This window comes from Bubalus kerabau, chromosome 4 (assembly GCF_029407905.1).
Source record: "Bubalus kerabau isolate K-KA32 ecotype Philippines breed swamp buffalo chromosome 4, PCC_UOA_SB_1v2, whole genome shotgun sequence".
NCBI lineage: Eukaryota > Metazoa > Chordata > Mammalia > Artiodactyla > Bovidae > Bubalus > Bubalus kerabau.
Window position 1 is genome coordinate 9195707 of NC_073627.1, and position 60948 is coordinate 9256654.

The 60948-nt window shown below is 49.3% G+C and overlaps 2 protein-coding genes across 2 annotated transcripts in view; both read right to left on the reverse strand.

Moving 5' to 3' along the window:
* Positions 1 to 3049, reverse strand: part of ST6GALNAC1 (ST6 N-acetylgalactosaminide alpha-2,6-sialyltransferase 1) — an 18369-nt gene extending 15320 nt beyond the window's left edge. Inside the window, exon 1 of the mRNA XM_055579587.1 lies at positions 2490 to 3049. Coding sequence (XP_055435562.1) covers positions 2490 to 2620 — 131 coding nt within the window. The 5' untranslated portion in view covers positions 2621 to 3049. The remainder of the gene's footprint in view (positions 1 to 2489) is intronic.
* Positions 3050 to 28418: 25369 nt separating this feature from the next.
* MXRA7 (matrix remodeling associated 7) lies at positions 28419 to 60155 on the reverse strand. Its single transcript, XM_055575220.1, has 4 exons — positions 59819 to 60155; positions 43111 to 43174; positions 37816 to 37912; positions 28419 to 29801 (listed from the first exon to the last, which is right to left on the reverse strand). The coding sequence occupies exons 1-4, from the start codon at positions 60107 to 60109 to the stop codon at positions 29687 to 29689; spliced, it is 567 nt and encodes a 188-aa protein (XP_055431195.1). The 5' UTR covers positions 60110 to 60155; the 3' UTR covers positions 28419 to 29686.
* Between the last annotated feature and the right edge of the window lie 793 nt (positions 60156 to 60948).

Genomic DNA, 60948 nt, shown 5'->3' on the forward strand with positions numbered 1-60948 from the left:
CCCTCAGATGGCTCTCTAATTCGCCTGACAAGTTTACCCGGACACCTACAGCTATGCATACGATTGTTTACAGTCTCCCAGCCTCGAGAGGCACGGGAAGCTTAAGATATTCAAATAGCTTAGAGCCTCTCAGAGAATTAGAAATGGTCAGAATAAAACTGGTAAAAGATTTCATTGATGAGCCAATGTTTGTTGCCAAGTTTTCACATCCCCTGAATTGTATCCTTGAATGTGTATTAATTAATATAGTTGGTATGTAGAAAAAATAAGTAGTGGCCTTGGTGTTAGTAACTTTAGACCCTTAAGGTAATAAATTATTTCCTTTGTAAACCCATTACACATCCACCCTATAGGAACGTAATCTTATCTTCGGAAGATGGCGCCAAACCTTAAAATAATTACTCTTAGAGAAAATAAGTCTTTGTTGATAAGTGCTTGTCAAGAGTCATACAATGTTAATAGGCCTCTGGCCAGAAGATGATGTAAATCACCTAAACCATTTGTATACAATAAATTTGCAGGAAAGAAACCCTGGTTTTTGATAAGCATCAAAGACTGCTGACTTTGCATCCCCTATTATCCTCTATGTGTAACTTAGGGTATAAAAGCCCCTGTTGAAAATAAAGCTATGGGCCTTGCTCACCAACGCTTGGTCTCCCCAAGTCATTCTTCCCTTTAACTTCCAGCTGAATGTCCATCTGGAGCGCGGATATCCTCTGCGACCATTTATTTGCCTGGGCTTCTAAGACCCACTCCAGAAGGTGTCTAAGGTGGGGCACCTTCCGCTATTCGAGAGGGCGCCTGTGGCCTCCGTGGTCAGAGCTAACCTGGTGTCACGGGTTATATTGATTTTCCGCGTAAACCAAGCCACTCAGCTTCTTTTCTCCACTGAATTTTCCTACTGAGCTATCCTCATTCTATTACTCTTTATTATCTCTAATTAACATCTGAATAGGTCGCCTAGCCGTCTCTCCTTCGAATACCCTGGATCAGCCGGGGCTGGACCCCGGCATTCTCTAGGGGATCTTCCTGACCCAGGAGTTGAACCCATGTCTCCTGCATTGGCAGGTGAATTCTTTACTGCTGAGTATCACCTACCTATCTACCAACTTATCCATCTGTTGTAAGGGTTTGTCTAACACAAGTTAAAAAGCACAGATTATGGAACCAAAATGTCTGGGTTTGATTACTGGCCCTGCAACTACCAGCAGAATGAACTTGGATCATTCATCTAAACTTTCTGTGTCTCAGAATACTCATATAAGCATTAGTAAGTTAATACACATAAAGCATTTAGAATAGTGCCTGGCATATACTGAGTACTATAGAAGTGTTAGCTACAATAACATAGTAATTGTTTCTACACCAAAGTGTTAAGGGTGGTTACCCATGGAGACTGGGTAGTGATGGGGTATCATAGGGAGACCTTTATTCTTGCTTTGCCTTGGTGTATTTTTTAAAACTTCATGAGGGTATGTTTTATTTTCAAATTCTAAGAGTAGTGAGACAAAATCATTCAAAATACACTGAACCTGGAAAGGTAGGGGTCTCTCCCTGAAGGAGATGTGTTTATCAGAAAAATGGCCTAGAGTGCCCTTTTGAAGGATTCACTTGGGACCCAGGATTTCAGCTGCCCCCCTAAGTGAGCAACGTCTCATTTTACTGACAAACATCTCAGAGACTGCATGATTTAGAAATTAATGGGAGACTTCCATGGTGGTCCAATGGCTAAAACTCCAAGTTCCCAATGTAGGGGGCCCAGGTTTGATCCCTGGTCAGGGAACAGTAAAGAATCTAACTGAAGTGCAGGAAACCCAGGTTTGATCCCTGGGTTGGGAAGATACGCTGCAGAAGGAAATCACAACCTACTCCATATGCTTGCCTGGAGAATTCCATGGACAGAGGAGCCAGGTGGGCTATAGTCCATGAGGTCACAAAGAGTTGGAGATGACTGAGCGACTAACACTTTAACTTTCAGGCAACTAGATGCCCCATGCCTCAACTAAATATCTCATGTGCTGCAACTAAGACTCAGTGCGGCCAAACAAATGAACATTTTATTTTTTTAAGAAAGAAATATATACATATAAAGAAATTAATGGAATTCATGGCATAAATCATTTGCTTTAGTATAGCGAGAATGGCGTGTAATGAACCCAAAGCTGAGGTTATTACTCACAGACCTAGAGGGGAAAATAGTATAGTTTTCCACCTATGCCTTCTGGAGACCAGACCAATATTTCTCCAACTCCTGCCTCTACCTCCTCTGTGTATAAGCCCCACGGCCCCCATTTTCCTGTTATACCACCTCCATGTCCCCCCAGGTCTCCCCTTCCGGCTTCATAGCCCATGATTCCTGACAACCTTTGTGATCCCTGACGCCGCCTGTCACCGCAGAGGTGTCTCAGATATTGCCCATCCTCCCCAGGTTATCATTTTCCAGTTTCTTCTAATAAGCCAGAGGGAACTTGGAAAGGGCAGATTCTTACCTGCTAGGCTTTGTGTTAGGTTCCTTAATAAAGGAGGGCAAGGTGAAGAGGAGGAAGATGAGCACAGCCAAAAGCAAAAGCCCCCGGACAGTTTGGTCCAGACGACAGAGTCTCCTTAGGCAAGGCCTCATGTTGGTGGGTCCGGCCTTGCAGGGAATTTCTGCATGTCCTGGGGCTCTGATGTAGACAGCAAATAGTTTAACTGCTCAGATCTCCTGGTCAGGGTGTGCACCCTTTTGTCTTAAAAATGAGCCACTCTGGTGAACACAGAGTCTTTCGGAGTGTGCCAGGGAAGGGAACTGCCTTCTCTGCCTTATGAAGGCTTAGAGGCTGGCGTGGCTTGAAGGAAGAGAAACTCCTTCTGTGCAAACAAGTTCACCTTCTTTTCCTGCTGTCTCTGAAGCCAATTTCTGAATGTGGAACTTTAATGAGAAACACACACACGTTACATGGAACCTCACTTTCATCAGGTCGCAAACCCTGGGGGACCCTGGACAAGTACCTGGGCTGGAAGGGCCTTGCACAGCTTCCGTCTTCAACGTGAGTTTTACAAGAAAAACACAGGGTACCCATTCAGGTTTGACACCCCCTAGCCATCTTCCTCTGAGAGACTGTGCAGCTCTCAGAACATCTTGTTTCCCGAGTTATTTTGAAGGGTGACTCTCAGTCTTGGGTGCCCATTAGAATCACCTGGGAAGCTTTAAAACATCCTGATACTCAGGCTGCACCTCGATGAGTCAAGCCTGAATCTCCGCAGAGAGCTAATTTCCACGCATGGTCATTCTTTACCCCAGGTGATTCCGGTGTGTGGCCACGTTGAGAACCACAGATGTGGCCACGTTGAGAACCACAGATGTGCAGCCATTCTGTTTGGTCTTCACTGCTTCTCATGCAACGTGGTGAGCTTTGCATGCACGAATGCAACCCTCGCAGCCACCCCAGGAGCGGAACACTGTATTATCCACCTCGTTTTACAGTGGAGGAAACTGCCTCTGTGCAGGGTCATCTTGCCCAAGATCACGGAGTGAGCCACTGGCTTGGGGGACTAGATCCAACTGTATCCAACATAGACTGTATACTTACTCACTGCACAGCAGCGTCTCTGAGCCTCAATACGAAAAGCACAAAAACACAGGACACTTGGGGAAAAGGTACAACTCAGAGGAATAATACCAAGATCAGGGGTAGAAAACAGAAAATTCAGATATGCCGCCCTTCCTAAAGTACTGTGGATTTTCCATTTTTAAAATGACTGCTGGCAGTAAGGTCGAACCATGCAGTCGAGTGGGAGAGGTGGAGCTTGGGACAACAGGGCTTTGAAGAACTTGGGACCTAGGCTCCCTGCTTAGTCATCACAGTGTGCACTCCCTGAATACACAGCGTCCAATTCTTCACCTAAAGTTCTTGGTTTTCACCCAGGTGATGTGCCAGTAGACGCTTGGATCGCCTTCCCCGGGGAGGATGAAGAGGTACAGACATGATACTGTAACTCGTACTATTCCAGCAGATGGACTGGAAGCAAGGAGAGCAAATTTGCTTAGTACTGATCCTGTCTCTTGTCTCTCTGTCTCTGCGCACCTAACCTGTAAGTGCTCAAACACCGACTCCATAATAAACATGTTCTTTATAGACCCATGTCCGCTCACAGCTCTTCGCCTTACCTGACACCTGGCCCTGGGTTCGCCTGTGTACTTGGCACACGCAGTCCCCCGACATCCTGGTGCCTGTTTGCGAGGCCAGGCAAATGCCCTGCACAGCAGAAAGGGGCTTTCTTACCCACCACGTGGATTTGCCTACATGCAGTGTCTCTTTCACCTCACCTCGTGTTTTGCAGAAGGCACTGGCTATCAGTATTCTTTCTGGCGTCCCCAGAGCGTGGAGATCTAGTTGAGTTCCTGGGCACCAGCTGAGCTACTGTATACAGCCTGTCCCTCTCACCACCTTAGGGGTGGGTTGAATCTAGAGTTCTCAAAGCCAGTTGGTAGGGGCGGGTTCATTCAGCGTTCTCACTTCCTGGTTCTCAGATTCCAGTCCAGTGTGCTTCTCTGTGTGTGCCTGGGCCCAATGGGAGATGCAGAGAAGTATGAATTTTCATGGAAACTGGCTTGCCAAAAGTTTTTCAAATATCATGATGTTTGTGCTCAGCAAAGTCTCCTTTTTCTCTCCTATTTAAGCAAAGGTTTTTGACATTAATCTTCTTTATACACCAGCCCATAGGATGTGTGGGACCTCACATGCAGATATGACTTGTTAAAAGATTATTTTCAGGGCTTCCCTGGTGGCTCAGTGGTAAAGAATCCACCTGCCAATGCAGGAGACATAGGTTTGATCCCTGATATTGGAAGAACCCCCATGCTGCAGAGCAGCTAAGGCCCTGTGCCACAACGATTAAGCCTGTGCTCTAGAGCCCAGGAACCACAACTACTGAGCCATGTGCCACAGCTGCTGAAGCCCAAGTGCCCTGAGCCCGTGCCCCGCAACAAGAGAAGCCACCACAGTGAGAAGCCTGCCCACTGCAACTAGACAGGAGCCCCTGCTCGCCACTGCTAGAGAAAAGCCCTCGCAGCAATGAAGACCCAGTACAGCCAAAAATAAATAAAAAATTTTTAAAGATTATTTTCAAAGCAGAAATAGACGCACAGACATAGAGAACAAACATATAGACACCACGAGGGGGAAGTGGGAGTGGGATAAATTGAGAGATTGGGATTGACATATCTATACTACTGTAAATAAAATGGATAATTAATTAGAGCCTGCGGGTACAGCACAGGGGGAAGAAAGAAGGTACGATCTGTTTGTAGGACATTATTAGCTTTGAAAATACATTCCAGTATACATTAGGTGCAGACAAATACTATTCGATTCCACTTACACGAGGGACTTGGAATAGTCAACTTCATGGTGCCAGAAGGGCCTCCCTGATGCACCAGAAGGTGGAGAATCTGCCTGCCGTGCTGGAGACCTGGGTTCGATCCCTGGTTCCGGAAGATGGCCTGGAAAAGAGAATGGCGACCCACTCCAGTATTCTGGCCTGGAGAATTTCATGGACAGAGTAACACTTTCACTTTAGTACCGGAAAGTACATTGGTAGATGTCAGGGCCAGGGGGTAGGGGGTAGGGAGAAGGGGAAGTGGGGAGTTATATTTAGTGGGGACAGAGTTTCCGTTTAGGAAGGTGAAAAATCTGGGAGATGGAAGATGGTAGGAGTTTTACAACAATGTGAATGTGTTTAGTGCCACTAAAGTGTACAGTTAAATATGCTGAAAATAGTATGCTTCATATTATGTGAAAGTGAAAGTCACTCAGTCATGTCCAGCTCTTTGTGACCCCATGGACTATACAGACTATACAATTCTCCAGGCCAGAATACTGGAGTGGGTAGCCCTTCCCTTCTCCAGCGGATCTTCCTGACCCAGAAATCGAACTGAGGTCTCCTGCATTGCAGGCGGATTCTTTACCGACTGAGCTATCAGGGAAGCCCATATTATGTGCCTTTTTCCATAATAAAAAGACATTTAAAAAGATTGTTTTCAGCAAAAGGCAAAATCATAACTCTCATATGGATACAAAACATGAGAATGTGTTACAGATCTTATTCCACTCAGAAGAAAACCAGGCAGATGTAATAACTAATTCAAAACAGAAGTGCAGAAGCATACACTCATACAGAGCAAGGACTGTGCAAATGAAATAAATGGCGCAAAACGGGTTTTTCTGTAGGCAGGAGGGAAGTCACAGCCAGGACATAATTTGCATGGTTATCAACAGCCCACAATTCACAGACTGTAAAGTTGCTCAGAGATGATGGAAAACTCAAGTCAGCTAACTTGGAGGGGTGTCCTCTAGAGAGCATATGTTTTTCCACGGAAGCACAACCGTTTTCAAGAGTGAGTGTGCATCTCAAAGCCAGTGCACTGGGACAACCCTGAGGGATGGGATGGCGAGGGAGGTAGGAGAGGGGTTCAGGAAAGGGGTTCAGAGGGGTTCAGGGGGACACATGTACACCCATGGCTGATTCATGTCAATGTATGGCAAAACCCACTACAATATTGTAAAGTAATTAGCCTCCAATTAAAATAAATAAATTAATTTTTTAAATACATAAAAATGAAGAACAAGGGGGGAAAAAAGAGTGAGTGTGCATGAGAACCACTCCAGGATTGGAATTCTTTAAAAAAAATTTGATATTTATTAATTTATTCATGGCTGCACTGGTCTCCGTTGCTGTGCAGGCTTTCTTTAGTTGCAGCGAGCAGGGGCTACTCTCTAGTCGAGGTGCTCAGGCTTCTCACTGGGGTGACTTCTCTTGTTGCAGAGCGAAGGCTCTAGGGCTCGCAGGCTTCAGTAGTTGTGGCCCACGGACTCGATAGTTGCGGCTCCTGGGCTCTAGAGTGCAGGCTCAGTGCGTGTGGTGCAGCTGCTTCGTTGCTCCGTGGCATGTGGAATCTTCCCGGATCAGGGATCGAATCTGTGTCTCCTGTCTTGGCAGGCAGATTCTCAACGACTAAACCACCAGGGGTGTCCTGGAATTCTTTTTTTCTTTTCTTCTTTTGGTCACACCGTGTGGCATGTGGGATCTTAGTTCCCCAACTAGGATTCGAACCCTGTAGTGGAAGCACAGTCTTAACCACTCAACCACCAGGGAAGTCCCAGGATTGGAATTCTTGAAAAATGTCAGTCATTGGATGCCCTCTGCTGCAAGATACACTTTATGATTTAGAGGAAGCTGGATTGAATGCAAAGAGGTTCAACTCTCTAGAAATCACCTTGTTGGAGATGGTGGAAAACTGCCTTCAGTGTTCCTGTTATATGTCCTGTCTTCTCTAATTCTGTTTTCTGTGCCAGGCCCATCTCTAACTTCTTTTTTTTTTAACAGCCTGAGCTATAACTTATATACTATATAGCTCACCCACTTAAGTGCACAATTCAATCGATTTTAGTATACAGTTGTGCAACCATACCATAATCTAATTTGGAAGCATTTTCATCATGCCCGCAAGAAACTTCATTCTCATCAATAGTGACCCCCTCCCCCAACTCTCTTCCTTCCCCTGCCAGCTGGAGGCAGCAACTAATCTGTGTTAAGTCTTTGCAGATTTGCCTATTCTGGACATTACATGTAAATGAGATCATATCATGTGCATGCGTGCTAAGTTGCTTCAGTCGTGTCCGACTCTTTGTGACCCTGTGGACTGTAGCCTGCCAGGTTCCTCTGTCCATGGGCTTCTCCAGGCAAGAACACTGGAGTAGGTTGCCATGCCCTCCTCCAGGGGATCTTCCCGACCCAGGGATCAAACCCACATCTTGCAGACAGATTCTTTACCACTGAGCCACCAGGAAAGCCTGAGATCATATCAGATCATATGGTCTCTTGTGGCTGTCTTCTATCACTTAGCATAATGTTTTCAAGGTTTTCCCACATGGTAGGAGTCAATGAGTCATTCCTTTTTTTTTTTTTTTTCGGTTTGACAATAAATTTTTTTTAATTTAATTTTATTTTTTAACTTTACAATATTGTATTGGTTTTGCCATATATTGAAATGAATCCGCCACAGGTATACATGTGTTCCCCATCCTTAACCCTCCTCCCTCCTCACTCCCCATACCATCCCTCTGAGTCGCCCCATTGCACCAGCCCCAAGCATCCAGTATCACGCATCAAACCTGGACTGGCGACTCGTTTCATATATGATATTATACATATTTCAATGCCATTCTCCCAAATCATCCCACCCTCTCCCTCTCCCACAGAGTCCAAAAGACTGTTCTATACATCAGTGTCTCTTTTGCTGTCTCGTATACAGGGTTATTGTTATCATCTTTCTAAATTCCATATATATGCGTTAGTATACTGTATTGGTGTTTTTGAGTCATTCCTTTTTATTCCTGAATAATAATACTCCATTGTATGGAGACACTGCATTTGGTTTTTGCATTCGTCAGTTCATGGACATTTGGGGTTTTTTTCCTCCCCACTTTTTGGCTATTGTGAATAATGCAGCTCTGAACATTCAACGTACAAGTTCTTGTGTGGTTATATGGTTTTGCTTCTCTTGGGTAGATACATTGGAGTATGTCAACTGAGTTGTATGTCAACTATGTATTTATTTTATTTTGCTTTATTTTTAATATTTATTTACTTATTTGGCTGTGCCGGGTCTTAGCTGCAGCACGTATGATCTTCAATTTTCATTGCGGCATGCGAGATCTAGTTCCTTGACTGTGAACCTTGCATTTGGGAGTGCAGAGTCTTAGCCACTGGACCACCAGAAAAGTCCCTATTTATTTAATTCTTAACTAATTCTGTTTCCTGATTTGTGTAGAGTGTGCATCTTCTGATGTCTCTGCTCAGATTCTTTTTTCCCTTAGATTTCTTTTGGGGGGATACACACTGCTTTATTTACTTATTTATTCTTGGCTGTGCTGGGTCGTCACTGCTAAAAAATTGTTTTTTCTTAAAACGTTAAAACAAAGTATTTTAACCTGACTTCCCATGTCCTGCTCAGGGAAGATCCACGTGCCGTGGGGCAACTGAGCCCTCAAGCCAGAGCTACTGGGTCCACATGACCTAGAGCCGTGCTCTGCTACAAGAGAAGCCGATGCCCTGCAACTAGAGAGTAGCCCCTGCTCATTGCAACTAAAGAAAGACTGTGTGTAGTGACCAAGACCCAGCACAGTGAAATAAAAACACAAAAGTGTATGTTGATGGTAATGGGTCGTGCTATGGCAGCTTTGAGCACCAGACAAGTGGCCCAAGTGCTCGCTGCTCTTCAAGTCTGTATGTGCATGTTTGTGAGGTGAGGCCTTCTACCATGTGGGGTCCAGGGAAGAGGCCCTTCTTGGCCATGTCTGAAGGTGAGACCATTCTATACTCCCCTTTGGCCAAACTTTCCTTTTTTTTCTAGCTAGAATGCTTCTGGTTCCCAAAACCACAGTATTTTTCTTAGTAATGGGTATATCCATTTCTTAGAGTTTTCTCATAGGAAGACCAAGGCAAAAATAATGTGATTTGGTGCAAATGGGAAAAAAAAAAATGGAACTTTCATTCATGAATCTTTGCTGTTTAATGAAGGCATAGATGATTAAGGGTGCCCCAGGCAAGGATTCAATATTAAGTTGGCTTCCAGCCTTCCTTCCATACAGAATGTTCTACCTCCTGGATGGTCACACTCAGCAAGTGTGCTTCTCTTGGACACTGAACTGGATCAAATGGCCTGTTGTGAGCCCTCTGAGCTGCTGGAAAGGCCAGGCAGACACTAATAGACTTATGCGATGATGGGTCTTCAGTCTCTGGACACAACTATGGTAGGCTCCAATATCAACAATAGAACTCGCGTTCATTTTCTAAGATCACATTCCCCAGGGCTTTAGAGGTCATCTACCATCCCATTGCTTCTCCTTTTGGAGGAATAACTGTCTGATAGACACTTGGGCCCAGTGTCATCGGGTATCTAAGAGCTACATGACATGGGGACTTCCCTGGTAGTCCAGTGGCTGAGACTCCAAGCTCCCAGTGCATGGGGCCCAGGTTCAATCCCCTGGGCAGGGGACTAGATCACACACACTGCAACTAAAGACCCCATATGCCAAAAATAAAAGACCCCGCAGACATGCTGCAATGAAGATCCTGCGCTGCAACTAACACCCGGCACAGCCAAGTAAATACATTTATTATTTTAATTCTTAAAAACAACATGACTCGAAATCAGAGTTTTTGCTGGTGAACTCATTTAACTTGCATTTGTTGAGTGATCACTAAACACTGGACTGCTAAGGAACTGTAAGCTGGCATGTGACCGTGTGGCAGAAGACACGTGGGTCCACTGGAGCCACAGAGGAGGAGGCCTAACAGCACACATACAGCAAGATTCCCCAGGCCTTGTTCCCATCATGGCCAGTGAGACCCGCAGAATGACATGGGACACAGACTCTCAAAAGGCAGCACCAGGAAGGCTGAGAATAAGACTCTAGCAGGAAAATTTTACCCTAGCCACATCTAGCCCATATTTCCACCAGGACCTAGAGAAGAAGGGTTGAGAATTAATGGCCAAATTGCACACAGGCCACCTGCAATGTTAATAATTGTGTGGAAAGTGCCTTTGTGAAGAGGTTTTCAGGATGGTGGCTCAGATGGTGAAGAATCTGCCTGCAATACGGGAGACCCGGCTTCGATCCCTGAGTCAGGAAGATCCCCTGGAGAAGGGAGTGGCAAACCACTCCAGTATTCTTGCCTGGAGAATCCCATGGACAGAGCAGCTTGGTGGGCTACAGTCCATGGGGTCGCAAAGAGTCAGACACGACTGAGTGGCTAACACTAACACTAACTTTTTCAGGATTGGCAGAAGCCTTTTTTTTTTTTTTTTTTTGGCCACATCTCAAGGCTTGTGGGATCTTATCTCCCTGAACAGGAATTGGACCTGGGCCCTTGGCAATGAAAGCACAGAGTCTTAACCACTTGATCACCAGGGAATTTGCAGGAGACTTATTTTTAATTATTACTTCCCCTTTCATCAGTGGAAGGACTGATGCTGAAGCTGAAGCTCTAATACTTTGGCCAACTGATGCCAAGAGCTGACTCATTGCAAAAGACCTTGAAGCAGGAAAAGACTGAAGGCAAGAGGAGAAGGGGGCGGCAGAGGATGAGATAGTTAGGTAGCATAATTGACTCAATGGACATGAATCTGAGCAAACTCCAGGAGATAGTGGAGGACAGAGGAGCCTGGTGTGCTGCAGACCATAGAGTCGCAAACAGTCAGACTCTACTTAGCTACCGAACAAAAATAAATGTCAAGCACCTTCAGTGTGGCAGGTACAGTCATGAGCAACACAGATCAAGTCCTGAGCTCACAGAGATTCACTTTCTACAGCAGAAATGAGTCAATGAACAGATAGTGCTCAGTGTTATCAGGAAAAATGATAGCACTGGGGAGTGCTCTCTGGGGAGTGACCAGGTTAAAGGAAGGAAGCCGAGTCACCAGAAATCTATGGGCAGAAACTGGGCTGAACCAATTGAGCTAGAAATGTAGGGCCCTGAGTCAGGAGCACGCTCAGCGCTTTGTAATATGCAAACAGAGGTCAGCCAGCATGGCCGTGGCAGGAGCTGAGTGGGAAGGGATGGAGGGGGAGGGGGAGCAAAAAGCAAAATCACCTCCTCCTGATCCAGAAAACCTCCCCACAAAGGCAGGCAAGAAAGAAAACAATTCTGTTGTTGACTAAGCATTAAACCAGAATGTGCTGTGTATCAGAGGCCATCCACTAAGAAGTGGCAGAGACAGGAAGACATCCCGCCCTTTCCTACAGGTAAGCAGATACATCTCATGGAAAACATGTTCTCATGATTAACAGTGACTGCTCCTCAATCAAGAGGCCTTGGCAGCACCGTTTGTCACAGCGCTCATCCTAACTGCCCTTGGTGGCTGTGCTCTGTCATTTTTTTGGCCACACCATGCAGCACGAGAAACTTCCCCACCGGGGACTGAACCTGTACCCTCCGCAGCGGGAGCATGGAGTTTTAACCCCTGGACCATCACTGTGTTCACTAATTGATTTTATCCAGAGAGAAATACACGCAGGCTTCTGAGCTCCCAGAGAAACTGGGAAATGGGTGGCTCTCACTCATCCTTGAGGGTGACATTTCCAAGAGACTTCCCTGGTGGCCTAGTGGTTATGAATCCACCCGCCAATGCAGGGGACACGGGTTCAATCCCTGACCTGGGGAGATCCCACATGCCACGGAGCACCAAAGCAGTGGGCCGCAGCTCCTGAGCTCACAGCCCTAGAGCCTGTGCTCCACAATAAGAAAAGCCACCTCAACGAGAAGCCTGCCCACCACAGCTAGAGAAAAGCCCTCACACAGCAACCAAGACCCAGTGCAGCCAAAAATAAAATGAATTAATTAATTAGTTTAAAAAAGGAGATTTCCCAGGTCTGGTGAGAAGATTATTTAGCTTTAAGAAGTCACATACATTTCAAAGAGACAAAGAATCTAAGTGTTTTCCAAAGCAAATGCTCTAAGAAAAGGGAGGAGGGACTTCCCTGGTGACCCAGGGTTAAGACTTCACTTTCTAACGCAGGCAGTAGAGGTTCGATCCCTTGTCAGGGAGCTCATATTTCACATGCCTCATGGCCAAAAAACCAGAACATAAACAACAGAAGCATCATTGTAACAAGTTCAGTGCCATGCTGTGCTTAGTCGCTCGGTCATGTCTGACTCTTGGCGACCCTATGGACTGTAACCTGCCAGGCTCTTCTGTCCATGGTGATTCTGCAGAAAAGAATACCGGAGTGAGTTGCCATGCCCTCCTCCAGGGGATCTTCCCAACCCAGGGATCGAACCCAGGTCTCTTGCATTGCAGGTGGGATTCTTTATCATCTGAACCACCAGGGAAGCCCAAGCACACTGGGGTGGGTAGTCTATCCCTTCTCCAAGGGATCTTCCTGACCCAGGAATTGAACCAGGGTCTCCTACATTGCACATGGGATTCTTTACCAGCTGAACCACCAGGAAAAGGCATTAAAAATGATCTACATCCAAAAAAAAAAAAATCTTAAAAAAATACAAAGAAAAGTCGGGAAGAAAGGGTATCTCTTCCGTTATTTTCTACAGGGGAATCAAGCCTCTTATTCTTTCCTTGTATTTGTCCTTATCCTAGAAAAGAAGAACATGCATTATTCTTCATGTTAAGAGAAGCCACGGGGGGTGTTGAGCTGGAGCGGGTTCTAAATGTGGGGTGGGGATGCTCGGCGGAGACTTGGCCCTCGGGTTTGGCCAGGAGGGGATGACGGGAGCTCCAGAAGGTTGTGGATGGTACTGACTTCCTTCATGGTTTGTGCCAGATAATCTGAAAGGTCTGCTAAACACAGCACTTGTGATAAACACGTGTGCTTCTGTTTCTTGTTTGGACTGCTGTATGATGAGTGTCATGTGGTCCTTAGAGAACACATCCATCTTTCTTCCACGTTTCTGGCATTGCTCCAGAACAACTCTCACACAACTCAAGCTTCTTGTAAAAGGTGGAAGTGAAGTAAAAAGCTTTGGGAAATAAATTCTGAGCAGTTAATTAAAAAAAAAAATTCTCTTATTTGGCTGTGCTGGGTCCTAGTTGGGGCGTGTGGGGTCTTTAGTTGCAGCAGGTGGGATCTAGTTCCCTGGCCAGGGATCAAACCCCAGCCTGCTGCATTGGGAGCGTGGAGTCTTAGACGCTGGCCCACCATGGATATCCCCTAAGGAGCTATATTTTTGATATTAAAAAAAGTCAAAAGTTCAAAGCATGCAGAACAAGAAAATGCTAATGGGAACCTTGGTGCAGCAAAGTCAAGCCAAGGCAGACAGTAACTCGTGTTGTCAGGACCACCAGGCAAGGTTTTGACTGTGCCCAGACCCTGAAAAAGCAGGTGAAGAGGGACAGTACCTAGATCAGAGGGATTTTATCCAGTTTCCCACCTGGGTCCTTTGTGCTGTGCCCTCATTTATGTAACCACTTGCTGGTAGAATACTCCGTTTAAACAGCTCTCTGAAAAGAAAAAACTAATTACATACAGTTTCTTTCATGCTTGCAGCCTCAACTCCACAACACAGAATTAAAATCAACAGCTCTGGCTTCCAGGCTAGGAGTTCTTTCTCACTGGTTGAGAACCACCTGGTCCCTGGAGTTCAGGCCCCGCTTGGGTGTGTCACGGTCTCTGGCTTGGTTTTGGCCATTTGGTGGGAGTGTTGGTGTTTATTTTAGAGTACTGACCCTTTCTCTGACCAGTAGGCTTTTCAGAAACAAGAAGTTCATGGAATCTTTTCTCTGCCTCTAAAGGAAGATTTACTGTGTTTTGGTGTTAAGCTTTAGCCTGGCCTTGACTCTCAGAAATGCACATTTGATTGCACATAGAACATGGGCTTATAGTGGCTTTGCAATGGAAACTTTTATCACCTAATTGCCACCAATAAAGGCAACTGCTGACCAAATCATATGATAAGAATGATTTACAACGGGACTTCCCTGGTGTTCCAGTGGTTAAGACTCCAGGTCGGAGTTCAATCCCTGGTTGGGGAACTGAGATCCCACAGGCTGCATGGCATGGCAAAAGCAACAAAAGCAGGGGCTTCCCTGGTGGCTCAGTGGTAAAGAATCCACCTGCCAATGCAGGAGACATAGGTTCGATCCCTGATCTGGAAAGATCCCACATGCCTTGGAGCTCTGCAACAAGAGAAGTCACTGCAATGAGAACCCTGAGCACCACACCTAGAGAGCAGCCCCTGCTCTCTGCAACTACAGAAAGCTCACTCGCAGCAACAAAGACCCAGCATGGCCAAAATAACTAAGCAAAATTATGAACAAACAAACAGAAAACAAGGCGGCAGCAGGCCTGCCTCCAGAAGGCTCACTGTCTGGGATATGGCATGTCCAGCCCTGGTTCTCAATCAGTGAGCCTCTGTGATTTGCATTGATAGTGATGCCCTCCTAAAGGGCAAATAGACTCTTCCCTTCAGTATCTCATTCTTTAGATTCTCATAAAGGGAACTTTGAGGTCTGTATGTTCACGGGGCCTATACTTTGCTTTCTCCGATTGCCTTTTGCTCCTTTGGACAATGTCAAATATTTTGTCTCCCCTTTCAGTTCTCCCCAGGATACCCTCTGCAGTTTTTGTATATTCTTCAGCCTTTTCTGTGACGGTCAGTCTCAGCTCTCTGTTCCCCTTCACTCTTGACGTTGGTGTGTTTCTTCCTTACTCAAGCCTGGTTGTCTGGGCCTCTCCACCGGTCCTTCCTGGCTTCCCACTGACTAATCTTAACACTCCTGTAAGTGTTGGGTCTGATAGTAAGTATATCAGTTAGCATTTCCAAGTAGCATTTCCTGGAGTTCTGTCATGAATTCAGATCCTCTTTCTAACAATACTTTCTTTCTCCCTGAATGCTGAATCTAGAAATATTACCCTTTAAAAAGACAACGGGGGACCTCCCTAGCAGTCTAGTGGTTAAGACTTCAACTTCCAATGCAGGGGTGTGTGTTTGATCCCTGGTTGGGGAGCTAAGACCCCACATGTCTCATGGCCAAATACTAAAACATAGGACAGAAACAATGTTGTTAACAAATTCAATAAAGACTGTAAAATTGGTACACACACACACACACACACATCTTAAAAAGAAAAAAAAAAAAACAGTTTCTTGAGAATTCCTGTTTTAAAGGTTGTACTAAAAGAGACTGATAGAGACTTTCCTGGTGGTCTGGTGGCTAAGACTCCATGCTGCCAATGCAGGGAGCCCAAGTTTGATTCCTGGTCAGGCAGCTAGATCCTGCATGCAACAACTAAGAACCAGTGCAGCTAAACAAATAAATTTTAAAAAGATAGAGACACTGATATGTGATTGCACAACTCAACAAATGATGTTTTTACTTTATTTTGAATTTTCACCATTACAAGTGTTGAATTCTGCAAGATCATAGCTAAAACTCTTTGGTTTGGGATATCAATTTTACCCATAAAGGCTAGATGAAAAAAATTCAAGTTTTGGCTCTGATAGCAAATTAAAATGCATATGAACACATGATGTTTGAAACTTAAAAACAGTTTAAGTGATAAAAGCTAGATAATTAAATGGGCTTCCCTGGTGGTTCAGTAGTAAAGAATCTGCCTGCAATTCAGGAGACCGGATTCAATCCCTGGTGCGCGAAGATCCCCTGGAGAAGGGCATGGCAACCCACTTCAGTACTCTTGCCCAGAGAATCCCACAAACAGAGGAGCCTGGCGGGCTGCAGTTCGTAGGGTCGCACAGAGTCAGACACTGTTGGGGCCAGTGTGAGGAAAGCAAGAGAGACTCCATCTTGAAGTCTATCATCCATCTTAAAGACAGGATGTGAATGGGGCCTGAACCCTGCCCAAGAGTGAGGAAACCATTGCTAGTGAAAACCAGGTCTCCTGGAGACTTCCCTCCCTACAGATGGCAAACAGAGATTGTAGATGAGGTCAGGCTGCCCCTGCTAGATTAACCTTGGAGACATCCCCCATTGATGCATAATCATTGTTTCCCCCCTCTAACCTTAATTGTTTGTTCTCCTAACACCCACTTGTTGTAAAACTCAGTCATATACAACAAAGAGGCTGCTAACATGTAACCAGTCATGTAGTGGGGGGTATAAAACTGGGCCTCTCAGAAACCTCAGGGTCCTTGTTGGGAACTGAGTCCCTTGGACCCGCTGGCACAATAAACTGTACTCCACCGTCTTGAGTGTCCTCCGAGGCGTGTTTTGCGACTCCGGATTCCACAGCAACATGACTGAAGGCAGTAAGCAGCAGCAGATGATTAAATCTGCACTAGTATAACTATATCCTTTACCAAAAATGAGACATAAGGAAGAATTCAACTATTTTCATGTTTGCAAGTCAGATGCTGTCAAGCAGACTGCCGTGTACGATCCGGAAGCCTTAAAAAAATTTTAACCTAAAGGCAAACAGAAACATTCGGTAAATTTTAATTTTCCAAAGGTTCTCAGAAGAAATTACCAGCAGCTCCCTCCAGTTTATAAGGCACAATGGGACAATCCATTTACCCCAAACTGCTGGGAGCCGGCGAGAGACATTCCACTCGTGACAAAGGTCATGAGGAAGGGGGCTCGGCATACGCAAAGGCGGGATCGAGCCTCGGGAGTGCCCCCGGATATTCTCGAGCATCTACCCCCAAAAAACCAGAGTCTGCCTACTTTATTGCTTTGTGCTCTCACCTCTGACTTTACTGGGGGCTGTCCCCCACCACCATCTCGCTCTCTCTGTCAAAGAGTTAACTTACAGCTCCAATTAATAAAGTTCCTGGGCAATTAGGAGTGTTTAAATCCAAATCCCTCAGATGGCTCTCTAACTCGCCTGACAAGTTTACCCGGACACCTACAGCTATGCATACGATTGTTTACAGTCTCCCAGCCTCGAGAGGCACGGGAAGCTTAAGATATTCAAATAGCTTAGAGCCTCTCAGAGAGTTAGAAACTGTCAGAATAAAACTGGTAAAAGATTTCATTGATGAGCCAATGTTTGTTGCCAAGTTCCCACATCCCCTGAATTGTATCCTTGAATGTGCATTAATTAATATAGTTGGTATGTAGAAAAAATAAGTAGTGGCCTTGGTGTTAGTAACTTTAGACCCTTAAGGTAATAAATTATTTCCTTTGTAAACCCATTACACATCCGCCCTATAGGAATGCAATTTTATCTTCGGAAGATGGTGCCAAACCTTAAAATAATTACTCTTAGAGAAAATAAGTCTTTGTTGATAAATGCTTGTCAAGAGTCATAAAATGTTAGTAGGCCTCTGGCCAGAAGATGATGTAAATCACCTAAACCATTTGCATACGATAAATTTGCAGGAAAGAAACCCTGGTTTTTGATAAGCATCAAAGACTGCTGACTTTGCATCCCCTATTATCCTCTATGTGTAACTTAGGGTATAAAAGCCCCTGTTGAAAATAAAGCTAGGGGCCTTGCTCACCAACGCTTGGTCTCCCCATGTCATTCTTCCCTTTAACTTCCAGCTGAGTGTCCATCTGGAGCGCGGATGTCCTCTGCGACCATTTATTTGCCTGGGCTTCTAAGACCCACTCGAGAAGGTGTCTAAGGTGGGGCACCTTCCGCTATTCGAGAGGGCGCCTGCGGCCTCTGTGGTCAGAGCTAACCTGGTGTCACGGGTTATATTGATTTTCCGCGTAAACCAAGCCACTCAGCTTCTTTTCTCCACTGAATTTTCCTACTGAGCTATCCTCATTCTATTACTCTTTATTATCTCTAATTAACATTTGAATAGGTCACCTAACCGTCTCTCCTTCGAATACCCTGGATCAGCCGGGGCTGGACCCCGGCACCAAACGAACTACCTGTGTTGCGAGGTAGTGATGTGAGACCGTGATCTCTGTGGTTGTACCCCCTCCATGCAGAAGCATCACTCTTCACGTGAAGAGTGCATAAAGAGGAGGAATAGACTCGCCTTTCATTATCGCGTCAGCTACCGGCTTTGTCATACATAGCATTTTAAATGCCTGATTACCATTGGGCAACAACAATGACCACACCAATATTTATTCCTAAAGATGATCATATGCTCCATGTTGCTGTTGTTTAGTCACTAAGCTGCGGCCGACTCCTTGAGACCCCATGGACTGTAGCCCACCAGCCTCCTCTGATCATGGAACTTTCCCAGGCAAGAATACTGGAGCGGGTTGCCATTTCCGTCTCCAGGGGATCTTCCCAATCCAGGGGTTGCACCCGCATCTCCTGCATTGGCAGGCAGATTCTTTACCACTGTGCCACCTGGTTCCCCCTTGATTCCCAACCCAGGGATTTCCATTTCGTGCTCTCCACACCACGGAAGCTAGGAAGTTAGGCCTTGAGAAGAGAGGGAATGAGAGGCGCCATACCACACCCACGCCCCGTCTCCCCTGTCCTCCCAGCTGCCAGGGTCAGTGCCCCCGCTTGTGCCAGGAGAGGAGCTGAGGAAGCTCTGCCTCAGATATGCAAGTGGAATTTGAAACAACTGGCTTGAGTTTCAACAGCCTAAGGTGACTGAACCTGCCCAAGACATTGCAAGGGACAGGAAGGGCAGCTGGCATAGAATGGTGGGGAAGCCGTGCTTAGAAAATAGAGAACTGAGCTGAGGCTCAGTGAAAAGGCTGCGCTTAGGTTCTTGTCTGGACCACAGTTCCCCTCCTCCCCAGTCTCCCTCCTCTCTGATACCTGCAGTTGTGTCCTGAGATGGCCCTGGAGCATTTTCTGCTCCACTTCCATTTGGAAACTTAGCAGTCAAATGTGCAGGCTCCTTAGCATCCCAAGGGAGGCAACCTCTTCTTGTTCTTTGACTTCAGACTTCCCGTTTTTCCCTGGGAGCTGTGGTCCTTAGGACAGGGGAATAGTAGAAACCCAGCACCCAGGACTGCACATCACTTAAGACGTCTGTTCTTTCAGATAATTCATGAGAGCAAGAGAGAGGATGGCTGATAGAATAGCCATTCCCCATTGAGGAGCCCTTCTAAGCCACAGCGGGAAGGACTCTAACCAAGAACAAGGGTCTCCAGAGTCGCACAAGCGGGCTGGCTGAACTGGGACAAAGCGACTCCTCTGAGGCGCTGGATGTGTTTATGGCTGGAGTTCTGTTTTGCTCAATTACCTGATGTTTGTACAGGTGTTCTGACCCTTCCTTGACAGACTTTGGATGCCCCAGGTCTGTTTTTGTACCTCCAGTTGACTACAATAAATTAACAGTGTTAGATAAGAAAAGACAAAGAAACCCTCCAGGCCATCAAACGAAAAATGAAAAATGAGTGTACTCAGGGTTTATACTGGCTGAACCATACCTTAAGCCACGCCAGTGGACAGCAGCCATATGTTCCTCCCTGATTTTCCTCAGAAAAACTGATCCACAAAGGCCAGTCTGAAACTGCTGTTCCCCCAGACAAGAGGGATGGGGCACGGTCGGTGGGCGGGGGGGAAAGCCCGGCCCCAGCGGGTGCTGCTCACCCTCCTGCTGCCCCCACTCACGTCTCATTCCCCATCAATAGCAGCATCATCAAAATTCATTTCCCATCTCAAAGCCCTGGTTCCTATGGAAAGAAACCAGGGATCTTCAGAGAAAAGGTCATTAGGATAAGGAATAGTTAAGGTACAGATGAACTTGGGACATCTTGTTTTGCCAGAAACCAAGGAAGCTATCAAAGACTAATTGTGTTAGCAGATCACAGAATCTACTAAATAATTGGCCTGAGCTCTTCAAAAATGTCAAGGTTGCGAAAGATCAAGAGACTTGGAAGCCATTCCAGATTACAGGAGACTAAAGAGACAGATAATTAAACGCAATGCTTAACCCTGAATTGGATCCTCAAGTACAATTTTTTTTTTTAAATAAAAGACTTGGGGTGACTGGCAAATCTTGAATAAGATCATAGACTGAAGAATAGCATTGTATCAATGTTAATTTTCTGGTATTGACCATTGTTCGTAGTTATTTCAGAGCATGTCCTTGTTCTTAGGAAATATACACTATCGTGTGCGGCTGCTCCGTCACTCCGTCTTGACTCTTTGTGACCCCCTGGACTGTGGCCCGCCAGTCTCCTCTGTTCATGGGATTTTCTGGGCAAGAATACTAGAGTGGGTTGCCAATTCCTCCTCCAGGGGATCATCCTGACCCAAGGATCGAACTCATGTCTCCTGCGTCTCCTGCATTGGGAGGCAGGTTCTTTACCAGCTGAGCCACCAGGCCCCCCATACACATCATGCATGCAGATGGGAGGGAGGTTCAAGATGGAGGGACATATGAATACCTGTGGCTGATTCATGTTGATGTATGGCAGAAACCAACACAATATCGTAAAGCAAATATCTTGCAATCAAGTTTTTTTTAAGTTGTATATATGAAAGAGAAAATGACTAAGCAAATTGGTGAAATGCAAACAATTGGGGAATCTACATGAAGGGTCTGTGGGAGTTCTTTGCCCTACTCTTGTAACTATTTCGTAAATCAAACATTATTTCAAAATTTAAAAAACTTACCAAAAGGGGAAAAAGGCTCACAGGAGCCGATGTAAAAAATTTTCTCTCCTGTTCAAACTGTATTTTAGTGAAAGGAAAGAACTGATAAAAGAAAGTTATTTATAGAATTTCAGTAATAAGTGCAGGAGGGATAACAGAATTAGAAAACCACCATCTTTAGCAACCCCTAAGGCAATAAGCATCAATGCTAAAGCCATGAGGTGGGATCCTGGAGGGATAAGACTGCCTCCACCCAAGTTCATTGGCCAGTCCTGGCACCGCTAAACATGGTACCACCTGTGAAGAGTCCTGGCCAAAACCAGTACACTTAAGTATGACAAGCCGCTGGGGGTGACCACCAGGTCACAGGAAACAGGGTGTAACGAACTAGGGAAACTATACCACAAGGTCCCCACCTGCCGAGTCCGGTGGAAGATTTTATAAGACGTATGAATGACCTGGTTTCTTTAGCAAATCAATGTGATTTTTTTTAAATGGAGGAAAGATTATTATGTAAATGATTAGAGGCACAATCATTAAATGTAATGGGTAGCCCTTGTTTGGATTCTGATCTGGAAAAAAAAAACAAAACAGCTAAGCAATCAGATTAGATGATACTGAGGAATTATTAATTTTATTAAGTGGAACAGTTGCACATGATTATGTTTTTTTTAAATACTCATTAAAAATGCATGTTGATGTATTTATGGGTAAAATGACATAATGTCTGGGTTTGGCTGAAAAAGAGTTGCCGGGGTGAGGGCAGGAAATGAAATAAGATTGGCAAAACATTGGTAATTGTTGAAGCTGAGTGATTAGTGCAAAGGGTTTTGTTTTTGTAATTTATTTTTTTTAATATAGTTGATTTACAATGTTGTGTTAGTTTCTGGTGTACAGAAAAGTGATTCAGTTATATATATATATATATCTTTTTTCATATTCTTTCCCATTATGGTTTATTACAAGATATTGAATATTCTATACAGTAGGACCTTTATAGTAATTTATATGGAGGGTTTTATGACATGGTTCCCTCTATATTTGCATAGGTTTGAAATTTTCCATATAAAATTTCTTAAAAAAAAAGAACTTTAGCCATCAGGGAAGCCCAGAAATCTATTACCAAATGCTATAACTTGTTCACATAAAATCATAAATAAAGTAAAGCTCCCTCCCTATGGTGAGCTGCCTCATTGGGGAGAACAAGCTTCTTCTCAGGGTAGCCAGCATCCTATGACTGATGGGCAAAGTGGTATTAAAAGCTGGTCCTCACACCCCATAGGCTCTGAAGGGCCATCTCATCTTGAAAACTCCCCACAGGGTCTGTTTTGGCCTCTACGGAGATTGTGTTGGACTTGAATTCTCCCTCAATCCAGTCCTGCCCCTTTCCCTTCTCACCACGGGTGTTGATTCCAGGAGGACTTCCTAATGAACTTCTTCTATGATAATCTCCACTTTAGAGTTGGTTTCCCAGGGGCCCAAGCTGCCACATACCACTTTTTCTGTAAGGACTGTATCACGTAGAACACCAAGTTCTCATCACAGCCAGGCACAAGCTCATAAGAAACCTTAGTTGTAAATTGTTACACACCCAAGGCATGTCTTTATTTCCCCCTCTGATGGTTATAGATTAAAAAAAAAACCCAAAAGATTAAAGAGCATCCACAATATGTGCTAATGTTGCCATTTGGGCTGGAATGCCACCAAACACAAACAAAAGCAAAAACTATATATATCAGATTCAAAAATATATATATTTCATATACCATGCCATTCATCTATTTAGTATATACACGGAGTTGTGTAAACATCATCACAATCGATTTTGAGTGCTTTCATCTCTTCCCCCAATACCGTCTTCTTCCTGAGCCAATTCTCAGCCGTAGGCAACCACTAATCTCCTTCCTGTGTCTATACATTTGTGTGTTGTTGTTTAGTCGCTAAGACATGTCTGACTCCTTTGCGACTCCATGGACTGTAGCCCACCAGTCCCCTCTGTCCCCTGGATTCTCCAGGCAAGAATACTGGAATGGGTTGCCATTTCCTTCTCCAGGGGATCCTCTCCACCCAGGGATCGAACTCGAGTCTTCTGCATTGCAGGCAGATTCAGATTCTTTACCTTTGAGTCAAAAAGAAAGCCCCATAAATTTACTTACTCGGGACATTTCATATAAACCGGATGATGCAATATGTGGGGTTTCTCTTTTTGCTGCACTGGATCTTTGTTTCGGGGCATGGGCTTTTTCTAGTTGTGGTGCATGGGGGCTTCTCTCTAGTTGTGGAGCTCAGGTTTAATTGCTCTGTGGCATGTGAGATTTTAGTTCCCCAATCAGGGATGGAACAGGCATCCCCTGCATGGGAAGACAGATTCTTAACCACTGGACTACAAGGCAAGTCCCAAAGTGGTTTTTTTTTTTTTTTTTTTGTATCTAACTTTTCTCATTTAGCTTAAAAGTTTCAGGGTTTATCCATGCTATAGCAAGTAACTACCTCATTCCTTTTTATCACTGAATAATATTCCATTCACTTCATGGGAAATAGATGGGGAAACAGTGGAAACAGTGTCAGACTTTATTCTTTGGGGCTCCAAAATCACTGCAGATTGTGATTGCAGCCATGAAATTAAAAGACGCTTACTCCTTGGAAGGAAAGTTATGACCAACCTAGATAGCATATTCAAAAGCAGAGACATTACTTTGCCAACAAAGGTCCGTCTAGTCAAGGCTATGGTTTTTCCAGTGGTCATGTATGGATGTGAGAGTTGGACTGTGAAGAAAGCTGAGTGCTGAAGAATTCATGCTTTAGAGGACTCTTGAGACTCCCTTGGACTGCAAGGAGATCCAACCAGTCCATCCTAAAGGAGATCAGTCCTGGATGTTCATTGGAAGGACTGATGCTGAAGCTGAAACTCCAATGCTTTGGCCACCTCATGCGAAGAGCTGTCTCATTGGAAAAGACTCTGATGCTGGGAGGGATTGGGGGCAGGAGGAGAAGGGGACGACAGAGGATGAGATGGCTGGATGGCATCACCGACTTGATGGACATGAGTTTGAGTGAACTCTGGGAGTTGGTGATAGACAGGGAGGCCTGGCGTGCTGTGATTCATGGGGTCACAAAGAGTTGGATGCAACTGAGTGACTGAACTGACCTGAATATTCCATTATTTTGATTTATCACATTTTGCTGTTGCTGCTAAGTCACTTCAGTCGTGTCCGACTCTGTGTGACCCCATAGACGGCAGCCCACCAGTCTCCCCCATCCCTGGGATTCTCTAGGCAAGAATACTGGGGTGGGTTGCCATTTCCTTCTCCACATTTTACTTGTCCATAAATCAGTTGATGAATGTTTGGGTTGTTTCCACCTTTTAGCTCTGACAAATAATGTTTCCATGAACATTCATTTATAAGTTTTTGTATGGACATATCTTTTGTTTTTCTCCAACTTTATTGAGACATGATTGACATATAAAAGTGTGTAAGTTTAGGGCGTATGATGGGTTGATTTAATATATGTATATATTGCAAAATTATTTGCATGACCTCCATCATGTCACATAATTTTCCACCTCATCACATCACATAATTGCTGTTTCTTTTTCTGTGGTGAGTGTAAGGGTATGTTTCCATTTCACTCAGGTATATACGTAGAATTGTGAAGTCACATGGCAATTCTTTGTTTAATACTTGGTGGAACTGCCACTGTTTTCCAAAGCAGCTGTATAATTTTACATTCCCATCAAGAGTGTGGGGCAGGGGACTTCCCTGGCAGACTCTGCACTTCCATTTCAAGGGATGTGGATTTAATCCCTGGTCAGGGAACTAAGACCCTACATGCCATGCAGTGAGGATAAAAAGTTTAAAAAGAAATAAAAATTAAAATTAAAGAAAGTGTGTGACAGTTCCAATCTTCCCACATCCTCACCAACACTTGTTATTGTCTTTTTAAATTAGGGTCATTCTAGTGGTCCTGAATTGATGTCTCCTCGTGGTTTTGATTTACATTTCATTTGCATGTTGAGCATCTTTTCATGTGCACATTGGCCATATTTTCTTTGCAGAAAAGTCTATTAAGATCCTTTGCTCATGTTTAAAAATTGGATCATCAATCTTTTTTGAATCCTGTTTTCTCCTGTAGGAGAATGTTATGTCCTTCACAGAGTTGTGAAGATTCATGAGAGAACACTGGCAAGGCACGCAGTTCTCGGCATTCAGCAGTGTTCTGAAAAGTTAGGGAACCTATGTCGCACCTTGCCTTTCAGCTAGGCATTTTGCATTACATCACCTAGCAAAGCGTTTGTGCTTCAAGCCAGACTCAATAAATGTCTGAGAGGGTAAATGTCCCAATTCACATCACTCAATATTCAGATCTGAATCCTGTGTGCTTTGACTCCCTTGCTCTCATTTCCTCCATTAAACCTTTTCTTCCTGGAACAATTTTCTTAATTTTATTCCCCTTGCCAGCTGCTAACTCTCCTAAAACTGAACTTGCTGCATCATTGACGCTAATTACAAGAGAACCAAAGACACCACCTCACACAGTTCTGAAGTAAGTGTGATCAACCTTTGAAGAAGCTAAATAACTGACAACCTGTCAGTTTAACCTGTCCCCTATTGGAGCGCTCACAAAAGGTAATTGAGGCACCAAAAGAGGTGAGGGGGGGGGGAAAAAAAGAAATGTATAAAGAAATCCTGATTGCAGACTGTGGATTACTTAACAGTTTAGTAACCTCTGATGACTCGGCATGTTCTGAGGTATGGGTCGCTTTTTCATTTTGTAGAGGACCCGGGCCGCCATCAGGCCCGAAGATTCAATGTCGGTGGAACCCCATCTAGGGCTGTGGAGCCTCCAGTGGGCCGGACTTGGGTGTCAGAATGGAAACAATTTGACCATTCATTCCAGGAGGCTGAGTCCAACTTGATCTCACACTTAGCGCATGCTTTCGTAAACCTCAGCTTAAGCGCCTCGGGAATAATGCGAAAGGGCGGGCACAGATGAAAGAAGGTGTGACTCATTTAACTTCACCCCTTCTTGAAGGTCAGCCTAATACCAGACACCTTGGTGAGAATATATGGGTGTGCAGAGTTGCCTGATCGGGGGATTTGTTAGATTTTGCTTAACCACCGAGGGAGGTCGAGGGTGTGTTGGATTCAGAGGCGGGACCGTGGCCTGGGAGTCCAGGGCGGGCTTGGAGAGTCACTGGGGTGCAGGGACCGGCTCGAATTCATCTTCGTATCATGGGTCTAACACGGTGGTCGGCTTGCTCACTTGCGGGAGCCTGGCCTCAGGAGGGAACTGGAAAGCGGCCGCAGGCGGGACATGTCGCCCTGTCGCACCGCTAAGCGTCAGGGATCTCGGTGAGGGGACGGATCTTCTGACTTGAGCCCAGTGGGCGTGGCCGCCGAGAGGCGCTGGACCTGGGGGCGCGCACTCTGCAGAGACCTGGTCCCTGAACCCGCTCAGGGCTGCTTCCGCCGCCGCCCAGGAGCATGGCAAGGCCTCGCGCGGGCCAGATGAGCCAGTCTGCGCTCCTTATTGGACAAGGGCTCTTGTCAATCACTGAGGAAACCCGACCGGACACTGAGGATGCGACCGGACTCACCGGACTTCCCGCCTCGGAGGGAGGCGGGGAGCGATGGGAGGGTGCGGTACCCAATGACAATCAAGGGCTCCGCCTTTCGCGATAGATTAGCAGATGCTTGAGCCACTGAGGCGCCGCAAGGGATATTGGCCCTGGAAAGTGATTGGTCCAATCTGCGGGTGTGTGGTTCCTCAGAATATATAATGTAGGCGATTAATGACCGGATGAAATTGTGCCGCAGAAACCCCTGAACATTTGAGTGGACATGCAAACTTTTTCATAAGAAAAAATGCAAATTAAAACTTTACTGAGCTAACATTCTGACCTATGAGATTGGCAAAAGTCCAAAATTCAACAAGATTGTCTGTTAAGGACAATGCAATGGCCCTGTTGGAATCTAATTTTCTTCCTCCAGACGCTTATGGTTGTTTCCTTTCGCTTTCAGCTTGCAGAGAAGGCTATGTGTTTGTTGCACTGACTCCCAGAAACTTCTAAGAACAAGTTCTGATTCTGCAAGTACATTTCCTGAAGGGGCTTCAATTTTCCTGATCTATAGCAATATTGATATCTGGTAGGACATATGGGTGTCAATTGAAAATGGGTTTAAGTGGACTCTTCCGGTCACTGGTGTCCCAGTGAAGCAGATGAGGTGACGGAAATCATATAAACAGAAGCCAGGGCTTATCTGGAAATGGCATCAAAGTCACCCAATGATGGTATCAAGCCAGCAGTGCTTCTGCAGAGCATCAGAGGCACAGAGCCTGGGCAACAGAACCACTACCCAGGAGTGTCACGTATGTTGGGCACTCAGAAACTAGCTTCCAAGTCACCATAAGGTGACAGAGTGATCCTGTCTATCTGTAGCCTACCCCTTTCTCACAGAGCCCCAGTGAGGTCCAGTGACCTGCTCCTCTGCATGACTATGTGCTTAGGGGATGCTGGTCCCAGCCCCAGACATCTCAGCCAACCGTGGTAGTCCCATCTCCTTGCTAGTGATTGGTGAAGGAATGGACACATGACATTCTGGCCAGTTGGTATACCTGATTCAGGGGCCCCTGAATCAGTTGCCTTACTCCTAGAGACACAAGCAAGAAATGTACCTTTTCCTGCTTCTGGATGTGACATCTGAACTCCTGCAGCCATCTTGCAACCATGAGGAGAGCTGGTTTGTGACAAAAGTCTGCAGTGCAAGGAAGTCCAAGCTAAGAGAATTATGGCTTGGGCCCTGACTCTTCTGGACCTGCAGCCATTCTGCTTTTGGACTCCTCTCATGCCCTGGTTCTCCTCTTGTTTAAGACAACTGAGTTGGACTTTTTAGTTCTTTGCAGTTGGAACATCTTAGCTGAACCAAGTGTAGAAAATTTCCTGCAATTTACTTTTTCTGCAGTCGTAAGAATTTTGACTCAAGTCCCCACAAGTCATTTGTTTGTTTGATAAAATGAGAGAAGGACTGGAAGAAGGAGGCAAGGAAAGAGACATGAAGTGGCTGCATGGCAGTGCAAGTTCTGCTGACATGCATTCAGGGCGGGCAGGAAGACAGAAAACCACCTGGTTGGGGGGGGGGGCTGTCCCTGGGACATGAGAAAGGAAACAAACAATACTTAAATCATAACATTTTAAAACAGCGGTGACAAAAAAGATAAAAATAATATTTAAAAAAGGAACAAAAGTACTGACATTTGGATATAACAACAAACACAGAGAGCAGACCCTCCTGTTGTGAACTGTCAGCAAAGAAGCTAAAGCAATTAGTGTGACAGATGGGGGAAGGGGCCTGGGAAAAATGCTAACAAGCAGGAGAGGAGCAAAGAAAGTTCACTGTGTTCCCCGTGGTCATTATTAAACTGAGGTTCGTAAAACGCCACTGCTGCTTTTACTTTCATGTGTTTAGTTTTATTTCAGCAAATAAAAAATATTTTCAAGAACTTTCTTAGGTTATCCCTTTAGCGTACCCTCCTTAACTCAGTTGGCTATAGATTTTTCTGCCAGGGGGGTGATTAGAAGCAGGATTTGGACAGCATGGAAGAACCGCTGTTCCTGTCATCATTGTGCATTCACTGACTCACAGAACTTTATTGACGTGCTAAGATGGCCCAGACACTCTTCATGAGGTCATTCTGGCGTTTTATTGCATGCTAACTGGTGAGGTTTTCTTTTCCTGCATGTGCACCTGGCTTCTCCAAAGGTCTTGATTTTTATTTGCTTGTTTATGGCTGTACCTTGCAGCTTGCAGGATCTTAGTTCCCTCACCAGGGATTAAACCCACATCCTCGGCAGTAAAAGCACCTGTTCTTAACCACTGGACCAGCAGGCAATTTTCCTCCACAGGACTTTAATTTCTCTAAAGGTAGGGACTGTGCTGCATATTTTATTTCTATTGACAGTGTCTAGCACGGGTCTAGGTGCGTGATGAGCACTCACAGAAATCTTAATTATATACAAAGTAAGTGTCATGGTGTCTAAGAGACACTCTTAGAGGGTCCTAACTCTGATACCGTTGCTTTGTTCCAGGAGGGAAGGTGAGTCTTTGAATCAGACTTTTTTGCTTTTTTAGTGATGCTCCCCTACGCCTTGCTTCCATATAGTGACAGAAGCTTCCAGAAATTCTTCCAAGGCAAAGGAAGGTGTAGTGTTAATAGGCTGGATACTCGGGCAGCGGGACCTGATACTCTTCCTCCTTACAGCGTCCCTGAACCTTCTCCACACCGTGTGCTGGGTTGGAGTGGGGGACGGGGTGGGGGGGAGCTGAGGCTTCGAGCCAGCCCTTCTGGGCCGCTGCTTGCCTAGGATCTAATTTGGACCAGATGACAGGCTCAGAGGGGAACCCATGTCACAGCTGGGGCCTCCCCAGCAAACAGAAGCCAAAGGACTCAGGGACTTTTTTTCTCCTTTGAGGACAACTGTCCTGACTCTGGTAACATGATATCTAAACTGTAAGATCTGAGAAACTCTGTATATGCTACATCTCTACATCTATGTATATAAGATAAAAGGAAGCCTACAAGAGTCTGAGGATAGCAAGGGCGTGGGTCCCAGGTCGGGACAGAGTCATGGCCCAGCTGTCGCGGCCCAGCTCTCGCAACCCAGCTGTCATGGCGTCCTGCCAGGCGGAGGCGGCCTACATGTCGTAGAGCCGGAGCTGCTCCTGCACGTCACCATCGGACATCTCGCCAAAGGTCTCCTTGTTGTCCTTCATGAGCTTGAAGATGGCAGCCAGCTGTTCCTTCTTAACTCTGTCAAGAAGAAAGGATAAAGAGGAAAAAGGTACCCCCAAGCCAGGGAGAGACAGAGGCTTGTGCATCCCGTAGAGTCAGAATAAGGAAATGAAACAAAGACAAAATCTGCTCTTAACACAGGAGCTCATTTGGTCTTAAAAAAAAAACCAAAACAAAACAACGAGACCTCTACTAACTGGGGTTCTAAGTCTTGGGGTCTATCCCGGAGACTTGGGGACCCCAGGTTATCACTCAGGTTCTCGTCACTGCACTTCCCCATAGGCCTCCCTTTAATGTTGACTACACATCTCCCCGGGGGGTGGGCCACAAGGAAGGAGACGTGTTCCACTAGGTGATGGAGAGCCTGTGAAGAGACATGTTAGAAACAGCCTTCGTTTAGCAGGGGTCCCAGCCTCCAGGATCTGATGATCTGAGGTGGGGCTGATGTGATAATAATAGAAGTCAAGGGCTCAATAAATGTGATGTGCTCGAATCGCCCCGAAACCACCTCCTCCCACCCCCGGTCCCGGTCCATGGGAAAGCTGTCTTCCATGAAACCAGTTCCTGGTGCCAAAAAGGTTGGGGACCGCTAGTCTAGACGGCTGAGCCAAAAGTGGAGGAAGATAAAACACAATTGGCTGGGAAACAGGGGCACGTACAGACGTGTGCGCAGGGTGCTTGGCCCGAGGGCAAGGGTGCATGTGGGGTCTCACTGCCCAGAGTAAGGGGTGCCTTTTTCCAGTTTGCAGAAGGACACCTTAGAGCCAGTGGGGGCTCTGCCCCTCCTACCAGGGAACAGCCCTGGCTAGAGATCAGTTTTATGTTCACTGCACCTGGGCTGGGGGTTTGGGGGCTGGGAGTGATGTTCTGTTGTCTCTGTGAAGCTGGGCCATGTCATCTGACCAGCACAGGACACCTCCCAGCAACGCAAACATGAAAGGGTGGGGAGATGCTCAGCTGCCGAGGGTTGCTTTCTTGTTGGCTCTGCTCTGCTGTGCTGTGCTGTCAGCCTGGCTGGGCCCTGCATGCTGGCACGGGCTCACCACGCCAGTTTCAGGCTTCTGTGATTCCTCCCTCCACCCTGTACCAGCGGATCGGCACGGGCCACCTTCAGAGGATGTCAAGCAAACGGCAAGTCTGCTCTGGTCCCTGCAGACCCACCAGGAGGCAGGGCCTCAGCACAGCCTCTGGGCACCCTGGCTTTGCAGGGCACAGCACTGCCCAGCTGGCACCTCCATCCTGCCTAGAGGGGCTCTCGATCCATGTCTGGTCTTACACTTGTCCTAACATATTCCTTCTCCAATAATCCTCTGTCTCCAAACAGCAGGCTGTTGGTTTTCTGACTAGAGCAGCAGCTAGAAGCTGAAATACTGAAGTCCCACATCCAAGCCTCTCTCAGTCACCCTGGAGAAGTTATTTCTAGAATCCGCTTTCCTATCCAGAGGAGAAGGAACCTGTGAGAAGTCCGCAGTATCCTACTGCCTGAAGAAAGGAATACTATGGGTAAAGAAGCTGTGAGTTGAACTCCTTGGATGGAATCCAGATGTACAAGTGTGCACCCCCCAAAGGAACACAAATCTTCCCATGTGTCTCTTAATGGCCATGGGCTTGCACGTCCTAGGACGTCGTACTTTGCTGGAGAGTAAAAGGCACCAATTGAGAGAGAGAGCGAGCTCGAATTTTAATGGGTTCAAAAAGATTATTTTTGAAAGATAAAGCAAAATGGAAATAATCACGCAGTAATCAAGACCATCTACTCAAAGTTTATTGGACCAAAGGCTGAATACAGAAATCCAAGCCATAAGGAGTACATGAGGTTTGGTGCCTGCAAGCCACATTCAGAAAGTGTCCAGACAAACTTCATAACCTGGAAAGAGTCACCTATTTTTTCAATCAGAGCCTGGCCTGGACAAGGACATCTCTTACTACCGCTGTGTGGGGCAGGGGCTACTCACAGGAGCACATCTGCTATTTGTTACGTGGTGCTGTGTGACTCTGCCTTTGTTCCCTGTTCTTTCCTAAACCCATGAACCTAAAGTACTAGACCTGGAAGAGAAGGTCCCTGGGAATGTAACCTGCCCTGGGAACTGGCATTGAACGTTTCCCAGCCTTGCATTAGATACAAAAAGAAACTTTCCTATAAACTTAGTGCTTTAAAAAATGTTTAACCAATAAATCTAAAAACTGCAGGTTAGTTTGGTATAGTATAAATATCGTCAAATATAAAATTCCAAGAGACGGATCTGGGACCCCACCTGATGATCTGGTGAAATTCTGACTCATCTATGAAACCGAGGAAAAGGCAGAATTGATACGTCCATTTTCAGCAAACACTATCATTATTGCTTCTGCTAAAGCGAAGGTGGAGATGCAGCTGAGCTGGTAAGAACATGGTGTAAAGGCCTTTTAGCAACAAGAGGGCTGGATCCGAGCCTGCTCTGAATGGAGGGTAAGGGCCGGAGGAAATCAACAGCTGGCTCTGGCACTTTGCTGCCCACGCATCAACCATTGTCTCCCTCACCCCCCAATCCAGCCAGCTAAAGACAGAGCGGAAGCGGGCCCTAAGGGCGAGGAGGGCAGTCGACCCCCCTGAGCACCCAGTGGGCCCAGGCAGCACCCCATCATGTGTCCATCACACCTCAATGTCTCTCTTGGTTTGGCTTCGGTGATGAAAAGCAGAAGGGCTGGGATGAAACTATACTGATTTTAAAATGATGGCATTGGTGACATTGGTGATATCTCAGGTGTAAAGGGTGTGTGGACGACAGGAACATTGAGTGACAAGGAAAATAAAAGTCCAGGAAAATCCTTCAGCTAAACAAAGCAATCCACACAGACAGGGAGGAACGCCTCTGCAAGGGATCACCCCAGGCATTGTGGACCCTCCCAGCCAAGGAAAGTCCTGGAGTGGGGGTCGACTCCTGGAAGATTTATGTAGAAAAATGCACCCCAGGAGCCCACTTGCTCCTCTCTGGGGCTTCCACTGTATCGCTCAAGTTTTAAGATGCCAAAAGGAAAAGCCTTTAGGAGGAGCCTAAGGATAACTTCATTATTCCTCGGTTCTGTAAAGAGAAATAAGGGGAAAAGATCATTGATTTCACTCATATCATCTTACTGCGGGAAAAGAAGAGGGGAAATAGGGTGAGGAAGGGAACGTTTGGAATTGCAGAAGCCAGCCCAGATGCTAGGATCCAGACCCCAGGGGAGTCACCTGCAGCGGAATGGCCCACTAACCAGAGCTAGCCTGAGATCCTCTGCCAGGCCTCCTGGGAAGTGGGTCAGGCCCCACATGTGGGTAGTTAGGCCAAAAGCTCCCACTTGTAGGTCAGTAGGCAGGTCAAGTCCTTCATGTATGTATTTAGTTCGGGTCCCACACATGGACAGTTAAACAGTCCCAAGGAGGGTCCCAAGTGTGGGGGACCGAGCAGGCTGGGGCCCCACACATGGGCAGTTAGGCAGGGAGGGCCCTCGGTTGGGCAGTAGGGCAGGTAGGGGCCCACGTATTGGCAGTTTTGCAGTAAGGTCCCACTTGTAGGCAGTCGGTCAGGGTGGACCTTCAGTTAGATAAGTGGGCAGGTCAGGGCCCACACATTGATAGTCGAGCAGGTCAAGGGCCCCATTGTAGGTAGTTGGCAGCCTGGGACCCACACGTGGTAATTAGGCAAGTTAGATCCCTCAGTTGGGTATCTGGGCAGGTCGGGTCCCCGTGTGGGTAGTTGATCAAGTAGGGGTCCACGTGTAGGTAGCTGGGCAGGTTGGGTGCTACCAGTGGGTAATTGAGCAGATAGGGGTCGCTCACATTGGTAGCTGAGCAGGTCAGGGCCCTCATTCAGATAACTGTGCAGGTTGGGTCCCACAGCTAGGAGCTGGGTGGGTCAAGTCGCACAAGTAGGCAGCCAGGCAGGGCAGGTCCCACTTGCAGAGTGTTGGCAGCGAGTGTCAGACTTTAGTTGGGCAGGTAGGGTCCCCCGCTTAGATATTTGAGGGGTTCAGGTGTCCATGTAGATAGCTGAGCAGGTTGAAGCCCAATTGTAGGTAGCTGACAGGGAGGGTCCTGCATTGGGTATTTGAGCAGTCTGGATCGCACATGTAGGGGGTTGAGCAGGTTGGGTCCTCAATTAGGTAGCTGGGCAGATTGGGGCTCACTTGTACCCAGTTTAACAGGGAGGGTCCCTCAGCAGATAGTTGGCGGGGAGGTTCCCCCAAGTGTCAGTGAGCAGGGCGGCCATAGGTGGGTGGGCTGAGGCCTCACCTATATTTAGTTAGGTAAGTGAGACTGCAAGGGTCAGATTCTTGGCTTTTTGGCCGTTCTAAGCTGGTCCTCTCACCAGAGATTATTTCCTGTCCTTGCTAGGTGGGTTTTGTCCCTTCTGGGGACAGTGGCTTCTAAGGACATGTGCTCCCCAGATGAGGCAAATGGCGTGTGTGCCTTTTCTAAGGGACAAGTTGAGCACTCTACCCAAGTGAGCGCTGAGGGAGCCCCGGGGGACCCAACTTTATCCCTCTGGCGCCCTCATGTGGACATAAGCCAGCACGTGTTTCTAGAAATTCACGCTGGTGGATGATTCACGGACATGTCAGGAGGCGGAAAACAGAATATCCATTCCCCTTGCCAGTTACGCATTTCAAAACATCATCTACTAGAGTGGTGTCCACTTCCAAAAGGGTTGGGCCAGTCCTGGGGACACTCAGAATGGAATGGGTACTTGGGTCCTGGGTCCTTATTATCAGAGCCAGCTGGTCTACCCCCTGGGTTCTACTTTTCCCTGGTCCGGAAGATGGGAAGAAGGGATGGTGTACAACGAAAGGAGTGCCCAATGGTCCCTTTTTTCTTTTGTTTGCTGCCAAGCTAGAAGCCAGCCGAGCTCTCCAGTTTCACTAGTCTTGGGTGTGAGCGGTGGTGTCTTGCTGCGGGGAGCAGTCACAACCTGCAAGTCCCCCATCCCAGCCACATTCTGAGGCTGCGTGTGGCACCTCCCAGAAGAGCTACGGGCGGAATCCATACTACTGTGTTGGCCGGCTTAGTGAATTTAAAGTCAAGAATTTGCAACATGGGCTTTTAATCTGCTTGCCACGTGATGGGGACCCTGAATGCCAGGAAAGGAATTAGAAACAAGCAGAGTTTAGTTGATTAGAATTTGATAGTCAGAGAAGAGCACACACTTTTCACTGGCCTCTGGTTCTAGTGGTTTGACGGTATTTTTCACCCTGACAATCCCAAGGCAGTTTTCTGAACCCAACCGGGACCAGAGCTGTCTCACACCTGTCGGCTCTCCTGGTCCCCAGGGGATCTATCTCGCTGTAGATGGAAAGACAAAGCCACACTTGCCAGCCTCTGCAACCCCAAGCATCACCATGCGAGGACCATGCAAGAAGAGTTGGGGTAATGGGGCCCCATGCAGTGCTGAGTGGGCTGACCACGTGCAGGGACCACGTGCAGCTGACCACGTGCAGGGAGAGAGCAAGCAGACCCCACAGGCAGACGTGTGGGGCAGCCCCAGGAGCATGCTGGGAGGGGCGGTAATGAAAATGAACATGAACTCCAGCCCCGTCCTGGGAGGACCGTGTTCACGGGCCACGAAGTCCACCAGTCCCTCCTTCTCAGCTTGGGCAGGGCTGTGATAACCAAGCCTGCATGTGAGGAGGTGAGAAAACTTCACCCCAACAGCAGCACTTGGGCAGTCTCCACCCCCACAGAACAGCACTCATCTGGAGAGCCCCAAAGATCCAGCGGGGGAAAGACCCATCCCCCTCGGGCAACAGAGTCTGCTCTCTGGACACCATGGAGGAAGAACTTTCCTTCTTCCTGCCCGACGTCCCAGCTCTGAGCCCAGGGATGGTGGCAGTCTGACCCCAGCCTGATCCTGCCATCCAGTCAGCTAACTGGCCTTTCCTTTTCTAGTGGTCCCTCACATCTGCAGCAGACACAGAATAAGGCCAGGGTCCTGGCCACAGCCTCTGCCCACAGGGGCCTTCGAGGGACCCACAGCCATGTCAAGCCCCCTCCATCCTTAATGCTGGGCTGCACACCTTTTCTGGAAAGGGCCAGGTTCTGACTCTTTTAGGCTTTTTGGGCCCCACGGTCCCTCTGCTACTACTCAGTTCAGCCCCTGCGGTGCAAAAGCTGCCACAGACCACAGAAAAGCAAATGAATGCAGCCGGGTTCCAATCACACTGGATTTACAAAAACAGGGCCGTAGCCCTCTGCCAGCCCTTGCTCTGATCATAACTACCAGCCTGACCCACAACTTGGCACAGGGTTTCTGCTGGGCACTGTTCTACTTTCTTTTGTTGTTGTTCAGTCGCTAAGTGGTGTCCGACTCTTTGTGACCCCGTGGACTGCAGCACATCAGGCTTCCCTGTCCTTCACTATCTCCCGGAGTTTGCTCAAACTCATGTCCATTGAGTCAGTGATGCCATCTAACCATCTCATCCTCTGTCGCCCCCTTTTCCCCTTGCCCTCAATCTTTTCCAGCATCAGGGTCTTTTCCAATGAGTCGGCTCTTTGCATCAGGTGGCCAAAGTTTTGGAGCTTTCTTAGGGTAGGACTAAGGCTGCAGGGGTGAACACCACCTCCTGGGGATGACAGTTCCCCCCAGCCTCACAAGGGGGCGCTAGTCCTCCAAGCAGCTGGTTCATTAGGTCCAGGAGGGACTTGGGCCTCCAAGAACCCCTGGGCTGTGGGAAAGGGCCTGCTGGCCCAGGAGCCTTGAGCTGGATGAGAATGAGCCGGCCCGGGTACACAGAAATGAATTAATCGGTTATGAAGGCGGCGGAGGAGGAGAGATTTAGATCACAGTCGTGATGGGGACAGTCACAGACAGGGTGAAGGAGGCACCAAGTCAATCTCCTTACCAAAAGGATTTGCAAGAATATTTGTGGCTCAGGACCTAAGGAACTTGCTACAGGGAAGTGAGGTCAGAAGTCAGCTCAATCCTGAAATATAAAGGCAGCAAACCGGGTCACACCCAGAGGCCGCGGCGCGTGGGCACCGAGGAGTGGGAGGACACCTCCCCCAGGCTGGGCTCACCCTGCCACCCCTCCGCCCCTGGGTAAACAGCCTTCCGGGCCAGGTTTGGAAGGATTGGCGGCACCTCCAGGAGGGGAAAAGGGGTTCTCGTGGGCAGAGCACCTTCTGACTCCTGAGTGATGCTAGGTGGGTTGGAAATAATAGAATCTAGATCCTGGAATAACAGAGCCTCCATTCCTGACCCTAGAACCCAGCTTGCGGGAGCCAGTGGGGAGTGATCGCCCAGCCCCTCCGGGTTACCGGGCTCAGGAAACACGCCCCCATTTGTTAATAGATGTGTGCCTGAACCAAAAGGACCCCAGGCCACAGGCTGGCCTGTGTCAGACCACCGGTTCTTCCCCCTGATCCGTCCCCGCTGTACTGCTGCTCCTTAGGAGGGAAACCCATGGGTCTAAGGGAAGCCCATGGGTCAGCGTAGGTGTCCGGCTGGCGACGGGCAGGGGAAGAACCTAGTCCTAAAAATGAGTTGCTGCCGTGGCTACAGCTGCCTCAGAGCTCCATGGAGCAGAACAGATAAAAAAGGACTGCTGGCCCGGTGCTGGGGCGGGGGCGGGGGTGGGGGTGGGGGAGCTGGAGGGTGCTGGCGGGGTAGGGCGGGGGCGCTTGGCTGCCAGGCGGATGAGCAGGAAGAATCGTGCTCTGTCCTGAAGTGATGGATTGGTTTTGTCATGAACTCTCCGTGTACCGTGAACAGCCGGATCTGCTCCAGGCTCTTCCCAAGCATCTCGCTTTCTCCCTTTCGGTGGGGGAGGTGGGGGGCAAGAAAGGGCTCGGCCGCCCTCCCTCCTCCCTGTCACCCGTTCCTCCAGAGTTTCCCAAGGGTACTGTTACGGGGAAATGGAGCCAGGACAGGGGGAAAAAACCTCTAAAACGGAAATGGGGCAGTGGGGGCGTGGCTTGTGGGAGGCCCGCCTCCTCTCCACGCTACAACAAAGGGGCCTCCCGGAGTGGCACCCGAACCCCAGAAAGCTGAGCAGCCCGGAGGAGGGCCGGGCGGCCTACCTCTGTTCCTCCTCCAGCTCCTCCTTGGTCATCATCTTCTTGTACTGGTTTCCCCGCAGCTTCCCAGGGCTGTATTTGAAGGAGAAGGCCTCACCCCCTGCAGAGACACCCAGTAGAGCCGGTTAGCGTGCTGGGCTGTCCGGCAAATTTAGTCCCCTTTCCCTTCCTTAGAAAGGAAAGGTTCTTTCCCTTCCAAAGAACCACGTGGGCCAGAGAGGGCGCCCCGCTTCGAAGACAGGCAGACAGGGCCCCACGCCCACCCAAGGCCTGCACCTGGAAGGATCTCCCCACACCCCTTCCACTCAAGAACTCTTTTTAGGAACTTGAACCGGGGATGAGGCAGCCAGAATGAAACCTGCACACACACACACATAGGTCCCTGTTGCCTTCTATACCCGGGACCCAAGAAGAGGCAGGGAACGCAGTGCCCGGGCACAGCCTGCTTCCCAGAGATAAGTGCCCTCTGTCTGACCGCTGACACACACACACACACACACACACACCAGTTCCATCCATTCTCCCAAGGGGCTTCCCAGGCTAGTGTTAAAGAATCTGCCTTTCAATGCAGGAGACTCTGGTTGGATCCCTGGGTAGGCAAGACCTCCTGCAGGAGGGCATGGCAACCCACTCCAGTATTCTTGCCTGGAGAATCCCATGGACAGAGGAGCCTGGCGGGCTACAGCCCATGGGGTTGCAGAGTTGCACACGACTGAAGCGACTTAGCAAGCACACATGCATTCTCCCAAGACCAGGCTGGGCCATCCTCAGAGCTGCCTGTCGGCCCCTCTCCCTCAAGGACTCTGGCCAAACAGCTGTCCCCGGGGCTTTTCTCCCCCTCATCCTGATCCTCCCTCAGGAAATGCTGCGGTGCTCATTACATGGTCAGACAGAGGGCACTTATCTCTGGGAAGCAGGCTGTGCCCGGGCACTGCGTTCCCTGCCTCTTCTTGGGTCCCGGGTATAGAAGGCAACAGGGACCTGCAACCCTCCTGCCGAGGTCCTGGGTCTCCTGGGCTTGAGAGTGCCTGCCCTGCCATCTAGGAGCCTCATGTCAGCAGGCCCCTTCTATGCCCCTCCTCCCACCAGTGACTAAAAATCTAAAAAAAAAACAGAACAAAAAACACATCCAGCCCACAATGGGACAAGGGATGATGTGGGCTTGTCCATGGTGTGTTTAAATAGGTCATTAAAACCAGTACTTAGGGGGACCTCCCTGGTGGTCCAGTGGCTAAGACTCTGAGCTCCCAATGCAGAGGGGCCTGGGTTCAGTCCCTGGTCATGGAACTAGATCCCACATGCTACGACTAAGGCTTAGCACCACCAAATAAATGACTATATTTTATATATATATATATATGGCTTCCCAGGTGGCTGGCAAAGAATCCACCTGCAATGAGGGAGACCTGGGTTTGATCCCTGGGTTGAGAAGATCCCCTGTAGAAGGGAACAGCTACCCACTCCAGTATTCTTGCCTGGAGAATTCCATGAACTGTATTCATGGACTGTATAGTCCATGGGGTCGCAAAGAGTTGGACACAACTGAATGACTTTCACTTTCATATATATTTTAAAGTACTTATTATTGAATGGGTGTTTCCGGGTTCGCCAAACCCAGAGCAGCCTTCATAAGACCTTGTAGCTGCTTTGGAATGTACAGAAGGGCAGTTCTAGAGGCCTGAGAAGGGCATACCAGGGGGTCTGGACAGAGAAAAACAGGCATGTGTGATGTGGGGAGAAGGCTGCAGGGCAGAAAAGGAAAGAGCTGTTAGCATTCTCCTGGCCGAGTGTCCAGTGGAGAGCATTCCCTCGGGAAGCAGTGCCCTTACATGGACCTTCAGCTCAGCAGGTGGAGGGCAGACAGCCTCCGGCCAGCCTAGGGGACCGAGGTTGAACAGCTTGTCTTATCTAATTTCCATTAATGTATAAAGAATTGAGTATGGGAAACGCAGAGACCAGCAAATCGCCCTCCCACACAGATGTCTTCTTTTTCAGTTCTGTTCTATGTCACTCAAATGTCAGGGATCTCAAACACCTCCACATCCTGCCCTGGGGCCACCCAGATGGTCTCCAGCTGGTGGCTGTCCCCAGTGATGAGACAGGCTGGCGTGGGCTCCAGGCAGGAAAGGGCTGCAGCCTCTGAGCCTCGCGTTCTCTCTGGGCCAAAGGAAGAAGGTTCTGGATGCAAACTCAGAACCCAGGGGTTGTCGTGGGGGCGGTGTTTGCTTTCACCACAACCTGACTGACTTTGCAGGAGAATCTGGCCCCCAGGGCTGAGCACTCCCTTCACCCCACGTCTGGACAGGGTTTAATTTGCTCTTCATTCATTCAGCAAATATTGATATTCAGTGAGCTCTCTGCTGGGTGCTGGGGGCTCAGCAGGGAAGAAAGCATACAGCGGGCAAAGATGAGTAATCAAAATAGCAGAGTTTGCAGTAGGTCCTGAGAGCTCTTCAGCAAAGGACAGTAGGAGGGGAGAGGAAGGTGGGGAGAGGGCTGCTTGGAAGTTTAATAGCAGTGGGGAGGGCTGTCAGGAAGGGCTTTTCAGGTGATGCTGCAGGTCTGGGGAGATGGATCTAGCAAAGCAAGGAAGCCAGTGAGGCCGGGTGGCAGGGAGCAAGGGGACAGGAGGACATGGGGTGAAGAGCCGGGGCGCCAGGGGAGGCCTTATTACATTTCTGTTAAGGTGTAAAGAATGGAGGATGGGAAATGCAGAGACCAGCTGAATATTTTTTGCTCTTCACTCTGCACTTGGCTCTTCATTCATTCTGCAGGGCTTGCTGAATGAATGAAGAGCACATTCTTCCTCCTGGTGAGCTGGGGCTGGGGCTTGGTGCTGAGACTGGATGAGCCCACCCCCCTCCCTGGAGACCCCACTCCCATCAGCTGCTCTCCCCTCCAGGCTGAGCACAGCTCAGGCTGATGAGCCAAGGGGCCGCAGCATCATCAGGAGCTTCCAACAGCTCAGGGCTTGGACTGTGACATCTGGGGATCTGGGACCCAAGCTGAGCAATTTGGGGCCGTCGTTTGAGGGGCCGGGGTCTTTGGTGGTCAGGAAAAAACCTGCCAAGGGACAGAATCACACGGAGCTAGTCTCAGAACGAGCTTGCGGCCATGCTGGCTTCTGGCCCTCAGGAAGAGGCAACGGACAAAGAAAATGGATTAACCTCGATGTCAAGGTCATGGTGTTGCTATGTTTTAGAAACATAAAGCAGAAAAATGCTGCCAGCTGGGTACTGCTCAAGGTTTCCAACCTGTGGGGCAGGTCTGATAATGCTTCTCTCCCGAGCTGGAGAGAACAAACCACTTAAAAAGGCTTTTGCTTACTCCCATAATGGTGACGGAGTGAAACACAGCCACATCCAAGGCGGCTAGACCAGGGAGGGGTTCAACGTGAGAGCCTCCCAGGGAGGGGGCCTTCCTCATGCCGTCTTCTGTGAATCCACCCAGTCACTTAGTAGGGAAGGCACCTTGGCGAACACTAATTAATTAGCAAGCGGAACTGCTCACTGCAGAGGGCCTGGGGGCCTCTCCTGTGCACTTCTGACAGCTGGAGCCCTACACCTCTCCTGCCTCGGCCTCCAGAGGGCTGCCAGGAGGCGGCCTGGGGGATGGGCAAGGTCCAGGAGCCGCAGTCAGATAAGGAGGGAGGGCCCCGTTGACCCTGCACATGGCTAGGTGTGGGGCTGCACGTCTGAGAGTGTTCCAGAAGAGGGGTCTGCTGAGCCTCCCCTTGTCCTGGCCCCCTGGGGCTACCAGCAGCCTTGGCTTTTGCCTTCTGCATTCCCAAATCACTAATAGGATCCAATAACGTGGCAGAGACAGGCCCCAGGGCCGTGGTTCCTGCAGACGATCTGAGAGAACCAGCAGCAGCGGAAAGGGAGCCCCTAGCAAGGGGCTGATGCCCCGCGCCCCACCCCCCCACCCCTCCCCACCCCCCCTTCTGTCCCACCCCCTTCCTCTAAAGCTGTCTGGATAGAAACCCAAGGCCCTTTCTGCAGGGCTTCCTGGTGGGGGAAGCCTCCTGGTGGGGGAAGCCTCCTCAGATACCCCCTCCCCCAGTCCCAGCCCAACCCTGGCCACCTGGCCCACACCACCAGCCCCGGTTACTGCATTCCTGCAGCCCTCTCTTTCCGGGGCCCCTGCCAGCTGTTGACTTAAAAATCACAGCAACAATCCCCCCTTTTAAAAAAGCCTGAAATATTTCAAACATACACAAAAGTACAGCGAGTAATAAGTCCTCGGTGTACATGCCATATAGATTTGACCAATGCTGACATTTTGCTATTTTTGCTTCAGCTTCTTCTTCTTCCTTTTTTTTTTTAAATAAAGAAATAAAACATGACAGATCCAGCAGAGGCCCCACCCTGTGTTGGGTCCCATCTGTCTGGGGCGCTGGTCCCCGTGGGTGCCCAGAGCAAACACATTGCTTCCCACCCAGTTAAGTCTGAACTGGTCCATTTCCTCAAGGCTCCCGGTCACTCCCTGTTTATCCCACCGGCTACCTAGGATCTGAGGGCCACACAGGTCTGGCTGGTCAGCTAGAGCTGCTTGGAAATCAGACATTTCCTCTCCAGGGAACTTTAACCTGCAGAACCCAAGAGGCGGCCCTGAAAGTGGCTTTAGTCTCTGTGAAATAGGTCCGAGGTATTTGAGAGAAACACGAAATGCACAAAGTGGGGGTGAGAAGGGCGTTAGGCACCGCAGGAAATAGAAGGTCAGTGATGGGCCGTCTGTATTTGCAGACAACTCATATTGTATAGATGGGCTTTCCAGATGGTGCTAGTGGTAAAGAACCCGCCTGCCAATGCAGGAGACCTAAGAGACTCGGGTTTGATCCCTGGGTCAGGAAGATCCCCTGGAGGAGGGCATGGCAACCCACTCCAGTATTCTTGCCTGGAGAATCCCATGGACAGAGAAGCCTGGTGGGCTATAGTCCATAGGGTCACAAAGAGTCGGACACGACTGAAGCAATTCAGCATACAGGCACGCATACGGTATAGATAGAAAAGCGATGGCCAAAGGAGCAAAGCAGGTGAGCATGAAGATGGGTGCGAAGGTGGGATCAGAGAGGAGCAGGCTCTGACCTCAGTGTTCTCCAGGTTGCATCAGACCCAACTTCTCAGTCCTTCTCCCCCAGCTCTCCCCCTCCACCATCCACGCCCCTTCATCCTGCCACTCGAATCCTCATCTGGGGAATCCAATGGACCACGGCAAAGCCCAGCCCCCACAGCCAGAGGCGATAATGCCGGCCTCCGGGGGCAGCACTGTGCAACCTGGTGGCCGGGTCCCACTCACCGTCTTCCTCCTCAGGCCCTGCCTGCGGTGGACCCTCCTCACCGTCCAGCTCCTGCTCCGCTTCCTGCAAGACAAGGAGAAGGGTCAGTGCCCAGGCACCCGGTTTACTCTTCGATACTGTCATTCGGTGTTTGACCCCTCGGTTAAAGTGACCTGACCCCTGGATCTGCTGTTGGGAGAGATGTGCTTGTGGACCGGAAGTGGACCTCGGGGACATGGGGCAGCAATGGACAGGACGTCTCGGGGAGAGGCAGGGGCCGCCCAGGGACAGCTTGATCATGCACAGCACCCGCACTGTCCTTCGAGTGTGGTTGGGAGGTCCTTCCTGAGAAGGGGCCACAGTCAACAGCAGGTGGAAACAGGGATGTCAGTGTGAGTGCCAGTTGTCCGAGGTGATGGGGTGAGACTCTAGGCCAAGGACCCGTGTTTTTTACCTTGACACTTTGGCTCCTTTGCCTTTTCCAGGTGGGTCAAGTGCTGGGTGCCACTTTGATAAGTGGACTGGGTGACTCCCACCTCCCACTATAGTGAGTAGAACAAAAGGCACGTGGGACTTCCCTGGTGGTCCAGTGGTTAAGCGTCCATATTCCAATGCAGGGGATGCTGGTTCGATCCCTGGTCCGGGAACTAAGATCCCACATGCTGCAGAGCAACTAAGTGTGTACGCCCTGGAGCCGGTGTGCCAAAACTAGAGAGAAGCCCCCGTGTGCCACAACTAGAGAAAGCCCACGTGCCGCAACAAAGACACAGTGCAGCCAAAAAAAAACCAAAAAAAACCCCAAACAAACAAACAAAACCCAAAAGGCAAGAGAGGAAAGCTGGTGGGGTCTCTGGAGTCCGGGCCGGGCCGAGCATCACAGAGCAGCCGTGTTTGCGCTCACAGTCTCCATCTCTGCTTCCTCCAACCTCTTCTCAGTCCCTGACCGTTTCAGATCGCATTTTCCCAAAATTGGAACTCCACCTCTCTCAGCCCAGTTCTCTCCCATGGACGCACGGACAAAATAAACAGTAGGCTGGAAGGAATGTCCCGGGATGGCCTTGGTGGAGAGGAAGGGGTGACTTCAACTTGCAGGAATGTTGGAGGATGAGAGGGAGGTGGTGGGGGAGCTGAGGGACTGAAGGGCGCGGCGAGGGGACCGAGGAAGCCCAGCGGCAGACAGGGCAGAGCAGGAAGGAGGAGGAGAGGGGAGCACAGACGTGAATGGGTGCCCCACAGGGGACGGGGCAGCACAGCTGACAAGCCAGACCCAGGCCTTCAGGCTCTGAGCCCCAGGGTCCAGCAGTCCGCAGCCTCTGCAAAATGCGTAGGCAGGCTCCCGGCCAAATCAGAGCAAGCTAAGCTGGGAGACAAAGTTTGCACAAGCCCAACAGCAAGTCATGGCACTCCCCATGTGGTCCAGTGGCTAAGACCCCATGCTCTGGGGGAAGCGGGTTCGATGCCTGGTCAGGGAACTAGACCCCACATCCCCTGGCTAAAAGATCCCACATGCTGCAACTAAGACCTGACACAGCCAAAATAATTAATATTAAAAAAAAAAAAAAGCAAGTTGTAAGTGGCAAACCCAAAAGGTTTCCCTTGGGTCTCTTGTAACTCTCTTTTGATGGACCCCACAAGATGCCGCCAGGAGAAGTGGCGTGGGAGGCGGGAGCTGGTTCTTCTCCACTTAGCAGTTTACATGCAGCTCAGCACCCAGGTGGGCTTCCCAGGTGGCTCAGTGGTAAAGAATCCAGCTGCCAAGTAGGAGACACGGGTTCAATCCCTGGGTCAGAAAGATCCTCTGGAGAAGGAAATGGCAACTCACTCCAGTATTCTTGCTTGGAAAATTCCAGGGACAGAGGAGCCTGGCTGGGTACAGTCCATGAGGTCAGACACGACTGAGCGACTGACACTCACACACACTCATAAATGTGGAGAAAATGTTTTCTAGAAGCACATCCAAGATTCCATTAACCGCGACTGCCTTTGGAGAGAGGAGCTGGTGGGGGCGGCCTTTCCTTCCATCTTACCCATTTCAGTGTAATTTGGATTTTCTAATAATACACATGAACTGCACTTTTAAAATGCTACACAGGGATCGCTGAACAGTGAGCCTGAGGCTATTTTACATATATTTTCCTTTAAGAAAAGAAAGAAGGGAAAAAGAAAAAAAAACAGATGAATCTAATCAGAGCTGTAGCCCAGAAATAAGCCCAATATCAAGACTAGAGAGCAGACCAATTCTCCTATTGTGTGTGAGGGACACGAAGGTTAAAGGAAAAACAACAAAAAAGCGAGCACACTCCCTTTGTGAAGGAACTCACCATCCAGTAGGAAAGATATTAACCCAGATAATTGCCATGCAAGAGGGGAAATTCAAGAACTGATGCAGACTTCTTTAGTCCAAAGGGAGGCAGCGTCATTTGACCTGCCAACATTCCCTTGGGGAAAGGCCGGTTTACATTTGAATTCTGCTCTTGACTTTTGAAGTGTGGTGCTTTTCAAAACTGGACTTCCCTGGCGGTTCAGTGGTTAAGACTTCATCTTCCAACGCAGGGGGTGCGGGTTTGATCCCTGGCTGGGGACCTAAGATCCCACATGCCCCACCACCAAAAAGCCAGAACATAAACAACAGAAGCAATACTGTAACACATTCAATAAAGGCGTTAAAAATAGCCCATGTCAAAAAAAAAAAACTGGCTGTAACCCATTGGTGGGTCATGAAAGCAACTTAGAGGTTGCTACTAGTATTTTAAAAATGTGCAGCCAATGTCTCAGTGTGGTTTTAAGATTTAATAACGTTAGGAGCACAAATGCTCCAAACATCTCCCAAAATGACATTTGAAAGGTTATTTACATTTAAAATATGTTGACATTTCTTATCCAAACTCACATAATACCACCGTCCAGTGGCTCTGGTTGGTTTTCAGACTTTGAAAAAATATTCATGGCTGATGGTCAGTGACTAATAGGATTGCCTTTGTGATTTCAGCCCCGTGATCTTATGGGATTTGATGCACACGTGACAGTTTGGACGTGACCTCAAGGGAGGTTGACCCAGTGTCTGAGATGCCCAGAGGAGACTCCTCTAGCTGCCCTGTCTGTCTGGATTCTGGCACTTACAAAGACTTAAAATGAAAAATACAGCATTCAAATGTCAGGAAACTAAGTATAAAAGGAATTTAAATAAGTAAATACTCAACCGATGTGTTTTGTAGGTTTGTAGCATTTATACTTCTTAAGTTATTAAGACTTAAAACTGCACAAGACTTTGGGGGCACCCTGTATCCCAGAATTAAATTAAAGACAAATACTGGTGTGTGTGTATGTGTGGTAGAGGTAGATACCGTTTTAAAAAGCTTCTGTGACTTTATAAACGTGGGTGCAATTTAAATAGATTTCTTATGGTGAGACTTGACGTTTGGAAAACACTGCTGAATCGGCCATTTACTCTTTTCTGCCTGCACAGAAACCCCCTTCTTTCAAAAGGTGTTCCTTGAAGCCTGTGGTCCTGGTGGGAACTGCCAGACAGGCAGTCAGACCACCCCACCCCCGCCATGCCCTGTGATGGATTTGACAGGCGGATATGAACCATGGGCCCGATTTCTGCTTGGGCACAAGGAACCTCTGGTCCCAGAGCTGAAAGCTTGGGAGCTGGGGGTGACCCAGGGTCACCGGGTGGAGAGTCCCTGGCTGTGATTTGCCCCGAGGTCATTCTACCCCAGCCTCCCCTGTACGTGAGCGACTCAAATCCTGGTTCCACGAAAGCTCACCTAAGATGAGTTTCTCTCACCAACATCCAGAGTCCTGACCACTGTCACTGTCCACTCACACCCCTCTCTGCAAGCCCAGAACATCTCAAGTTCTGCCAGGAGGCTGTTGCCTGTTTGACATACCAGCTGCTCAGCAGCGGGGGGTGGGGAGTGGGGGCTGCTCCAGGGAGGTGGTTACTTACTGGGCTTTTAGATAACAGAATAATGGAAAGGCTTCCATTATTTAAAAAAAAAAAAAAAGTTTAAAAAAATATCATTCAATTGCATTTTGCCCTTAGTTTATTAAAAGTGTGTACCCAGCAGTAAAACAAAAGTGCTGGGGACCTCCCGGGTGGTCCAGTGGTTAGAACTCAGTGCTTTCACTGTGGAGGGCGCAGGTTCAGTCCCTGGCTGGAAAACTTAAGATCCTGCAAGCCATGCCCTGGGGCCAAAAAATAACCCCAAACAAACAGAGCAAACCCAAAAAACCAAACGTGCTGATACCGACAACAAGAGGGGCAGGTTTCAGAAACAGAGCGACTGAGACAACCATGGAAACCCTTCTGGAGGTGGGAGCTCTTAGCCTCAGTCCAGTGCTCTGCACTTCAAGATGGTGAGCTGTGTGCACCACCGCGAAGGAAAAGAATAAAGTGAGACCGTGTGCAAAATGTTGAAGCCTTTGTCTCAGTAAGGACTATACTGGGAATTCCCTGGTGGTCCAATGGTTGGGACTCAGCACGCTCACTTCTGGGCCCAGGTTCGATCCCTGGGTGGGGCTAAGGAGGAGAGCTCAGCTGAGCCCGAGTGGTGCAGGGGAAGCCTCAGGAGGGACGAGAATCCCGAGCTGGGTCTGAGAAGAGCTGGCTAGGCCTAGAACATGACAGCTTTTTCAGTGACTCCTTGGCTTCTGGTGTGACTGCAGGGAGGGTGTGGGAGGCCAGGAAAGCAGGGCCTGGACCAGAGAACTCACAGGGGACAAGGTACTGAGGAGCCACTGGGAATTTAAAAATGGGGAGAAAGAAGATAAGAGCTGCAGTTGCGAGCAGTACCTGGGGATGCGCTGGCAAGACAGGAGGCAGGAGGGACTGAGTGCAGGGGTTCATCATGCTGGTCCCCCACAGCAGGCCCGAGGCCGAGACCACACCCCAGTCAGCTCACTGACCAGCGTCTTAGAGACTAGTTTATATGCCGCTGAGGCTGCTGCTGCTAAGTCACTTCAGTGGTGTCCGACTCTGTGCGACCCCAGAGACGGCAGCCCACCAGGCTCCCCCATCCCTGGGATTCTCCAGGTAAGAGTACTGGAGTGGGATGCCATTGCCTCCTCCGCTAGTTTATATACATGTATATATAGAGAGAGACTTTTTGTGACTCCATGCCCACGGACTGCAGCATGCCAGGCCTCCCTGTCCCTCACCATCACCTAGAATTTGCCCAAGTTCACGTCCAGGGCATCCAGCCTGATGCATGATGCCATCCAGCCATCTCATCCTCTTCTCTTTCTGCCCTCAATCCTTCCTAGCATCAGGGACTTTTCCAATGAGTCAGCTGTTCGCATCAGGTGAGCAAATATCAAAGCTTATATATCTAGTTCCCAAACTAGGGATTGAACCCATGCCCCCTGCATTGGGAGCATACAGTCTTAACCACTGGGCCACCAGAGAAGTCCCTGGGTTACTTTTCTAATTCAGCTTTTCCATCAATGGAGGCAGGTGGAGGGACGGCCTCCTGACAGCCTCACCAAGGCCAGGAGCCCAAAGACAGGGGTCCCCCAGAGGCCAAGAGGGGAGGGGTGGCAGAGGGGACAGGTAGGAGGCTGTAGGGCACAGAGGGGCTCGGAAGGAGGCTTCTTGGAGCCCCTAGGAGCCAGAGGCACACGCTGCAGACAGCTCATTGCCATTTATGGCTGCCCTGGCTGATACACAGGCTCAAGTGGAGCAGAGACAGGGAGAGATGGCTGCAGAGACAGATGTCTTTTTGTCTGTCTGACTCTCTTTCTGCCTAAGGAGGTGAGTCTGCCCTGGGGTCCTGCAAACAGGGTCTGTTGGACCCTGAGACCACCCACCTGAGCTGCACCAACACACCCATCTCCACCCACCTCCCAGTTAATCCAGACTGATTTTAAACCTGGAGGACCAGGACTCCACCAGGCGGGCATCGAGGAGGTCCAGCTCCCCTGTGGAGGCAAAGACTGAGATAACAGGAAGCTCTCAGGGGCCCACAGCATCCCTTGCTCTGGGCCGCAGCCTGGGACAGGCCAATCAACCGCCTGGTCTCCAGAGAAGGTTTCTGAGAGGGGCCCCGAGAACAGGCAAGGCTCAGGGGCTGCCTCCCGGCTCAAGCGGATTCGACATTGCTGGCAGTCCTTCCAGGAGGATTTCATCAGGCAATCAGGCTGCTCATCTTCGGCACTCAGAGGGGAGCGAGACAGCAGCAGTGCCCGGGGCGTTGGTGCTGGGCGGGTGCTGGGTGGGGAGGATGGGCCGGCAGAGGTCATGGCCAGGCTGCTCTTCGCCTGCACCATCAAAACAACTCTGCCACCCCTGCCTCCAGATGAGAGCTCCAAGCTGAGGCCACTCAGGCCAGCTCCACACGTGCAGCTAGAAAAGGCTCATCCCCTGTGACAAGGAACTTACATCCCATGCTTCAGACTGGCCCTTCTCAACCTGCCCAATTTTCCCTGCAGTCACAGCATCTTGATTCTTCATCATGGCCTGGGAATGTAAATGCCAACCTGCCGTTTCCTTTTTATGGGGCCATGACACATGGCAGGTGGGATCTTAGTTCCCTAACCAGGGATTGAACCTGCTCTCCCCGCCTTGGAAAGCCATCTAGGATCCACCTCTTCCTTCTCCCCACTCCTGCCTCAATCACTCAGTACCTTCATGGGCACCACAGACACTCCACTCTCCTGCCATCATCTCTTCTGAGGATATCTTAAAATGATGACTTCATCATGTTTTTCCTTCTCAAAGCCCCATAATGGTGGTTGCCATGTTCAGTCCAAGAATCCCCTGGCTCTTGAAGCTCTCTGGCTTCCAGACTCAGTGAGGTCAGTGTCTAAGAGCTTCCTGGGAAGTGCTGTCCCCTCCCACCCGCCATGCATGGCTGGTGGGGAGAGCGTGGGCTGGAACATAGGGTCATCCTTGGGACCACAGCCTCAGGTACGGATCTGTCCTTGGCTGTTCACCCCTGAGCCCTCCTCCTTCCCCTGAACAGGGTCTTCTGAGATCACTGGATCCAACTTGGACGATCTTGAGTTCAGTTATTCTACCCTCGGTCGGCTGAGCCCTGGAGCCGTGTGGAACTGCTGCAGGGACCACTGCGAGGGCAGAGGGAGGAGCCAAGGGGCTGAGACCACCCCCACCACCACCCAGAGCAGTTCCACTTTTCCTCCATGCACTGGAGTTCCGTCTGTATAAGACTGAGGAGGGTAAAAGGTATTGAGGCTTTTAAAAAGTCTTAGAAGGTAGGCTCCCCTGGTGGTCTAGTGGTTAAGAATTCCCCTACCAATGCAGGGGACAAGGGTTTGATCCCTGGTCCAGGAAGATCCCACAAGCCATGGCGCAACTAAGCCTGTCATGCGTCACAACTAATGAGCCCAAGCTCCAAAGCCCACGAGCCGCAACTACTGAAGCCCTCCAGCTCGAGGGCCTGTGCTCCGTAGCAAGAGAGGCCTGCGCACCGCAACAGAGAGAAGCCCCCACTCGCCCCAACTAAGAGAAAGCCCGCGTGCAGCAAGGAAGACCTAGCATAGCCAAAAATAAATGAATAACTCTTTTTCAAAAATGTTAGGAGGCCACTGATTTAATGTGGCTTCTACCCAATAGAAAACGGCCGTTGATCAAACCTTTGATGAATTGCCAGTTATCCAGTCTGTGTTTGAACTCGTCTTACATCGGGGGGATCACTAGCTTACAGAGCCGTCTGCCTCTTTGGAGCATAATACATGACTTTAGGGATGCTCTGCAGGCGGGCGACACGCAAGGCCCTGGGTACATAGAGAAGTAGACTCCTGCTGCCCAGGGCGGTTCTGCGGGGAGGCAGAGCCTGCCTGTCAGCAGGAACTGACAGAGTTTTCTTGTCTTTTTGTTATTATTGCAGCTTATTCAATCAGCAGGTACTTTGGGGGTGCCAGTGTCTGCCAAGTCTGTTTAGGAGCTGGGGATGTGGCTCTGGACGTGGCAGGCAAGGACCCTGTTCTCACGCACTGACATTCCGCCGCGGCCGACAGCATAGGCTGAAACAAAAGATGACCTCAGCCCGGGCTGAGCGCTGAGAAGGAAGTCAGCCCAGATGGGATGCCGTGTTGGGGGAATGCATATCCGCCAAGGTGGTCAAGGACATAGAGACTTGATAGGGGAGGAGGAGCAACCATGAGGATCTAGGTCGGGGAGGGTCCACCAGCCCTGGCGTGTGGGCTGAGCAGAGGGGGGTGGCTGAAGAAAAGGCTGAGGTGGGGTCCTGCTGGGCCTCAGGGGCCCGGGTAAGAGGGTGAGGTTTATTCTATCAGCCACTAAGGGGCTTTACTCAGGAGAACGGATTTGCTACCTACGGTGCTCATTAGAGAGGGCAAGGGGGATGTCCAAGATGCCGCTGGGATGGTGTTGGGCTGGGTGTATATATTTTGACATCCTCAGCTATTTTTAAATTAATTAATTAACTTTAATTTTTGACTGCACTGGGTCTTTGCCATGGTGTGTGTGGGGGTGGGCACAGTGGTAAAGAATCAGCCTGCCAATGCAGGAGACACAAGAGACTTGGGTTCGATCCCTGGGTCGGGAAGATCCCCCGGAGAAGGAAATGGGAACCCACTCCAGTATTCTTGTCTGGAAGTTTCCACGGACAGAGGAGCCTGGAGGGCTACAGTCCATAGGGTCGCAAAGAGTCGGACATGACTGAGTGATTCACACATACACACACATACACATGGGTTCCCTAGTTGCCTGTGGCACATGTGGGGTCTTAGATCCCTGACCAGAGATAAAACACAAGCCCCCCGTGCTGTGGAAGGTGAATTCTGAACCACTGGACCACCAGGGAAGGCCCGGGCCCAGATGTGAGTCCTCCACTTGATATTATGAGCATGAGATTTTCCAGCAAAAGGAAAGCACCGGGTAATCCCTGGACTCAAGGGGCAGGGGTTGGGGGAGAGTGGAGCGAGATTGAGAACTTGCACATCGCCCCAGGGCACCAGGAGTCAGGCTGCAGGATGGTGTGGTCAAACGTCCAGACTAAAAGGACCATCCTGGACTCTGACCTCAGATCCCAACTGAGGGCACATTCACAAGCCCCAAACCCTAACCCTAAGCCACTCTGTCTGGCTCAGACATCAGCCTGCCAGATTCAATCCTATCAGATTAACGGGTTTTGGCACTGTTCCTACAAATAGGATTTAGAGGACATCAAAAGCTTCATTAAAAAAAAAAAAAAAAACCCACAAAAAAACCCCTGAGGTAGCAATCAGGCATCTACCAGACCCTCAATCAGTGAGAATTAGGTTGAATTCTCATCTCTACATTTCAGGATTAACAGAGAAGGTCAAGGACAGGGAGGAAAACCAAGGGACTGATCAAATCAGTCTGACTAAATCAGACTGACCAAATCCGAGAGGGTCAGAAGAAATGAGATCATTGTGTTGGGGAAAGCCAGGCTGAAGAATTTTGAGCATGACTAACTCCAAGAATAATAACAGAACACAGATGGCCAGCATTTAAGATCTCTACCCAAGGAAGGGAAACCAGTTTTAGATCATGAGGAATAAAGATAAAGGATTGTCTGACCCTAGAGTAGGCTTATTGATTTTCATAGGAGGCCTCTGGGCCAGAGGTATTTTCTTGTCCTGAGATTGATCTCAAACTCTGAGTGTTCAGCAAGTAAGAACTCGGCCGGGAGAGTGTTAATGCCGAGGTCACAGAATTAGGCCCTTGCTGAGGCCAGGCTCAGGGCTGTGTTGACCAGATGGTTAGCAATGTCTGCAAGGATTAAACAGGGACAACCACTGGTAGTCCAGCGGTTAAGAATCCGCCTTGCAATGCCAGGGAACTTGGGTTCGATCCTTGGTCGGGGAACTAAGATCCCACATGCAGCAGAGTATGTAAGCCTGAGTGCCACAACTAGAGAGTCCATGTGTCGCAACCAAAGATCCCACGTGACCAACTAAGACTCTGAGCGCCAGAACTAAGACTCGACACTGCCAAATAAGCACACATGCGCACACACACACACGCTTGCTACCCAGGTCATGAAACAAGAGCTGATGGCTAGAAAGCAAACGGTCCCGGACTGCAGACCTCCCTTTAGCTCAACCCCTCCGTTTTGTAGCTGGGAAAACTCATACCCAAAGTTAAATGGCTTCCCCAAGTCTCCAGGGCTATTCAGAGGCAAAAATACTAGATAAGCAAGTTCCCTGAATTCTTGCATTTCGATTTTCTTCAGGCCATTCAATCTCATTGGCTATTCTTTAGCTATTCACTGTAGCCAGCAGAAAGGGACCCATGCGCCCACCTCCCTGGCGAGAGAGAAGGAATGATTGCTATTAGCATCCCAGCCTTCCTTTTTGGTTCGGACCAAGCAGCAAGGTATCAGAAGGGCAGCCAGTGGCTCTGTGCATCAGGGCCTGATAGGAGGAGGTTTCCGGACTCCTGTTCCATTTATCTGTCCTCAACAAGGGCAAAACCGAGCGTGGTTAGACTCAGGTTGTTCCAGAAATGCTCTGGCCACTAGGGACTTGGCATTTCTCAGAAAAAATGTCCACCGGAGGCCTAAGTTGGTCTCAGCCCTCCCACGTTGTAGTCTGGGAAGGAAAGCGCTACAGAAGAGAAGCTGTCTAAAAGTGAGCACGCTCAGTGTTTTATTTAAAACTCTTTGAAGCCAGGCACTTTTTTTTTTTTCCCCTTAAGGTATATTCTTTAGGAATTTACTTTTCCCACCAAGCAGAAAAATTTTAACTGACAGCTACATTTTTCACATGCAAACAAAACTCTATCGCTGAAAGAAAGAACAAAATTTAGCTATTAGGAAAGCCCCAATTTCTTTCTCATATGAAAAAAATTAAATTATGGGCTTAAAGAACTTTGGGCTCCCCTGGTGGCTCAGACAGTAAAGAACCCGCCTGCAATGTGGGAGACCTTGGTTTGATCCCTGGGTCGGGAAGATCCCCTGGAGAAGGGAATTGCTACCCATTCCATATTCTTGCCTGGAAAATCCCATGGACAGAGGAGTCTGGTAGGCTGCAGTCTGTGAGGTCGTAAAGAGTTCCATGGGACTGAGCAACTTTCACTTTCAAAGAACTTTACAAAACATACCCTTTTACAAGACTAAATGTTGAACTCTGCTTTCAGCCCTCTGCGTCATCTTGTTTTGTTGATGTTCAGTTCAGTCACTCAGTCGTGTCCGACTCTTTGTGACCCCATGGACTGCAGCACCCCAGGCTTCCCTGTCCATCACCAACTCCTGGACTTTACTCAAACTCATGTCCATTGAGTCGGTGATGCCATCCAACCATCTCATCCTCTGTTGATGTACATTGTTGTAATTATTGTGAAGAGACTATTCCCATGACTTTCTTTTTAATTTTTAATATTTATGTTTATTTATTTGGCTGTGCCAGGTCTTAGTTGCGTGTGGCATGCTGGATCTTTGATATTCGTTGTGCATGGGGGATCTAGTTCCCTGACCAAGGATGGAACCTGGGCCCCTTGCATTGGGAATGTGGAGTCTTAGCCACTGGACCACCAGGGAAGTCCCATTATTCCAGTTTTGTGTTCAGCTTTTTTCCCTTCCTTACTTCTACCAATTTGCTAACATTTGGATTATTTCTGTCCCTCCACCCCCAGAAAATCACTAGATCTGTTGCAGACTGTTTTTGTATCCCCCAGAATTCATATGCTGAACCCCCAGTTCAGCATATGAACCCCAGTTCTGAACCCCCACTTGGAGGTGGGGCCTTCGAGAGGCAATTAGGTTTAATGGGGTCATGACCTTGGGGCCCCCATGATGAGATTAGGCCCATAGTAGAAGAGGAAGACACCTGAGTGTTCTCTGTGCTGTGTGAGGACACAACAGTCGGCTAGCTGGGAAGTGGGTTCTCATCCGGAACCGAATCTGCTGGTACCTTGATCTTGGACTCCTCAAACTTCAGAACTGGCAGAAATAAATGTCTGTTGTTTAATGGTTTTTTGTTTTTTTTTTGGCTACTCCACAGGGCATTCGGGATTTTAGTTCCCTGACTAGGGATCAAACCTGTACCGCCTGTGGTGGGAACATGGATTCTTAGCCAATGGACTGCCAGTGAAGTCCAATCTATAGTAGTACTCTGTGTTACAGGAGCCTGAGGGGACCAAAGGACAAGACTCAAAGTGGTATGAACAACTGCCAGATACCTGTTTGGCCATCCACTAAATGGACTTCTGTTAGGAGAACAGAAAGTGGGGCTACATTGACATCACGAAGCTCAGGACACAAAAGAGAAAAAGAAAAGCAACTACAATAAAGAAAAAAAATTAACAAAGGTCAGGACAGATGATGGGGGATGGGATTTACCTTCTTGGTCATTCTGAGAAGGCTAGGGGGCTCTGCAGCTCCCTGGGGGACAGACCTGTGGTGACAAGGCTGGTATTAAGATGGGCCCAACAGCAAGATAACGTCCGTCAGAAAGGCGAACAGGGGCCCAGCTGCATGGTGAGGGCAGACAGAGGAGGCTGTGCAGCTCAATCAAATAGGCACCCTCAGAGTGCCTGAAACACCAAGCCCTTTCCTGAGAAATTCCCCATCAGGTTCCTTCTTTCCCAGCACTGGATGTTGGAAAGTCCCAAACCTACAGAGAAGAATAATACAATGAACTCTCCTATACCCTTTCACTTAGATTCACCAATTGTTAACATTTTTCCATCTCTGTACTCTCTCTCCATACACACCCATGATGTGTGTGTGTGTGTGTGTGGGTGTGTAACTATCTGAATCATGACATATTATCCCTAGATGTTTCAGCATGCATCTTCCTAAGAACAAGGACATTTTTCTATATAATCACAATGCTGGCATCATGCTCAAGAAAGTGAGCATTGATACAATAAAATGATCTAATAAATCATTCATTTGAAACTTGATCCAGTTATCTCTAAAATATTCTTTATAGCTTCCCACCCCATCCAGAATCCAATCAAGGGCCAGGTATTTCATTTGTCTTTCCTGTCTCTTTAGTCTCCTTTAAGCTCTAAATGTCTCCCTGCCTGCTGCATTGCCCAGCAGCCTTAAGGAAGTCCCTTCTCCATTTCTGAGCAGATTGAGGGCCTGAGTACTAGGATGCCTGAGTCCTGGCTCAGACAGAGCGATTCGACCCCTCTACTACTGAGTGACATTGATCCTCTGTCCATGACCACTGTTTGGCATCCTATGATACAGCCCTGCTGGAATCCACGTCTCCGTTAGGTGAGAGGTCTGCAAATCCTAAATCTTAACCTGTACCTTGTGGGCTTCCTAGGTGGCTCAGTGGTGAAGAATCTGCCTGCCTAATGCAGGAGACACGGGTTCGATCCCTGGGACAGGAAGATCCCCTAGAGAAAGAAATGGCAACCCACTCCAGTATTCTTGCCTGGAAGATCCAATGGACAGAGAAGCCTGGTGGGCTACTGTTCATGGAGTTGCAAAGAGTTGGACACAACTGAAGCAACTAAACGACCTCAGCGCCGGAAAGCACTGCTTCCTGGCCTTACAAGGGACCAGCTTTTGTTCTTGACATCATTCCCCATAATTCTTTGTGACAGTGGGCATGCCCGCCTCCATCCCTGCCCACTTCCACACTAATTCCTCAGAGAAATGACAGGCAGTTTAATAATACGACACTGCTCTCCGCTCAGCCTCCCTGGCCTGCCTGATATAACCCCCTTTCCCTCAGCGGTTGCTCAGCCTCCCAGCCCATCCAGGGCCTTCATGCGACTCGATTCTCCTGCACCTTGGGGTCGCTTCCCCGTGACCCACAGCCACAGCGGAAGGCGGCTTCCCTGGGCTCTGGATGCTTCTCAATAATCAGCTTTGTGAGCCTGGGCAGCAGCTGCCCCGGGGCCTCCCAGGCCTCACCGGGAAGGAAGATGATTGGATTAGAAGGGGCTTGGTTAATGGAAAAAGCAGGGGGGAGGGGAGAGGTGCGTTAAGTGCTGCTCTGCCAGGCTGCTGCTGTTCCCTTAGTGACAGACAGACCGGAGGCTGGCTGACAGCAGCCCCAAACCCAGACGTGAGTTACTTTTCCCAGCGGGCCTTCTGGCTTGCTCTCCAAGACGGGGCAGCATGGTCATCAGAAGAAAGTACTGGGACCTGCTCTTTTTCTCCCCTGCTGCTGCTGCTAAGTTGCTTCAGTCATGTCCGACTCTGTGCGACCCCATAGATGGCAGCCCACCAGGCTCCCCCATCCCTGGGATTCTCCAGGCAAGAACGCTGGAGTGGGTTGCCATTTCCTTCTCCAATGTGTGAAAGTGAAGTCACTTAGTCGTGTCCGACTCTCAGCGACCCCATGGACTGCAGCCCACCAGGCTCCTCCGCCCATGGGATTTTCCAGGCAAGAGTACTGGAGTGGGCTGCCATCGCCTGCTCCGTTTCTCCCCTAATATTTATTTATTTGGCTGCACTGGGTCTTAGTTGCAGCATTTGAACTCCTAGTTGCAGCATGTGGGATCTAGTTCCCCGACCAGGGATTGAACCCAGGCCCCCTGCATTGGGAGCTCGGAGTCCCAGCTACTGGTCCACAAGGGAAGTCCCTGGGACCCGCTCTTGAAAATGCGCAAGTCCATTTCCGGACAGTTTCTTAGCAGCTTCTTCCAGGGTAATCCCACAGGCAGCAAGGCAGAGGAGTCGGGAACAGCTGATATGTGTCCCCAGCACCTGGCCCCCGGCCTTATGCACAATCGGAGTCACAGGGGCTTGATAGCTCAGAAGAGGCTGGAGAGCTGAACCCAAAAGGGAAGGGCAAGACCTCCAAGGGAGGAAAACAGATTTAATTCTCCTGTTGTCTGGATCATGTCAGGTCAGGACGTGGAGACGAAGGACGGACACACAAGCCTCAGCTCTTATGGTCATCCGCTCGGGCAGTGCATCAGGTTCAGCTCCGAGTCTGTGACCAACATGTGAGCTTCCATAAGGCGCCTCATCCTTCAAAGCCTCTACTCACCCTCACAGGGCTCGCTTTCTCCCAGGGAGAGGCAGATACGGCTGCTTTTTAAGCCACCACGAAACCCGTTACCTAGATATATTGCTGACAGCCTAGAGGCCTTGTAGAAACTTCTTTCAGAAGCACTGTAATCTGGAAGATCAGGAGATGACTGAGCACTACTAAAGGACTTTTTAAATTTTTCATTAATTAATTTTTGGCTGCACCGCACGAGTGCACTGCCTGGCATGGGGGATCTTGGCTCCCCAACCAGAGACTGAATCCAGGCTCCTGCAGCAGAAATGTGGAGTCTTAACCCCTGGACTGCCAGGGAAGTCCGTAAAGGACATTTTAAACTTCAGTCCAGAACCTGCCTCTGGATGAAAAGGGGCCAATGTGTTCACTGTAGGAACATGGCCGATTGAGAGCAAGCGGCAGCCTGAGAATAGCCCCTATGCATCTCCTGTTCCCAAGAGAATCCTAAACACAGGAGCAAAGCTAACACATCAGCACGTGTCCAAACCCTACCTGCCAACACCACAGGTGAGGGCAGCAAGAACAGCAGGGCCTCGGTGCTCCTTGGGAAGAATACAGCAGCCCTGCTCAAGCTGGTTAGAATACACTTTAATGACACAATTAGTCACCCTCTTGTCAAGCAAAGCACCTGCTCGCAAGGGGTCTGGAACCATTATCAGCATGCCTCCACCCAGCCTTGCTGCCTCCTCCTCCTGTCAAAGGGTTCTCTCCAGTATAAACCATTGTGTCCAGCAAAATTCAGAGTGGGCACTGCAGGCACGCTGACAACGCACCAAAAACCGCTCGCTCATGGTTTCCACCGTCCCGGCCAGCCTCCCTCACAAGGAAAGGAGCCCTGGAGTCAGAACAAGGCGTTCTGATCAGGCTCTGGGCCCTTGGCGCTGGCCCCAAGGGTCCAAGGGCGCTGAAATCCTGGGAATGTGAGGCTAGCAAGTAGATTTCTAATGTCAAGAGGTACATCGGAAAATTCCCTGGTGGTCCAGTGGTTAGGACTCTGTGTGCGCTTCCCTGCTGGGGGCCCAGGTTCGATCCCTGGTTGGGGAACTAAGATCCTGAAGCTCTTACTTCTACTAAGGACTACCTCTCTGGCTATCTATCCTGAAACAAGACTGAGGGGTCAGGACTGAGCTGCAGGACAGCAGAAGCAGGAGGGTGGGCCTGGGGAGTGCTCAGCTGCACTGCAGGAAGGCTTTATCCTGCACACCGCACACTGGCCAGGCTTATCTGCAGCCCCAGGTGAGGTGTGCAGAGCACCATGCAGCTTGAAAAGGACTACAAAAAGGACTGCAATGGTCCAGTACTTTTCTTTCAGCCCCACCCAATGGGTTTCACACATAAATGACTCAGGAATTCAAATTCCAAATTGGCCTAAAAAGAAAACGCAGTTTTCCTTCTTTAAGTATTCTATTTTATCATATTACTAGCAGGACAACCGCCATCCTTGAAGCCCTGGAAACAAGCCACATACACGTGCATTTGAAATCCCGTGGGCTGGAGGGTGAGGGGTGTGTGTGGGGGGGTGGGGAGGGGGGTGGGTGTGACCCGTGCCAGGGGAGGAGAGGCCAAGCAGAGGAAAGCCAGCCTGGCGACAACCCACAACTCCGAGGCTCTGCCACACTTCGAGGGAGAGCTGAGAGTCGGCACACCGGGACCTTTCCTTCCTGCCGATCGAGGGCTCTGCCCTTCTTGGGGCAACCTGGCCCGAGGCTGGGGGCCCGGTTCTCGGCTCGGCCGGGGGCGCCGAATCGCGGGGGCAACCGGGCCCCGGGGTGGGAAGGGGCGCCCGGGAGGGCGGGTCCGTACCTGCCTCTCCTCGGCGGCCTGCTCCTCCGCCTCCGCCGGCGCCGCCTCGGGCTCGTCCGGCCGCGCGGGCTCCACCGGCCCCTCGGGCGCGGCCGCCGGCTCCGCGGCGCAGGGTCCGGGCGGCGCGGGCTTCACGCTGGCCTCAGCCGGAGGCGCGGGCTCTGGGGGCGCGGGCTCCGGGGGGTCCGGGCTCGCGGCCGCCCCGCGCCTCACCAGCAGCCAGGCGAGCAGCAGGGCCAGCGCAGTGGCCAGCGCGGGCAGTGCGGCCAGCAGCTCGGCCGGCGCCTCCATCGCGCCGCGGCCACCCGAGTGCCGGCCCGCGGGGACCCCGAGGGAGCCCGCCTCGCCCCGCCCGCGCCCCGCCCCGGGGCGGAGTCCCCGCCGCGCCACGCCCCCGGCCCGCCCCCGACCTCCCCGAGCCCCCGGTGACTCAAGATGCTGGGGACAAGAGCCCCTTGGGAAGCGCTCTTGAGACCCGGGTAGGCCCGACACTTTAGGCTTAGGCTTCTTTTTAAAACTAGGGTGAAATACCCAGCACTCCGGGGTCCTTTTGGCATCATTTTAGCCCCTCACAAGTAATCTTTGAGCATTTTGGAATTGCTAGGGCTTCCCTGGTGGCTCAGACGGTAAAGAATCTGCCTGCAATGCAGAAGACCTGGGTTCGATCCCTGGGTCGGGAGGATCCCCTGGAGAAGGGTATGGCAACCCACTCCCGTATTCTTGCCTGGAGAATCCCATGGACAGAGGAGTCTGGCAGGTTACAGTCCATGGGGTCGCAAAGTGTCGGACACGATTGAATGACTAAGCACAGCCAGGGAATGCCGAGGGCAAGGTAAAGGCTGTAGGACAATGAAAACGGAACACCAGCTCTGCCTACTTTCAGCCGCGTTCTAGACCCATCGCCAGCGGCTTTTTCTCTTTGGGGTTGCCTTGATACATTCATTCTCACAGAGGACGTTTCCAGGTGCTGGCCCGTGCATGCCCCATTCTGGTCTGGACCCAGCAGGCCTCCACACAGGCCTCAGGGAGTGGAGGCTGCCCCCAAAGACGGACTTCAAGGTCAAATTCGATTTTCTCTACAGTCTTTCTTCTTTGAATAATTCTGTAATGTAGGAGAGGGTGGAATGAAA

Coding starts and splice junctions, on each gene's coding strand:
- MXRA7 (XM_055575220.1), bottom strand. CDS start 60,109: ATGGAGGCGCCGGCCGAGCTGCTGGCCGCACTGCCCGCGCTGGCCACT. Junction 43,175..59,818: donor AGGCCGCCGAGGAGAGGCAG/GTACGGACCCGC, acceptor CTTGTCTTGCAG/GAAGCGGAGCAGGAGCTGGA. Junction 29,802..37,815: donor GAGCTGGAGGAGGAACAGAG/GTAGGCCGCCCG, acceptor TCTTCTTGACAG/AGTTAAGAAGGAACAGCTGG.